The 72,089-nt window shown below is 39.9% G+C and overlaps 1 protein-coding gene across 1 annotated transcript; it reads right to left on the bottom strand.

The window, feature by feature from the left end:
* Window positions 1-5,381: 5,381 nt before the first annotated feature.
* SSPN (sarcospan) lies at window positions 5,382-37,630 on the bottom strand. The gene is made up of 3 exons (XM_012641035.1): window positions 37,317-37,630; window positions 11,757-11,843; window positions 5,382-5,824 (listed from the first exon to the last, which is right to left on the bottom strand). The coding sequence occupies exons 1-3, from the start codon at window positions 37,518-37,520 to the stop codon at window positions 5,456-5,458; spliced, it is 660 nt and encodes a 219-aa protein (XP_012496489.1). The 5' UTR covers window positions 37,521-37,630; the 3' UTR covers window positions 5,382-5,455.
* Between the last annotated feature and the right edge of the window lie 34,459 nt (window positions 37,631-72,089).

A 72,089-nucleotide genomic window follows, 5' to 3' on the forward strand; every position in this document is an offset into this window, starting at 1 on the left:
ATGTCCACATTCCTTTGATTAAAGGATCTTTCTAATGGCCTTCCCAAACAAGAAAGACTTCCTCTAAGCACCTACCCATGCTCTGGAAGGGATCAATAAACATAAATAGACATTTGTTGGAAAGAAATGAAAGAATGAATTGTTGTCTCTGAACTGGCATCCCCATATATTAGTTTTATTTGCATTTACTTATAATCTGAATTATAAAAAATATAATATCTAATATTGTCCTATACTTTATAAACACTAACTTATAAAAGATATGAATAATAATTTATCATGACCTGTTAAGATAGACAGGCTCTATCAAGGGAAAATAAAGATTACTGGCTGTATAATTTCAATAATTAAATTTGCCTCAAATTCAAAGATTCATGTTAGCGTTTTCATATCCAGCTTGGAGAATGACGCTACATGTGCTATTTTCTGACTACACTCAAAAGTAAACCTTTCTAATTCTTGAATGAGAATCAGTGACTCACAGAGTCAAGCATACCAAAGGTGCTTGCTTAATGGTTAGTTTTTAAATAAATGAGGGACTGTACATTATACCCTAATGTACAGTGGACTGATAATGGGCAAAAGCTCAATAAAGATTTGTTTTGAAAAGTTGAGGTTAAACATGCAGTTAGATGTAATACGAAACATTAAGTTAGAAGTAATACGAAAAACAGGAGACATGTCTCAAGTTCTACTTCTGCCTGGGAGAAGAACTGAGATAAGAAGGGCACATTCAAGAAACATCCACACGTGCAAACCAACAAATAGGGATCCGACCTGCGCATAATTCCATGTGCTATATGTCTATCAATAAAAGTTGGTGCTATCTTATTTTAAAAGCAAAATTTCTCTTTGAGGCCCATTTGATAATGTTTCTGGTTTATAAAAAGGGAATCACAGAAGGGAACAGCAAAGCAGAACTACTTTTCTAGTTTGATGTGGGGCAGGAGCTTGCATCAAGCAGAAGTGTCACAGGCTATGTACCACCTGGCTAAGGAAGGAAGAACCCAAATGCATACTAAGCACCCTCTATGAGCCAGTCACGTTGCTAAGTGCTGTTTCACTGAACCTTCCCTACAATGCTGTGAGGCAGTTATATTTTTCTCTACTTTGCATATAAGGGAACTAAAGACCGAATGGCTTTTCCAAAATCACAGAGCCAGTAAGTGCAGCCAGACTTCCAATTCTAGGACCTACCACCTTAACACCAAGGATAGGAAATCCAGCTCAGAGTGTGTGTCCTAAATTGTTATCCCTTTCTTTTCGCATTCTACAGATTTTCTAACTCCATGAAACAAAAAGAACCACTATATTTTTCGATATAATCAACTATTTAAATGCCCTGGAGTTGGTAAGAGGAGGTCCTTGAGTTCAGATCTGATATGGAAAAGGCTGTCAGTTTTTCCATATAATGAAATGTAGAATATGATTGCATATGTGGCACTCAACATGCATCTCATTCTTCAGGCCAAGCTTTATTTGACATTAGTAGATATAAAATTGAGAATCAGCATTTTAGGTACGTTTCACAAGATTTTTTCCAACTCAGACTCCTTTTGCCTTAGGAGCAATTGCAACCTTGAGTTCTACCATGGATGTAGAGTGCCAAAATAGAGACAGTCACTGGAACAAAGGATTCCAAATGTATATTAGATTTGTCTATTCCAAAATCAGATTTTTGAAATAAGCACTAACCTGAGATATTTTATGTGTACCAATTCATATGTAATGTACAGTCATTTTAATGCACATGCAAACATGGTGTTTTCTGGGATTATGAAAATTTTATTAATAAAGAAATCTGCATTATACACATCCCCTTTAAAAACAACCACCTCAAACATGTAGAAACACTTCGTTTTCTATTTGCTATTTGATTAATGCCAGAAGAATGAAACCACAACACCAAAGTACAGACCAGTATTTTTGAAGGGGATAATAATCATTTGCGATAATAAAGTACTAGAAAAATCAGAAGAAACAAATCAAGGTATTCATTTCAAAGGCTAAACCACTAATTCTTCATCCAAATGAATGTTTCCACTGTGAGTCAATATATTTGGCCATCAGTTCTTTTTAACGCTATCCTGAATGTACAATGCACATCTAAAAGCATGATAGAACTCTTTGAGTATAGTAAGAACTGACAGCCAATGTGATTTACAGAAATGTATGGCCACATAGCAATAGTTCAGAGACAATCACTAGAAAATATAAAGGTGTGCTTCATGATAGGAAATGATTGGTTTTGCAGGGCAGCTTTTAAGTTTGTTTCTGATGATCTTTAAATAACCACTCCACCGTGGTCCTTTATCCCACCCTTCAGTAAAATGTTATAAACATATTCCACACATGCTGCATGCCAGAAGGGAAGTACAAGAATATTAAAAGATTCTGATGCCCTGGACATGAATAGAAAAATACGTATATAATGGGTTCTTGCTGTCAGAACAACGCGCTGATGTCTGCAGCTGGAAACCCCTCAGAAAAGATCATATACACTTTTAAGCCAAAGAGGAAAAAAAGTTAGGCCTGTTACTTGACTACACTTTCTAGGGCTCTGGTGTAGCTATATTTTTAGGCATGGCTCCAAGGAGCAGCCTACACGAATTTGGATGGAGTGAGGGAGGCACAGATGGTGGTCACGTGAAGGCACAGACTGATTGAGTGGGCTCACTTACGAAGTCTGTACATTTAGGCTGCTGTATTCCTCCTATTTCAAGTACTGCCAAGACCCGGCTGTTCTCCTTCTTTCCAAAGTCTTGATTCATTTAATTCTCCTGAAGGAGGTGGAAGAGGAGGAGGATTGCGCAAATCTTACTGTTTTATGGTTTAGAAGAGACAGTCACCATCTTGGCTCCTTGTCAGATTTTAAATGTAACATTTTGCTAAGTGTAAAGCTGTGTATCTGTTCCTTTTCTGTTGCCATTATTGTAACTTCAATATTTGCAAAACACAACATCAAAATACTTCAAATCCAGCCCAAAGCTGTTATTCATGCAACACAATTCTTACATATATCAATATACAGTGAGCTCAGAGCAAAGGAATCTTTTTTTGTTTCTTTCTTTCTTGTTTTGTTCCTTCTATTTACTTATGGCTTTTTTTCTCTCTTTGGGGATTTAAGAATGATTTTATCACACAATACTAAAATCCCCATTATATATATATATATATATATATATATACACACACATATATATATATATATACCATGACTATTATGCTATTATAAAGCTTGTATTATAAAGCTTGTTACCATGTCAGCTCTTACTGGTTGCATCATCTTTTAAAAAAAGGAAGCACATAAGGCTAGTCTACCATTTGAAATATCCTATGAATCACTTATAAAGTATAGAGCACCTGAATGATGTGGAGAACCTTATTTTTTTAATATAAAAACCTGTAGTGTAGACTATAAAAAATTGTTAAAGATATTCAGGATATGCTTCTACTGGTGCCTGATTCACGGTAACTAGCATTAAAGTGCTACTTAAAGGACAGGCTACAAATTCCAGATTCTTAGTAATTTTCTTCTTTATGTAGGAAACCCTATCAAAAATCAAAATGGATTCAGTTATTAGGATATTTTTAATAGGGCACAAACTATTTTTCAGGTCGTCATCAGGATGCTTGGTATTCTGTTGACATAATTTTTGTGTGTGATCAATTCTGTTCCAGAGACTTGTCCACTGGGCTCTCCCATGTGCCTTGTTGGCCCGAGCTAATGTGTAGGAAGGCCATTTTTAAAGTGGGTCAAAACATAAAAAGGTGTTTTATCTGGAGGACGTAAAGACATTTACAATCTTCGAGCTTACTAACTTAACATTTTCCTTTTTACTTGGATATTTATATTGTGTAGAAATTGACATCATTATCATAGTCAATGGAATTATTCATCTTTCTTCTACAGCAAACAAGAAAATGTTTTTCTTTTAGGGTAGAATTTCACGATTAGTGAGGTATATCAATAGGCAACGTAGAGAGGCAAATTGAGCTCAATTTTTATCTTGAATTCGTGCTTTCAACAGAGAGCATGCTACTAGAGAAAGTTCTTGATAACATTAATGTTGCATGAATTTCCATTTTGAGCCCCTTCCTTAATACACTGAGATAGTTCAGAATGTAATAATAACAGAGAGAAGTTTCCCCTCACAGGGGACTTGTGCTTTAAGTTACAGTCACTTAAAAACAAAACAAAACTAAAACGACGGTCCAAGTCAATGGACATACTGCTCGAATAAGAACTCCAGAACATTATGTGCAGGTTCTGTGCATACAAACCAATAATAGGATTATCAAAAGTAATAATACAGTTTCGTGAATGGAGCACATCAGTGTTATCCAATCTTCCTCAAACATACTTGGTTATGATACTTCTCAGCATATCACAAATGTGCTATTTGTATCAACATTTCCTGTTACAAATGCTCTTGTTTTTGTTTATGTGAGTGTTTTTAACCTGAGCTGTTAATTTAAAAAAAAATTTTTTTTCCTTGTGGTGCTTGGCTGTCAGAAGGAAAAAAAACCTTTATGCCTCTTCTCCTGTGAGAGTAATTTCTCTTAACACCGACAGGGCTGCATAAGTGGAGTCAGAGCTCATTAAATAGACTTCTGAGCATAATTATAATTAACAATTAGCTAAAAATTAGCTTTAATGATTTGTTTTAGATGATAGAATAGAAGCATAATGTAATTATTTTTAAACCTTCTACATCATTACGAACACAACTACTACCACCTTTCAATTATTGAGAAGCAGACAGTCATCCAAAGCAGTTAGCAAGTGATCTACTCACACAGCCCAACTAAGGGAGCCGAAGAAAAGAAAAGGCCACCGCCCCAACCCAGGTGTTTATAATTACTCAGCCTTTTGCAAAGCCTCTTCCTTTTCTACCCTGCTCCTTTAAGCTACTTCATGCCTTGAAGGCATCTCTGCTAGGGAAAATAAAGAGATCCAACCTAGATAGTCAGCTCTTCCCCCACCTCCTGCCTTTCTCCAAGACACAGTGAGGACCATGGCAGGAGGCGGCATCAGAGGCAGACCCCACAAAATTTAAAAAGTGTGCCTGAAATTCACAATTGACATCATCAAACTAGACTAGCAGGAAAGAAGATGATGTAAAGTAATGGATAAAATGAGTAATAGGAATAAACTCCAGACTGTAAAGATAGATCTGTGCCATTCTTTCCCTGTTCAGTGTTCTTTTAACTTTTAGTATCCCAAAATCAATTTGGGTCTTGTTTTTTTTTTTTTTTCATAAGAATGTTCAAAAATACAATAGAGACCTAAAGAAATGCTCTTTTGTTTCCTGGAAAATATAAAAATATTCATTTTGAACAGTGAATATTATTTATTGTCAAAGGTTTTTATTCCTTTCTTTGTTTAACAAAATTTTTTTTTAACCTCAGTTAGTGAGTATGCTGCTTTCTCTCCCAACTTCGAGCAAGAATCTTAGGCCTTTTGCTGCTGACTTTCGGAAGTTGCTAGGGAGCGCATCCTGACACCCACATAAAAGACCTGGTACCTATGTTTCCACATCACAAAGCAGGCCAACAAGCACACAAGGCCACAGACCAAGTTAAGAATCATCTGGACGAGTAAGAACAGTTTGAAAGTGCCAGTGACGCTGGTACAGTCAGTCACATCCCGGTACACAAAGGTCCTGCTGAGCGGCTCGGAGGAGGACGCCAGTTTGCACTGGCAGGAGTCGAGTGCGGTCTCACAGGTAAACTGTGCGAGCTGCGAATAGTGGTGGGCAGCAAAGGCCACGGCCAGCACACAGGCCATCAGGCCCAGGGCACTCAGCAGGAAGTACAACAGCTGCAAGAAAGCACAAGAAAACCTTTCTGGTTACAAAAAACACTGGCTGACTATTTGCAAAGCTAATGAATCAAAACTGTTCTTTTTCTTCTCTCCCAGAAATTCCCTGGTAGAGGGGCTGTCTCTCCTCAGAAACATAGTGCCCAAGACATGGAAATAGCTCCCTGTTTATTTATCAGTGAGCAATCCTTAAACCCTGATCACATTTTCAGTTGCCATCCAGATGTTGAGCCCTTTTCGTGAATTGTGACAACCATATTAGCTTGATCGTGGGATGTTTATGTCTAGACGTGGCAATCCCAAGCAAGCTAGCCATTCCTGGATGGCACACTGTGCTTATTTTGACCTTAAGAACTGCTGGTATTAAGACTAAAACAAGACTAGGAAATAAAGAACAGATTTCTGTAATGTCAACATTGTATTGGCCAAAATTAGCAATGACTGGCAAACTAACAACACAGGTTAATAATAATTTTTTAAAAGACTATGTTCAACGTAGTATTTGCCAAACTGTGTGCATGAATGTCAGAGTCCCTACAAAGAGGTGGCTGAGAGAAAAAAAAATTATGGCTCCAGAAGGCAAGAGACATGATGTCAGCTTCATCACCTATGAATCTTATCCCAAGTCCAACTATAACTACGTAGTTCCTGAGCGTCAAAATAAGCTCTAAATGGTTCCTCAGCCACCAAAGTTTTGAATCCTGTTGGCCTCCATGTTAGCCTTGGGACTGGAAAAGTCTGGTTAAAGCTCTCACTCTGCTGCTAAAGAACTGTGGAATCTCTGAACAATTCAGTCATTTCGCTTACATCTGAAATATTTTGATCAAAAGTTGTGGTTATTCAGTGACATGGCCACAATAAAATTTGTTTTACAGAGCAATTTGTTTTACAGAATTTTTTTCTGTAAAAAATTTGTGATTGGAAACATTTCTCCTAATGACCTACCTGTTGACATTCTAGGTAAGGATCAGAGTCCCCAGCTTTTCGGACTAGTGTATGTCGTTCTCAGTATAAGATTTATAGCACCACAGTCAAAAGTTGCTCTTCACAGGGAACAATTCTGGTGAATGGGAACTTCCCAAAGTAAGATTCCAGTCATTTCCAGGTTGAAATTAGAGTGTCTCTGAAAGATTATGTTGTCCTCCCACCTCCGATTATATATAATTCAAAATAAAAACATAGGCGAAACTATAAAATATATGTAGAAAAGTCCTCCAAATGAGTGATCTTCCACACAATGATTTTCCACATAGTGACAATTTCAAGTGTTTTCAAGTTAAATATGGAATATCGTACTTAAAATTTAATTGTTTCTCTTTCTTGAATGGAGCATGTGTGTGTGTGTATGTGCACACCTGTGTGCATACTAGTTGCTGGTTCCCCAAGCACATATCTGGTTTGCCTGTAAGGGAATCCATCAGAGATCTCATAATGCTTGACCGTGTATCTGAGGTCACTGGAAGAGAATGGAACCGGTCAAAGCCATTTTTTGTCTTAATACTTCTTAATATGTCTTAACCATGGAGTGCATGGATTCTTTAGATCTTCTCACCAAAGATATCTTAAACACATACACTATTTTTCATTTTCAAATCATTTGAAGGGTTGTCAGATATAACGCAAGTATCTTCATCCGTGAAACAGTTCATAGAAACATCTCATATCTCAGGGACATAACAAAGGGTATACTCAACATATTTAGTGTTCCTTGGAGGAAGGGAACCAGATAAATACAAGGTGGCACCATTATAAAATTTTAAAAGGAATTATTTAATTTTAATATAGAAAGTACCGCCTTTATCCTGTCCCCAATATTTTCAGTGACTATGCTTTATGCAAAAATTGGAGTGCTTAGGCTAAAAAATATGGTTTTATTTTGGGGGCTAATGGGGCAAAATATTTGAACTATTCTGGGTTGCTCTGAAATATTCAGGCTTGATGACTGACTTCAATTCTTGGTGCCAAGAGATGTGCTGTGTGTATACGCCCCTTGTATCTGCATTTGCAGTGCAGCCAGCAGAAAACTGGAAACTATTTGCTCTGGGAATACCGGTGTATCTTCTAGCCAGCAGGAAAGACCCAAGTTAAAATGATCATTTCCTACCTGGTAGTCATCTACTTAGTAGAATGGCCCCAACTGGAGTTTTCTCTACATTTTATTGTCATCAATGGATGGAAGTGGGCATGGGAGGGTGGGGTCTTGTATTAACCCTTGTAACTCCAATACACATGCATCCTTAGATAGCAGATCTCTGTAACATTCACTGGGGCAATATCTTGAAGCAATGACAATATCCCTCATTCTCAATCTGCAAATAATCCAAATAGTTGCAAAATATTTTATTCTCTCGTGATAGTCACAAAAATCCATTGGCTGAAAATGGGAATTTTGTCTATTTTTAAAAGATGACTTTTTGGCTCAGAAATAAAAGATTTGCCCAAGACCATTTAACAAGGGCACAGCAGTACTGGGTGGTGATTAAGAGCATAAAATAGGGAGCCAGATTGCCTGGGCTGGAATCTTGGTTCTGTCCTCACTAGCTGTGGTTCTTGGGCAAATTAATCAATGCCTGTGCACCTGTATTTCTCCATCTGTAAACTTGGCATGGTGATCACAACAGCACCTACTTCATAGGATTATTATACGGATCAAAAGGCTCGGTAGCTGTAAAGAGCTTAGAACAGTGGTTGGTACACATAGTAGCGCTATTGAAGTATTTGTGAAATAAATAAATGAGTAGAGATGGGAAGAGCTGCCAGGTCTGGGGACTCAGGATATCAACTCTGCTAGCTTTGTCTTGTTTTCTGTCACGTGGGAGTAACAATGCATAGCTGGCTTGTAGGGAGGATGTAAACATTTACACAAACACAGTGGTTGCTCAATTTTAATTGAGCGCTTAAATATGCTAGAAACCAGCAAGAGCACAAAGAGAAACTATGCCCCTTGGCTCCTTTAAATATGAATACATTTACATCAGTGCATATCGCACACAGAATGACTGGGCTTCTCCCATTCGGAGAAAACATCAGGCCAAGGAAACCAGAGGGAGCCACAGAATCAAGTTTCTTGTCCATTTTAAGACATAATATATCCTTAATCCCCCAGAGCCTGTGGGCTACCTCTGCAGCGCTGTACCATTTTTCTTCCACGGCTTTTAACTCATCTGACAGCAACAAGCTTCTGGGTTAGAATCTGTAATTTAAAATCAAGTGGCTTGCTTTACCTACACAGCACGAATAAACTATCAGTGAGAGTGTTTACGATGACCTTGGGAATCTGAACAAATATATCTCCGTAAACGCAGGGCGCGGGAGGCATCTGTCGCGCGGGTGCCAGCCCGTTAGTCTGGCGCTCGGCCGCGGGCGGGGGCGCGGTGGCCCCGGGCGCTTATGTAACCGCAGCGCCCAGGCGCGTCCCCGCCGGCTCGCTCGCTGCCTCTAATTGGTGCCCGGCTGCAGCTTTCACGTTCGGTGGCTTCGGGAGGAGGGTGGCTGTGCTTCGATTTAATTACCTTCCCCGGTGGCCTGGATGGTCAGGGCCCCTGTGCAGCAAGCCGCTCGGGAGGAGGGAGGAGGCTTGCCGCAGCGGCCCCCGGGGGCCTCCTGCATGTGGGCGGGAGGGAATGTGCCCGGAATGTTCCCTCAAGCACATGACCCCGACACGTTTCTGAGCCTCCAGGTGAGCACAGAGAAAGCCCGGCCACGAGGAAAGGCAGGAGGCGCGCCCTGAGCCCGGGGAGACAGAAGGCGCTCCCGTGGCCTCGGGGGCCTGCCAAGGGGCCGCTGTGCAGGATTGTTCCAGCTTGCGACGAAAACAGAGCCTGTGGCTGTCGTCTCTAAAAGGGAGTGTGTGCGCGTGCAGATCACAGTGAGACTGTCATTAAGGCCTGATTGCTTGCCCTGGCTATCTGGTCATTCAACAGGAGGAAGTAAATGCTCCATACAAAGCTTAGGCCAGGGTGCCAATATGGGGCATTAAAATGCAGCTATGCGGATGAGAAACCTCTTATGAAGGTGCATTTCATGTCCCCTCCTCCCCTCCCCCAAATGGTGTGAGAAGCATGAGGGAAGTCAGCTGTACCCTGTTGTGTGACTGGAAAACCTGGAGATTGGCTTTAAGCTCACTTTCGACCTGGTGACAATCTAGAGTGCAACCTTAGAGAGCTGGCAGCAAGCATCACTAAAGGTCACATTCGAGAGAAGAGAAAAGTGCCTCAGTATTTGTCAATGTCTGTCACAGGTGGGGGAAAAAAAAGGGCAGCTAATGAGATCTTCCTAGTGGGGAATTCTCAACCTGGCTGACATTGGCAGCGACTTGTTTTTTCGTTCTTCTTTCTTTCTTTTTTCTTTTTCTTTTTTTTCGCTCCCTATTTTAACTAAGGTGCAGATTTTGAGGGGTGGCTTTGGGGGCCTCTCTGAAACTGATGCTTTTGCTTGTGCTGTTTTCTGGGATCATGGCGGGGGGCGATGAGGGCATTTGACATAAATTGATGAAAACCTAGTTTGGGTTCTTTTTCACCGACCGAATGAAGTTCCTATAATTTAACAGGCCATTTCTTACTAGGGTTTCTGGCTCCCCACCCCCCACGAATCCCTCCAATCACCAGGCCTTGCTGTTTAGTCAGACCTCTACCAAAAAAGTAAACATGAACTGATGTCTACCCTATCTGACCTTATAAGGAAAGTCCTCAGGTAGAAAAAGTAAAATTCCACATGGAAGCATATCCACCAAAATTCTAACTTTATCAGTTTTTAAAAATAGCATCTATTAATTTTTAATTAAAGTTACGTCTAACTATTGGAGAACATTTCAAATTAGAGAAAAACCGCAATATGCAGAGAGAATCCCACCATTCACAGATAACTTTTCTATACACATTAAAATTTTTTTTCTTCTGTAGGATCATATCATGCATTTTGGGTAACCAGCTTTTTTTCATTAATTAATATAATGTAAATTTTTTATTCCACTAATTACTTTAAAGCATGATTTTTAAAATATCAGCACATTGCTTTTTTATGTTGACAGCTTCAATTATACTAGAAATTCCAACACATCTTATTTTTTTCATCTTAGTAATTTCCAAATAATATCATTAACTTACTCTTATGCTTTATATTTTCTTGTTATAGTGAGCAAAAGAATATCCAGTTTTTATATGTTTTCTTGTAGAAGAAAAGTAAAAAATGTGGACTAACCAAAAAAAAAAAAAAAAACAGGAAGCTTTTTATTCTTTGCTATAGTAGTTGAGAGAAAATGCAGGAATTTGATTTCTACTAACTCTGATTGCTGAGTTCAGTGTTTATGTCCTTAAGCTCTGAAAGGTGGGTCTATGTTTCCCTTTGGAGTAGATTCTATTGTGCAGTGAAAATACTGTGTGCTTGAATTGGCTCCAACCAAATGCACTGTCCCTAATAGAGAAAAAGATACATGCAAATAAAAGACACACACACTTGCCAAACCATGCATATCCCACCCTCCTCTTTGCCCTGAGACTCTTGGCACAGATCATTTGGATGCACCCAATGTACTTTTTCTGTCTCAGTGATCCCGCCTACAAGAGGAAATACACTTAGATTGCTTCATTATTAAAATATTCCAAATACCCCCCAAGATATACAAGTGGGTGCTGAAAGAGACACCTTTTCCCTGGCCAAGTGTTTTCCTGAACTGATGAATTTTCAATATTCCTTTTAAGGACATTGAAGGACATATCCTCCATGCCAACCTAGTTCATGGAAATTAAGACTTTAAAAAAATCAGCATTACCTTTGGGGTCTGGATCAATGCCCTCTTAAAACATTTTTTGGCCTGCCTAAAAATGCAATTTCTAGACTGATCAGATATGCAACCCCTTAAAAAGGCACTCCTTTATTTCGTACTTGGATTTCTTTCTATGCAATATAAAAGAGAAAGAAAATCTTAACTTACTTTCATACAAAACTGGATACATGTCCGCTCGTCAACTTGATATGAGACACAAAGCATAAACAAACCAAGATAGGCCACTAAACAGACCTGCAATGGAGAAGAGAGAAGAAAGGATGTTATCTCAGCAAGTCGTGCATGCGAATCACATGAATGTTAGTGTCTTTCACCAGTGACATCCACGTGATCAAGCTGCCCATTTTATTTACTTACTTTTACGTGCGGTGGTTTTTTTTCTCAATTTGTGGAATACTGGTTTCACAATAGTTAAATCAGTTTATTTCAATTTAGCCACTTACTTATTAAGTCCTTTTGATGTACCAGGTACCGTAGAAGATCCTTAAGAGTATATGATGATAAATAAAGTTTACTCAAGCTTAATCAGTTTATAGTCCAGCACAGGCCAAAACAAATGCACACACTATTCTAAGGCAGGGTATTATGTGTCAAATGCTCTTCAGAAAAGAAGAAAAAGAGGAAGAAATTACACTGAGTTGGGCAAGAGAAAAGGCTTTACTCAAGAGATGGATTTGAAATGGTCCTCAAAAGGGATAATATTAATGATCATTAACATTGGCTAAATACTTGCATATGCTGGGACTCTTTTAAGGGCTTTATGTGTATTTTCTCCTGTAATAATCACAGAACTCTGTAAGGTAGGACCTATTATGATCCCCACATCGTAAATGAGAAAGTGGAGGCACAAAGCTAGTATTAATAAAATAATGGAACCAGGATTCAAACCAGGTAGCCCGGGTGAAAAGCGGCAGCATGAATAAAAGTACAGAGATAAGATTGCACAAAGAATTCTTGGAAATGATAGCAAATATGCACCCATAGTTGAAATAACAAAATACAGAGCAAAAAAGGAAGGATGGAAATCTGAGGATGTGGGATTGATTTGGTAAGTAGTGGCACTCCCTTGAAAATGTTTGAGCGGGGGAATGACCTGATTTGAGACAGGTTTCAGGAAAATGAGCAGTGGTGTTGGGTGGGTCGGCAGTGAGAATATCAGGATGTTATTTTACTAATCTGAGCAAGATTAATATATCAGGCGTGCCAGAGCCCAGTTGGTGGCAGGCAAATTCAGAGAAAGAGTGGGGAAGACAGGCATAGTCAGAGCAGAATCTATATGTACTGGCTATAGCATGACTGATTCTGCAGAGGGAGAAATAGAAAGCGACCTCCAAGTTTCTGGGAGTCAATGATGGAAAGAGGCTGGATGTGCCTGGCCAAAAGAAGGCTGCCTGGAGGAACGGCAACTTTGAGAGAAGATATACTTGACTTGTTAGTCAGACTGGATTTTCTTTTTCATAAAACAGAGTTTTTAAAACTATGATTTAGAGTTTCTAATCAAAGCATATCTATTCACATTCAATTTGGGAAGGCTTAAAATGCTGATAAAGTTCTACACTTTTCGTTAGAAAACATAAGCAACAGAATTTCATTTTCTGATAAGCACAATTTTCCTAGAGACAGATGTTGGAAAGCTTGATGAGAGTAACCCAGCAGGTCGTCAAACAGCTGGTTTGGTAATATTCATAATTCCTACCCCAGGGCCAGCTTCAAACCATAGGCAGTCCTGTTAGGGTGGTAGAGCTGTTTGCAAAGCCAACATACCACTTTAAGGTAATATTTCTATCCCATTCTTCCCTTGGTTACACAATCAATAGGCTGCCTGTGCCCTCACCGGTTCCCAGGTTAAGAGTTGTTCACATTTCTACTGGACCATGAAGCCAAAAGCCAAGCCTTCTCTTAGTACAGGCTGTTTCCAGGGTTTTCCATCATTAGGGTCGGCTGCATGGTTTGATAGCAGCAGATAACATTTGCAGTGGAGGGATACAGTATTAAAACATTGAGCACGGCATAGACTGGAGAGGTCTGGAGAGAAAACAAAGCAGACAGGACCCAGGTGGCAGCTTTTTAGCAGAGGGCTGGCAGATGACACACTAATGAGCCTAAAGTTATTCGTGTAGCCCCTAATGTGGGCGACAACCTCAAGTAAAGGATGAAGTCCTTTTTTAAAGCTCACTTTTAAAAAATACTAAATTGGGGTATAAGTTTGATGAGGCCTCTAGGGGTTTACTATGTATTTTCACATTCAGAGTTTACAGCACTTGAAACAATAGAAGAAAGATTTCCTTTTTGTTTATTGGCGACAAACCAAATTGAGGCTTCTAAACCTGCTTCTATGGGGATTATTATATCCCTAAGCACATGCCTGTGAGTTTCTGTCTGCAGGTGCACAGGGTCAGGCTGTCTCCCACAGAACTATCTTTGTCCCTAGAGACTGCTGTGCTGACGTTGGCAATTGCCAAGACTTTCCTTTTTGTCTTTACAAGAATACATTCCAATAATCAGACCTAACTGACCAGCATCTTAAAAATCTGATTCGGTCCCTCTCCTTGAGCAAAATTTCCCATGTCAGCAGTAGCTACTCATTTGTAGCCTTCATTTAGCCTGGTTTCCAGCAAGAAGTTGCATAGGAACACATGATCTCATTCTAGAACATTTCACTTATTCAGTGGACAGAAATTTATTAAGGATACACAACTGCCAGACCGTGTGCTATTGGGTGACCCTGGGAGATGAGAAATGAAAAAACATAGTCCCTTATTCCAAGAACTATCCAGCCTCCAAGGATCTCTCAGTCCTGTGGGGAAAAAAAGGAGAGTAAAGCTACAATATCATGTAAGGCGAGAACCACGTCTGCTGTAAGAATACACAGAAGGGGTAAATTACCTGCAGGAGACTTGGGGAAACTTCCTGGAGAAAGATAGGTTTTGAAGGAAAAACAAAAACAAGTTAGAAGGAGGGTGTGAGGAAAGGTATTCTGGGCAGAGAAAGTAATAGCAAGGGCTAAGCGACAAGAAATGCATAATAAACATCCAAGGATTCCTGTAGGGCCAGTGCAGAGAAAGACAGGAACGGCAAAAGACGTGTTTGCAGAGATGGACGAAAGACTTTTATTTCAACTAGGACATTTTAAGCAAGGGAAGGGTGTGATCAACTTTGCCTCTTAGAATGGTCCTTCCATCTGTGAAGAATGGATTGAGTGGGGGCGATATTTGGGGTGGGAACACCAGCTAGGAGACTGTTCTCCTGTGGAGAACGGATGAGTGCCTGCATTCAGGTAGAAGTGGGGAAGGAGAGTAGGTGTGTCTGAGTGACAGTAAGGAAGCCGAATAATCCAGAGGTTCTAAAGATGAGTTAGATGTAAGGGCTGAAGGAGAGGGAGGGGTCCAGGACGTGCTTAGCTGCCTACCTTGAGCTGCCAGGTGAGTGGTGTAGACATTTAAGGAGAAATAAGACACAAGAGGAGGGGCAGAATGGGAGTGGAGGATGATGATCCCACACGGACTCAGAGCTCAGCCATATGGGCCTAGAGTCAGGAACCAGGTCTAGGCTGGAGACAGGAATGTGTCAGTCATCGGCGTATGTGAAGCAGGTGAAACCACAGGAAACACTGGCCCACCCAGAGAGGGCCTAGCGAACGCAGAAAAAGGGCCATAGAAGTCACACAGTTATGAAGAACCTTTGAATCTTTGGAACAGAAAGCATCTCACGTATATTTCTCATAATTTTGGTTGTACATCAGGTCACATCTAAAAATCATGAAACTGATTTTCCTTTTGGATTTTTGAAAGCTTCATGTCTCGGTTCTTTTGTAGGGTATTTGCTATAAAGTTTCCATTAATTCAACATATTTTAATTTCTTGGCCTTCTGATAGGGCTCGATAGGTTCTGAGAGGAGGGGTGCTTTCATTTTCTTACCTGTAGCTTTGCACCGTATAGCAAGATTTCTTTATCAGAGAGTTATTGGTGTTGAGTGTAACCACGTTTTAGAAGGGTAGTAGTTATTGAATACTTAAAACTGAAGGCTTTATGGCCATGGCGAGAAAAACAGATTTCTCATGCCAGACCAAGGGTCTTGTTTCCTGAGCTGGCAGGACGTGGAAGGGCCAGGAAGACACGGTGTTCTGGCTTCCCAGGCGAGGAAGGGGGAGCTCATGTTAATGAGCAGTGAGACCGGCCAGGCCACCTGGAACGACATTCCTGGAGTCCAGGCCAGAGCTCCCACGAGATATGTATGGGAAGGTGAGGCCCACAGAACAGGAAAAATGCAGTTAAGGTTTTCAAGAAGGCTCTCCCTGGACCAGACCCCCAGTCCTGAGGCAGACAGGCCGCGTCAGAGCACACAGCCAATGGGAAGTGGATGGCACTGGGAAAACTAGTCCTGACAGGGCAACGGAGCAGCCAGCATCTTATAACAAGACTTAGTCCATGTACCGGTGGATAATTATGCTACTAAGAAGAGCTTAAAGTGACATTTTTCATGGAAAAACAGAAAAAGACAATAATCACCATTTTAACCTATCTTTCGATTGTGTTTCCACGATTTGGTTAGTGTAGAGAGAAAACCTAATTCCTAAATTTCACATTCTGTCTAAAGATATTTTTTTGTCTGTACAGAGTGAAGTCTGCATTCTCTCTTGTGAGTTAGAAAGTTGAGCAGGGTTGAAATGTTCTCTGAATGTTAAATCCTTTTCTGTGGCTGTATGAGTGCTGTGTCTTGTCACACGTTGCCTTTGTTTTTGTGATTTGGCCTATTGTACCTGCAGTGGTGCCTTTTGAGGGTTGGTAAGAATAAAGGCAGAAGATGGTCCAGTGTCTTGGAGATTTATCTACTTATTATTTTTTTTTTCCTTTTCATTATAGCTAGAAGGTATCATCCTAAAACATTTTGTGAGAATGAGAATTATTGGTATTTACTCTGTCCATGTCATACGTATTTATATTCTGGTCTTGTGACATTCACACAGCCTCCAATTTATTTGTTTTCTTCTTTTTCTTGTTGACAGAGCTGCTTGACAGGGTTGTCTGGGGACTACAACCTTCCTCTGTCAAATGCCTTTCAATGTTTCTCTTCTCGTTCCAGCCCCCCTTTCATTTGTGTCCCTGAAATTCAACTCTATTTCTCTAAGTTAATCAACTTTCACCTTTGTATTTAAAGTGCTTTAATTCAATCACTATAGTAGCAAGATGAACTCTCTTCTCGTGTTTGTATAATCAATTGATCAACAAGAGAAGTAGCAGAACTGTAAATGTTTCTCTGGATATTTCTTAAGAGAATTTCTATAGATTGTTACCTATTTAATATAATTTAAGGAAAAATATTAGAAGGCATTTTCAACAAGTGATAAATATATTGCAGTCTTTCAATTGAGTGTAGTCTCACTCAGGAGGATTGTTAACACATAATGTACCAGAAAATTAAATAATATGAAACAGAACATTTCTTGAGGATCTATTAAAGGTTGGTTATTGGATCAAGATTTCAGAAGGATTAGAGAGAATGTTTTATCATGACTTAAACATTTTTACTAGATTCTCATTGCCATTGCCTTATGGTAAGAAAAAGTCTGAGAGCGTGGTTCAGAATCTCTTGAAGGGCTTGGTAAAAACCGGTCCCATCCTCGGAATCTCTGATGTAATAGGTTGGGGTGGGAACTGAGAATCTGCATTTCTAACAAATTCCCATGTAATGCTATTGCTACTGGTCCTGGGGCCACACTTTTGAGAACCGCTAGTCTAAGCTATAAACATAGTCTTCCAAAGGTTGATGCCTGGTGTAGGGTTTACCAAAACGGGTCCAGCACAGTACACTAACTAGTGGAATTTCCTATAGAGAATTGTTTATTATAAGCAATAATGTAATAATAATAATATCTACTATTTATGGGCATTTACAAAGTTTTAAGCCCAGAGCTGAATATGCTACATACATTCTTGCATTTAATCATGTCAAAAATGCGTTTTACAAAGGAAACAAAACTGAGGCTTCCAAAATGTAAAAGGCCGGGTACACATTCATTGCACCTGATTTTTTTATTACTGTTGTATAATAAAGGTATTGGCTCCAATTATTTCCCCATGAAGAAATTTAGGCTTTGCTATTGTAGGAGTCCTTAAAATTGTGGGGGAAAACCCTGTGTCTTCTTTACCACTTAAATATGACATCATTGTAGAGCCTGTAGCCGCAATGCATATGGTCAGAGGTAGGGGAGCATCTCTAACTCATCAAGTATTGGGAGGTGACATTCTGCTGCTGTTGACAGGCATCAGCCACTGCAACCCAAAGCAAAGCAATCACTTCCAAAATTGTACCACCTCTACAGAGGTGTGATGTAAATGTTTAACAACCACTTGGGGAAGGGCTATTTGTAGCCTTTGCTAATTTCCATGGTGTAAATACTTCTAATGTGGCTGATTTCAAGGTACGAGTAGGAAGGAAGTCATCGAGCAGAATCTGGAAGAGATGCATGCATCAGCTTTCGCAAGCCCGGTGGAAATGCTCTGTACCTCCACCACATTTTCTGTCTCCTCTGTGTCCCTTCTTTGACAGAGGCATTTGGTTACCAAGTGGGATTGGTTCGTAGCTAAGTTTGGCACATTATTCTTTACTAATTGTTGGGAATCTCTATAATCAGCTTACAGAATCAGTATAAAGGTGCAGAAGAGAGAGCCAAGGAGAAATTGTAGTTCTTATTTCCTGAGTTGTGGGAATAGAGTAAGAATGGTCACAACGTGATCTTTGAGATCTTGCTATCAATGGCCGCCCCAATCTAGGTATCCCTCCCCAACTGATTTTAGCTCAACAACCTTTATTATGGTAGGGACTAGGAGTATGAAGAAGAAGCAGCAGATATGGTCTTTGCTCTTTAAAAGTTTACAGTTAATCCCCACTTTGCCGAAGAGTAACTAAAGCTGAGGAAAATCGACTGCCATGGGTGATGCCATTCGACTGGCTGAGGCCAGGTGTGCAAGTGAGCAGCCAATAGCAGCCCCCACAGCTCCTGCCTTACTGATCACGTACCAAAATCCGAATTCTTTTTACGATGTCAGAGACATTGAATCAGCTGGTTCTGTTTTTTACAATGTATTATTTTTAAAAGACAAATTTTGACATTAATCAAATAGGACTTAACTATGATAGAATTATGAAGGATATCCCCTTCCTGCATTTATCATTATTTTAAATTATATTTTAGATAAAAGAACTCAGAAATGTACTCTTTCTCCTAACTAAAGTGAGAAAGGTGAAAATAACTCTCAGAAGCATGAAACATTAAGTAACAGTTCATTCAACAAGTGATAACTGCCTATTTGGTTCCTTTAAAATCAAATATAGAACTGTAAGTATAATTAAGGAGACAGTGCTGCATAATGGAAAATTTGTTAGCTTTAAAGTTTGAATCTTAACTCTATTATTTTACTAGCTAAATGATCTTGGACAGAGTTATTTATTTTTAGCCTCGGTTTCCCTATCTACAAAATGGAGACAATAATGCCTCCTTTTGATAGTTAATCCAAGGATTAATGTAAGGAAGGTGTCTAATGCTACCATATAGCTACAGAATAACTAGTAGTGATTACTATCATCATTATCATTGCAACTAGATTCACTTTTTATTAGCATATTGAGTATTAATTAATTAGAATAGATCAAAATTAGAGTATACTTAAGGGCTGCTACATGTATTATCAACATAGCCATGTTTGGAATTGATGACGCATGTAGTGTCTTGGTTATGTATATCATGCAGTCTACTTTGTATTAGCACATACAAGGCAACCAATAAATATCTGTTGCATGAATAAGTAAATCCATTTATGTAGTGACTTGGGCTACTTTTGCTTTCATAGCAAAGACCCACTTTTCAAAAATCTTTCTGATAATGTTAACATAAATAGTTTGCAAATACCTAAGAGTTATTATAAATCTTCTTTTTCTGCTTCTTTTTATTTCTGCCACAACCTATTTATTATCTACTACCCAGGAAATGCCAATCTCAGTAATCATGCTGAGCTCTATATGCTTCTCTGATTACACTATTGTGGTTTTACAGACAACCATTTAATTTCTGAAAAAAAAATGCTGTTCAGTTAAAAATAGTTTCTGGCCATAACAGATCCACAGTTAATATTACTTAAAAAAAAAAAACAACACACAAATGTTTTAGCCAAACTTAGTGCACAGATATTCATAGCAAATTTCAGAAGTGACAGGGGTGTACATATTAAGATTGAAAATCAACCATAGGGTTTATGGCAGAACTGACCACTAAGATGAGGGGAACACTGAATATTAGTGTACCAGCATAAATACTCAGAGTATTAATCATTATCTTGGAAAAATGTTTTTTCTTGATTTTATCAAACCAAGCTCAAAATAGTAGCTTCTTTTCCACTATGAGCAAAACTATAGCTAGGGACAACTTTTTACATCTAGGAAGTTTTGCAAAGGACCGTTTTATTTGGCCTATGATCTATCCAGAAGGTATTCAATGCCTTTTCATTTGTCTTAGGAATCTACAATCCCAGAGTGTCACTGACTTTACTCTTTTTTTTTTCATTAAAGTTGTCGATGGAAAGCTCTAGTGCAGAAATACTCTGTTTATGGAAGAACTAAGTTCTGCCTGCCCACGAGGGGTTTGGATTTCGACACACACAGAGCCTCATCTGTGCATTTCCACATCTTTCCGGGGAGTTGGAGAAAACAATTTGTAATATTGATTTTGCAAAGATGACCTGCAAGATTATTTTTTTAAAAGAAGCTGGTAGAGAGCTTAGTCAAAATTTCTCAGTGAAAAGTCAATTGTAGGTGATAAATTCTATCACAGAAAAGTATTTCCTTTCACGATCTAAAGAGAAAAGACACTCGTTCAACTACATCTAAATTTAGCCCATTTTTTACATCCACTCAATCTTTTTCTCCCCCTTTATAATTGTCCTTTTGCCTGAGGAGTTCTTATCTGGAAGGTCTATGTCTGAATTACTGTAAACCTAAGAATTTTTCACATATGAGTATTTAAAGGAAACCAAAGTAAATGATTTATGTGCTAATTAATTAACTTATATTAATAATACAAAAGTAGGCCTGTCCTCACCAACAACTTTGTTAAATCTAAATCTCTTTGGAAAAGACGTTGTAAAAATAAAATTTTTAAGAATCTATGCAGTAATTCTTAAGGAAATTGTTGCTTATGCAATTGCTAGAAATGAGAGTGGCTTCACCTGCTCTGTTGTGATGAGAACTCTGATTGGTTGGCAAAGAAGTATGGAGCATTAAGGAACACTCACATGCCAGGCTGAGGTCCTTACTATGGCTAGACACATCCTTTCTAATTCAAAGTGGTAGGTTTTATCATTATTTGAAACTATCTGATAACCAGAAGTTTATATATTTTTTTCTTGAATTTTTTTCCACCAATGTTGCATTGTAACTAGCATTGCTATGTAGTTTAGCCAGATCTGTTGTACAAGCACAGAAAGAGTAGGAAGAAAAATGTGCTTGGTTAAGTGACTGCCCTGTTTCTCAACACACATTGTGCTTTGCAGATGTTCACTTGTATCTCGTATGTTGCTTTGTAAGATATTAGAAAACTACCCTGATGGAACTGATAAAAATGAGTTAGAATTTGTGACCAGCAGCTGGATGAGGGGACCGTGAATTCCCCAAATCCTATGGATATAGTGTGCTTTCCTTGATGTTCCTGCCAAAGTGTGGTTGGAAAGCTAGGAAGATCTGCAAGAGGTGGGCCAGCACAAAGTTGCTACAATTCATAATTTCCAAAAAACCTTGCTCGAAAACGGTTGCAAACAACTCACCATTTTAAAACCAACGAATCCCACAGCTAAGTGTTTCATCAACTCACAGAAAACTGTGAAGGGAAATTCAACAACTGCCCCAATATATGACCTATCATGGAGACCTTCAAGTAGAATACCTTTGGTTTGGGTTTCATTTTTGTATTACAACATAGATTTGTGTACCTAGGTGAAGATTCATATTTTATAGGAACTGCTGGGTATTTTTGCAATTGCATCCTCAAAAGGCCGAATAAGCACAAACAACAGAATTGTGAAGCAATAAAGTTGGTTATAGATGAAAACAGTCCTAAGACACAAATCGTACCCTTGACCTAAAATGCCCTTTTCGTTCCTTACCTACCCAGTAGAGTCTCCTCCTTCAACTATCATATTCTTTCTTCAAACCCTGCTCAGGAATCTCCTCTACTGAGAACGGGTATCTTTTATATATGACTTACTTTGTATACATTAGCTCATTTATTCCCCCAAACAATGCAATAAGTAAATAATATTACCCTATTTTATAGAAAACTGTGGCTCAGAGAGGTTAAGAAACTTTGAAGTTGATCCAAGAAGAGTTTTAGAAAGCATCAAGAGATTTTATTTCTGCGTAATATTAAGAACTAAATTATATGAAAGTTCTCTGACTATAAAACACTTTAAAAGGCTGGATAAAATGTCGCAAATGTCCTTTATACTAGCATCAGAGTTAGCAAGAAAAATATTATAAAAGAAATTGACGAGGGTGAAAATCAAAGCAAGGAGGGAGAAGAGTGCAGGAAGAAAGCTGCCCCATCTTGGCATCAGATAGTTCTTGGCCACATAGGCCAACAGCACCGTAAAGAGATGGAACTAAGACTATGGCATGTAGGCAGGCCCCTTAAATGGCTACAGCTTTATAGGATTAGAAAATAATTTTCCTACTAGCACTGGAAGTCATCAAGAAAATTTTTCTGTCTCAGCTGATGGGGTAGGGGGTTTTGAGTTTTTTCTGCTACATGCATGATCCTGGAACCTATTAAGATGAGACAGTACCATGAAAGTGATCCTGGGGAAAAAAAAGCTTGTTTATTTCAACAAACAAATTGTAAGGAGGATAGGGAGACAGTGAGAGAGAACAGAAAGGAGAAAGGGCAAATCTTTGAGTAAAGGAGACACAAGAAATATATGAACCAGTTGCAGTGTATATATCTTATCAGGATCCTGATTTTGACCAACCATGAAGATTCATGAGTTAATCATGAATATTTGAACACTGGCTTGATTCTAGTAAGAAATTCACTTGTTAAGTGTGATATTGGTATTTCAATTATTTTTAGTCTTCATCTTTTGACTTACATAGCAAAATATTTATGCATGAAATGATACAAAATCTGGGATTTACTTCAAAACAATCTAGTATGTGGTGTGTGGATATGGAGGAAGTATAGGAGCATACAAATGAAACAAGATTCAGCAGAAGTTGATAATTATTGAAGCTAGGTGAAGAGAAGGTAGAGGTGCTTTATACAACATGGGTATGCTTGAAATTTTTCATAATAAGTAGGTTAAGGAAAAAAAGTGGTTCTAGGCCTGTGATACCATTGGGACATATGGCAAGACAAAACCATCTGGAAAGGTTACACCCTCAAATAGGCCACATGAAATTATCACGCAGAGAGGGAAGATGAACTCAACAAAACGAAATTGTCAAAAGCATGGAGAATTAATTTATTAGTGAAGGCCATCACTTGCATGCATGTATGTGTAAATACACACACACACACACACACACACACACACACACACACACACTCTTGAGAATTAGAGCCAGAGAATTACAAATAATGAAGCTAACAGGCAGAGCCCATAAAAAAGTACATTCAAGATAATTAAAGACATGCAGGAAGGAATTAAAAACATGAATAAAGAACAGGGCACTTTTAAAAACACCAGGAATATATGAAAAAAATCAATCACATCGAGACATTCTAGAAATAAAAAAATAGAATTGCTGGAATTAAAAACTCAGCTGACAGGTAAAGGGCAGACCAAACTCAACTGAAGAGGGAAATAAGTGAAGTAAAAGATCTGAGAAAACAACCCAAAATACAGCACAGACAGAAAAAGAGAGATGAAACATAATAGGGAGTCTAATAAATAAGGAAGATAGAATAAGAGGGTTCTAAATGTACATGATAGCAGTTCAGACAAAAGGACTAAAGAGAAGGGAGAAAATATTTTACAAAAAAAAAAACACCTGCAATCTTTTCGTAATTGATGAAAAGCACACAAATCTTATTAATAGATTCAGAAAACATAACCAGTCCCTGTAGGATAAACAAAATAAGACTCCACATTTGGACACATTGTAGCAAAACTGTAGAACACCAAAAATAAAGAGAAAATCTGAAAGCAATCAAGAGAAGAGGCATGTCACCTATAAAGGAACAACAATTAGACATTTAGCAGACTTTTTAGCAAAAACTGAAGTCCAAAAATAATGGAATAACACTTTCAAAAAACTGAGAAAAAACAGCTATCAACCCAGGACTAGAGGAATGTTTTATAATCATTAACTTGTATGTAGCTATTAGGAAGACTAAAAATATTAAATGAAAATGGGCAGAATCATAAGGAAAAATAAACAAATCCACATAACTTTGGGAAATTTAGTACCCATCTCTCAGTAACCTTTAGATTAAGCAGAAAAAAAGTCAGTAATGATGTGGAAGATTAAATGACATGATTAACAAGCTGAATTTTAAAATATAGAACCCTAAAGCCCAAAATGAGAGAATTCACATTTCTCCCAGCATACATGGAATGGTTATAAAAATTAGCCACAAAGAATTGATATTATGATAAACACATGAACTGGGCACAAAGCAATTAAGTTGAAATCAATAATCAAAAGATTTCCCCCCCAAAAAAAAGACACAAATAAATAGAGAGATCTTCTTTGCTCATGGTTGAAAATACAAAAAGTATTTTGCTTAGAACTTGAAAAGCCAATTCTAAAGTATATATGGAAGAGAAAATGGCTAGGACGCACCAAGACAATTTTGAAGAAGAATATGATGGAGGAGGAGTAGGTTGGGGATGGGTTGCTGTCCTATCTTCTTTATACCGAGATGCATTATAGTGTTATTTTAATTTGGACAATGTGGCATTGGCACAGTGATAGCCAAATAAAACAATGGAACTGAAGAAAGTCACAAATCAAATGTAAGATAGAAACTTGATAGATGATAAGTAGGTATAAGGGATTAGTGTGGACAGGATTAATCATTTATTAAATGGTGCTAAAACAATTAGCAATCTATATGAGAAAAAAATAAATTATAGACCCTACTTCACATCACATGCAAAAAGTTAGACCACTTAAAGATATAAATACAAAAGGTACACTTTTAACCTTTTTAGAAAACAGTGTAGAAAAATATCTTTATGACCTTGGAGTAGGGAGACATTTCTTTAAACTATATCAAAGCACATACCATAAAAAGGATTGATAAATATAAATACATTAAAATTGAATATTTTTCATTATAAAAGCACCATAAACAAAACACATGATACCAACTAAAAAAAGACATTTGCAGTACCTAAACCCACAAAGATTAGGTAGCAAAAGTAACAAATTCTATTAATATAAATAAATAAGCAAACAATCCAAACAAAATATTAATATTTTTGAATAAATAAATGATAGAAAACATAATGGCCAACCAACATAAAATATGTTAAACACCAGTAGTAATCAAAAAATGCAAATTAAAATAAGATACCATTGCATACAAATAAGATGGGTAAAAACAAAACCCTGATTTACCATAGGTGGAAATGTAAATTAGTCCAATTTGACTTGGCAATACCTAATAAGTTGAAGATGCCTGTATCTTATGACCTAACAATTCAACTCTAGGAATGAGCCTTAATGAAACTTTGACTATGTACACAGGCAGCCATGGAGTCAAGAATGACCATTGCAATATTGTAATTGCAAAAAAAAAAGAAAATAATAATTTGAAAACAACCTAAATTTTCATCAACAGGAGAATGCATGAACTGTTGTATATTCCTACAATGAAATACAGTATAGCAAACATGAATGGATTCACGTACTATTATGAATAAATCTCAAAAACAATTATTGAGCAAAAATGATATTATGACCCCCTTTATATAAAATATAAAATAATTATTAGTTATGGATATATACATATTTTGTAAGTATGAAAATAGACACAGGCATAATAAATACCAAACTCAGGATAGTTGACACCTCTAGGGAGGAAGGGAGGGGTGGAAGAATGTGATTAAAAAATAAAACACGGGGGACTTCAATGCACTGTAATGTTTTCTTTTAGAAAAAAAAAGCAATTCTAACATAATATTAAAATTTGAAAAAGCTAGGGATGAATAAGTGGTTGTTTTATTACTTTCTATACGTTTTTAGAGAATTGAAAATTTTTATAATTTGAAAAAAATCATAGAATTGCACAGAATTGCCCATGCTTGTTCAAACTCACACAAAAAATGAGAATTCATAATCATTACCAAACATTTTTTTGCAAATGGTTATAAGTTAGCAGAGCCGGGATTCTACCCACACTTACAGCAAAGCTAGGACCCCTCCTACAATTTCAGGCCTCCTTTCCTTTCCTTTCCTTCCTCCTTTCCTTTCTTTCTTTCTTTCTTTCTTTCTTTCTTTCTTTCTTTCTTTCTTTCTTTCTTTCTTTCTTTCTTTCTTTCTTTCTTTCTTTCTTTCTTCCTTCCTTTCTTTCTTTCTTTCTTCCTTCCTTCCTTCCTTCCTTCCTTCCTTCCTTCCTTCCTTCCTTCCTTCTTTCTTTCCTTTCCTTTCCTTTCCTTTCCTTTCCTTATCCTCCCCTGCAGGGTTAATCATGCCTTCCTCTGTGCTACCACTCTTAGCACTTGATTATTTGAACTGTATTGTAGTTGGTTGTTCATCTGTCTCCTCTCCCAGACTAAGCTCCTGGGGGGAACCATCCCTGGCATATGGAAATACAGAACAAGAGTGGCTAAGATATGAGACACTCCTGTTTCCCTAGAAAGTTCTCTCTCTCTTTTGCAGGCTTCCATGCTGTGGCTTATCGGCCACCCAACTCACTCTTGTGATGACTTTCCAGAGACTAATCACCAACAAGTTCTGTAAACACTTATTTTTGTAGAATAATCCATTTCCAAAGAATGTACAAGAACCAAAGATTGTATTCCAACATTTCTTATGAATTAACAGGAGGGGTAGAATTGTTACACATGGTATTTGTAGGAAAAACTAAACAACCTATAGTTTATTTACTTCATTTTGGGATTTTTCAAGCCCTCAGAAGAGGGAAAGGAAAGTCGTTCTGTGGATCTCGCCTGCTCCCGTGGTGCAGTCATAGGCTCGATGTCATTACCCAGGCATAATTAAGTAGGTTCTCAAATTAGGTCCCACTCTAGAAGTGACTGCAGAGATAATTCTACATCAAAACCCTGGGTTCCTTATGGGAAACAGTACAACAAATAGAAATATATTAAATAGTATGGTATATAGAAATTGTACAGTAAATCAATATAAATTCAATTTATAACATTGCAACGGGAGTATAAGTGAGAGAACCATTTTGTTTAACCTTTAAGAAAATATTATCAAGTGGTTTTTCTAATTGAGAGCACTTTCAAAAATAAACAGGGTATAAGGGAACGTAAAGTGATATATAGTAATATTACTTCTCATTTGAAAAGTGTTTTGTCCTTTTCAGTGTGAGGAGGTCAGTGTCCCCAAGCAGCCTGCAGCCTCTCCCGCCTTTCTCCCCTTGCCTCCCATGGCAACACGGGTTAGCTAGACACTGAGCTTTTTGTGATGTGTGTGAGGACAGGGAGAAGGGGAGCGAGGCTTCAGGGAGGTCTCGAGGTGGAAAAATTTGTGACGCACTAGATTTGGTGACTGAATGAGAATTATTTATCAAGGGTTCTGTAACACAATAGTTACGGTCACCCTACATTCACTTTTAAAATTCTAGTTGGTCTCCAAGCCCTTAATGCACACCGAAATCCTTTCACAGGAACCTCAAACTACTTGTTCATGAAAAGATTATGAGACTGAGCCAACCTGTGTGGGTTTGGTCCTTCTGTTTCAGAATCTGATTAGCAGAAAGCTTGAGAGAAGCACAGAGACTTACTGGGCATGTAACTCGTAAACTAAAATATCCCAATTCTGTACTTCATCTGTATGCAGTCATGAAGAAATTCCTTTTCATTTATTATAATTTGTTCACCTTAGGGAGTCTGAGTTTGCCCACTACCTTGGGTGCTCTACTCTCTCCCTGAGGTAGGCACAGTCCTCCTCCAAATTCCTTTCTGAGAGAAGAGCACCTCTGCCCTCCAACAGAAATGATGAGGACTGAAATGCTATTGCCGTTATCCCGGAAAATGCCTCCTTCCTGGTTTTCCTGGCACAGCTCAACACAAAGATGAGGCTGAGCCTGTACCCAATGGCCTGATATGCACGCCACACTTGATACCTCAGAAGGAAACCTGGTAAGTGTTATTTTTCCCCCTAGTAATGAAGCTAAAACTCTCTCCCTAGTCAGAGTGTAGTTAACACATTAGCAGACCCCTCTTCTGGTCTCCTGTCATTATCTTCCATAGAAGACAGAGGCCTTGATAATAACTTATCTTAAAGGGGTTTTTAATGGCTCGTTACAAAGAATGCCGAATCAAACACTTTAAAAATGACCGCTGAGCAGGACGCCACTTAAAACAGCATCCTCAGACTCTCTCGCCGCCTCTCCCAGCGCCAGGGCACTCCAGCCAGGGGAGAGTTGCTCATTTCTGCACCGACAGAAGCAGGCCCAGCAGAACTTCTTCGGCTGAGTCGGAGAATGCTCATTTGTGAACAAACTGTTTGCTTTCCCATGTCCAGTCATTTACTGGCCTTTTGCCAGCCCCGCGCTGACACACTCACATTCATGACATTCATGGCTAGGAAGGGGCTGTGGCTCTAGCAGTGTTGGGTCAGAGAGCATCAACTTGAAATGTGCTCAAAAATCAAAAGAGATATTACAGGATCCCTCTGGAATGTTAACAGTGGCCATGCCTTCTGTGGGTTACTCATTTGGGACTGAGATGCGACCAACTATTACAAAAGGTGGCGTGTTTGACAGTTTTCATCTGTCTTCTCTTCTCTTTCCCTCTCTGGTGACTTGGGTCTGTGCACTACTGTACTTGGTAAAGGAAAAGCAGAGCCCAGCTTGGGATTTCTAAGCTGGACAAACAGAATCCTATGAGAAGTTCTTGAACACATGGGGTCCAAGTGGGGATCTAGCAAAGAGGCACAGGCTCCTCCTAAGGGCTTTTAGATAATATTAATAAAGCCCATGGTGGGGTTGCCCCCAGGGTTTTATTCTGATACCTTCCACAGAACAAGGATTGTTCATCTAATTTTCAGAATCATCATCAAAAAGGAAAACAATGGCTGTACATTCTAAAAAGAGCCAAGAGGTGGCTTCCCTTGAGGTCTAGAAAGACTAAGTGTGAGACCACTGCCCTCCACAGGACAGCAGGTTCAGCCAATGGCTGAAAATATGAGCATCCCCCAACGGTACCACTAAGCCAACCACCTTTGCCGCAGAACTCAACGTGTCATTTAGCTACATCTTGACATCAGGTTACTCCCTGGAGCATTAAGGAAGGCAGGAATTTACTACATGGCGATTCCTAAGGCTTAAAGAGCTAATGTCGCAAATGAAATGCCTAAGTTACCCTTAGAATCGTATTCACTAGTTGGAGCCACTTGATTTTATTTTTATAGAAATTGGACAAAAGAAACAATCTGCACACACAATGAAAGCAACATCTTCCATATGTTTCACTACTGGCAGGAACACAGAGCCACGCCACGCGGTTGTACTGCCAGGTGTCAGTTTGCTGGCTCAGAAATTTCATCGGAAACATTCAGACTTCTAGCTGTTCCAAGAAAGCCATAGGGCTTTCACGAATAAGCTGCAAAATGAGCTTAAGAATCACTGAGGTGGTTGTATAAACGTATAAGCTTCACTAAAAGTACGATGGACTGAATTGTGTCCTCCAAAATTCATATGCTGAAGTGCTAACGCCCTAAGTGACTATATTTGGACATAGAACTTTTAGGAGGTAATTAAGATTAAATGAGGTCTTAAGGGTGGGGTCCTAATCTGGTAGGATTGGTGGCTTTGTAAGAAGAGGAGCGAGAGAGGGAGATCTTTTCCTCTCTTCACATGCATGAACCAAGAAAAGACCATGTGAGCACACAGCAAGCAGCCAGCCTTCTGCAAGCCTGGAAGAGAACCCCCACCGACTCAGATCATATTGACACCCTGATCTTGGACTTCCAGCCTCCAGAGCTGTGAGAAAATGAGTGTCTGTTGTTTAAGCGATCCAGTCTATTGTATTGTATTTTTGTTACGGCAGCCTGAGCCTACTAAGACAGAAAGAAAAATGTATTTTAGTTAATGCCATATGTGTAGGTGAACACACATGAATTTTAAAATTAACCAGGGTGATAGAGTGAGCTGCCTCACTCAGGCATCTGACAGTTACTCCTGCCAAGTTTTATCTCAATACACAGATATCTGAGGCTGCATCCAAACCATCTGAAAGAGGGTGTGCCTCTGAAATAGGTTTTTATATAGTTCATGCTATAAAGCTTGTTTCTAGCATTTTTTTAAAGAAGTTCACTGTCAGCTTATGAACTTCATTATAATAAACCTAGACTTGAACATTCACAGCAAGTAATAACTAGAAGGCTAAAATATGACATCATGAGGTCCCATCCAGCTCTAGATTTTGATGGTTTCTTTTTTTTTTTTGACTAGTACTTCTCTGGTTTGCCAGGATCTAGGCCCTAAAAATGAATTGCATTTTGCAATGAAATGATACCTACTTAAGGTTTAATGACCAGATTCCATTCCTGTCCTACAGTAACATAGAAACATGCATACTGAACTCTTCGACATACCCTCGTATGTATCCTTTTAATGTTGATGCTAAACCTTCAGGACACAAAACAAGCAAGTGGATCCAGCTAAAAAACACCCTTAATAGAAATGTCACAGACAAGGCTAAAGGCAAGAAAAGGCCTAGAAAACATTCATTTCCTCAGACCAAATTGAAAGTAGACATCATATTGGCTTCCTATTCAATTGTTAGATCCAATATTAAGGAATCCTATGTCACTAATTTCTTCATAGAAGGTAGGATTGGTATTAATAATATCGACATCCAGCATTCAGCCACATCAATCTTAAAATGTCCTAATTTTTTCTAATTTGTAGAATGCAAAGTAAGTCAAATGACCTCTTCTTTCTTTTTTTAGTCCTACCATTTTATAACATAAAATAAAATATCTACATAATGCTAAGTTAAGTGTTCTGAATACTTCTGGAACCCAGAAGCCAACATGGAGTAATAATACATCCTTTATTATTACTTCACAGTTCTCTTAAATGTTATAAACTTAAACTTGTCTGTATTTGAATAGACAACTACAGTCAGTCCTCTGTATTTTTGGGTTCCGTGTCCATGGATTCAATCAACCAGGGATTGAAAATATTTGGAGAAAAAAAGAATAGTTGTGTCTGTACTAAACATGTGCAGACTTTTTGTCTTGTCATCATTCCCTAAACAATATAGTCTAACAACTATTTACATAGCATTTACATTGTGTTAGGTATTATAAGTAATCTAGAGGTGATTTAAAATATATGGGAGGACTATATGCAAATATTATGCCATTTTATATCAGGGACTTGAGCATCTGTGAATTTTGGTATCTGTAGGGGGTCCTGGAACCAATCTCCCACAAATGCCAAGGGACTACTGTATATAGTTGAAAAATAGGCCCTTGCAAATTCAAACAGAAGCTCTGATAATGGCAAGTATGGAATAAGCAGACTTCAATTCAACACTTACAAGTATCCATTATGTGTCATAGTAGTCCCACAAATGTATAGTATACTTAAAGTAAGAGAATAAATTATTTTATTTTTCATTTGATTATCCCAAAATTCTATGCACTAGTATTTTTATCATAAAAAATTAAAACCAACATGATGATTGACATTTCAAGCGTTTCCAGAGATTAACCTTCTGAGTTGAATATATCCACAATACAGGATTGACCTGCCACTTATTTTTAAAAAAAGAAAGAAGATTTAGGGACAACTTCCTCATTATAAAAGTACTCCCCTGACCTTGGCATATCTGGCTTCGAATGCAGCTGTAAGTAGAGGTGAAAACATATTTCTCCTGATGATTCTAAGCATCTAATGATTTAGTTCAATCTTAACCTCCCTTATTCATTATTCTCTTCCTGAAATTCTTTAGGAAACATTTCACCAAATTCTGGAATATTCCATTTTATTTTCCTATACTTATTAAAATTAATTTATTTTGCCACACTAATTCAATTACATTCCATTTTTGTACTTACTATGAGAACTTCACGTGCCTATGAGATAATTTTCCTGTCATTATTTATTGTACATACTCAATGGAGAGTGAGTTGGGCCATGTAATTATCCCTCCTCAGTTCCTAACAATGCTGTGACATTTGCTATAATAAAAATTATTTCCCAGTGGTACCAGAGATGCTACATTAGGTTTTGGAAGCATATTAAAGTCCCAGTATGAAGAATAATGTATTACTATGCAGTGCATTCCTAAAAATATAATTCTAGATTAGAATTTTCAAATGTCAATACTCCTTTATAGAAAACTGACACCACTTTTAGCTTCTTGACTTGATGAAGGGTCTATCCAAAACCCCAATGCCAAACTTTTCTCTCTTTCGTTTTTTTCTTTTCATAACAATGATCAAACCATTTAGCTAAATCATTATGTCTTGCTTTCTCTACTTATAAATTATGGATAATAACTGTATCTGTTCCTTACTTGCTATCTGTCATATGTCTACTTGTGAATTTCACGGTAGATTCTGTTTTAAAATAAATAATCACCCAATTTTCCCTTCCATTAAGTCAAGACTTAAAATAGATTTTAAAAATCTGAATACACTTGCAATTTGAATTCCTTAGAGAAAGTTAACATATGAAAACTGTTATCAAAATTCTTGACAGGACTTTTAATCATTACAGATTTATATGATGAGTTTTATGAATGACATAGAATAACAGAAATGTTCTTCCCTTTCTTTTAAGCCCTTGCCTTAAACTTTCTCACATGATTAATGCAGTATGTAACTCGGGGTATTTTTTTTCCCAGGGGGGTGGGGTATGGAAGCAATGGAGGGAGAGTGGGGAAAGCTAAAAAGCACAATAAGGCAAAGAAATTCTCACTTTCCATGGAAATACTCCCTACAAGGGCCAAGAGACTAACAAATACTAAACATCCCCACTGGAGAGGAGAAGCAAGAGTGTGCTCTTAAATTGACTTCGGAGTAGAGATGCCAAAGCAAATAAATCACTGCAAATGAAATACTCTGCAAGGTAAATGGGCTTTAAAAATATTTGTGTAGATTAAATTTTCTGATCAGAAGTATTCATTACTGTCGGATATGATAAGGGCACTTGTCCATCAGGATCTGGAGATCTCCTCCAGGTATATTAGTCAGTGTTTTTAGACCAATGCCTGGCGTGGCAGACACCCTCCAAAAATGTTACTGAGTGAAGAAGAATAAGCTAAAGTTCAAACATGTAATGCTTGACCTAAGCCAAAACTGTATTCATTTGAGTAAGAAGTCCCCAAAGTTCTTACATTCTTTCAATCCATACACATTTTTCATCAACATGAATTCCACAATGATGAGCAAATGTGAATACCTATCTGACTTAGCTACTCAAGCCATTAATAGAATAAAATGCAAAACAAACTTCTCTTTCCTAGGATCCTGTGCCCTTAGCCAAGTGCATCCTCCATGATGCTATGTCACTTTGTTTTGTCATTGCGGTGTGACTTACAACCCTCAAACCATCTATAAAGAATTTTAAGAGATGAACAGCACTTTTACAGGTTTCACAGTCTCCATAGGTGCTCCATTCTATTTTTTTTTTTTTTCCTTTACAGGAATCTTTTGTAGCTATAGTAAAAGGACTTCAGTCATCTCTCTGATTGGGGGTGACTGGAGTCACATTTACAGATAGATGTAACCTATTTGTGGCCTGGCACAACGTAATCCCAGCATTTTGAGAGACTGAGGCAGGAAGATTGCTTGAGGCCAGGAGTTTAAGATCAGCCTGGGCAACATATCCAGATCCTGTATCTACAGAAGAAAAAAATTAGCTGGGTGTGGTTGTGTGCGCCTTTACTCCTAGCAACTTAGAGCCTGAGGCAGGAAGATCGCTAGAGTCCAGGAGTTTGAGGCTGCAGTGAGCTATGATTGTGTCATTGCACTCCAGTCTGGGTGACAGAGTGAGACCGTGTCTCTAAAGAAAAAGAAAAGAAAAGAAAAGAAAAGAAAAAAGGAAAGGAAAGGAAAGGAAAGAAAAAAAGGAAATAACCTATTTGTCTTCCTAAACTCCCACTGGACATAGACCTCTGATCATAGGTCACCAAAGGCCTCTTCATTCTATAATCAGAAGTTCACTGAATACTCATCAAGTCACTCAGGCACTGGCCAAGAAGTCACCTAAGTGGATTTATCCATATACCCAGGTTCTATTATGAGAATGGCAATCCCCAAATCCCAGGTTAAGGGGATAGTAGCCCTTGTAAAATGAAGCGACTCCCATATGGTAAGAGGCAACCAGAATAAAGGGAAATAGAAGAGCGAAGCATGTAAAGTTGTAGGTGGGCCGGGTGCATCGATCATCTGGGATTCAGCCTACATCCTGGAAGCTGGTGTGGCTCTGCCTGGCCCCATAGATTGGCCTGGACTGCTTTGGTCTGGTGGGTTTCCAGAAGGGGGCAAACTTTTCAGTATTCCCTGCAGGATACACCAAAACAGAATCACTCTGTATCCCAAAGAGAAAATAGCCCTAAGGAAACCACTCTCCTCCAAGTTCATTTTTATAAACTTCCAGACAGATTCAGAAAGTACCGGACTAATCTAGTATCACTGAAATTGCTAAATAGTCATTTGGCTGAGAACAGAGACAGGTGAAATGGCCAAATTGATATCTCCTTCAGGGCTCAAACTGCTCTGGGAAAGGTATCGAGTCAAAAATGACTGTTCTGCAAGAACAGAGATGAAATGGAAGCACTTATCCTCTGAGGAGTGCCACTACCAGTGACTGCGCCCCTAGCAGCTAACACACAGAGCTAACTCATTGAATCTTACCCACTCACCGGCAGCGTTCTAAGTGCTTCACATGCATTCATTTATTTAATCCTCAAGGCAACCCTAACAGGTAGGAATTATTATTACCGTTCTGATTTCACCAGTAAAGAAGTGGAAACCTAGAGAGGTAAGTAACGTGTCCAGAGTTATTCAGCAACTAATGGCAAGCTGGGGCTCAGCACCAGGTGCGGTGTTTACACATCTGCGCCTCGCCATCTGCCTCGCTATCTTTTCCCTTCCCTGAAAGCTTGGAAGAGTGCCCTGTGACCAACCATAGACAGCTTGGTGAGGACAAGCACAGTGTCTGTGTGACACAGTGACACGTTGCCCACAGCTCTGGCCCTATAGGGGTGAGGGTTGCTCCAGACCCAGCTTCTCAGAGACCCTCCTCACTAGTCTCAGAACATTCCTACCAGCGCTCTGCTCTGCATAGATTCTCCGTTGAGCGAAAATTTAAGATTGCAGATGTCAAATGAATCCTAGATTATAAAAAAGAAAACCAGAAAGAACAGAGACCTGGCTGTATAGAAGGCTCTTCGTGCCACACCCAGGAAGCTTCCAGGGCAATTAGCAACATCATATCCCAAAGGAGCTTTAGTTCATGAAATTTCAGAGTTGTATGTTCATGCCTTAAACATTACAACAATCTTTTTTCCCCATCTAGTTTGTTTCTTTGGTGCTGGGCTTTTTGAAGTTGCAATAAAGAAAGGACAGGAAACACATTTGCAAATGATATTCAAAAATGCTGAAGTATTATCATTATTATTATTATTATTATTTTTGAGACAGAGTCTGGCTCTGTTGCTCAGGCTAGAGTGCCATGGCGTCAACCTAGCTCACAACCACCTCAAACTTCTGTGCTCAAGCAATCCTCCTGCCTCAGCCTCCTGAATAGCTGGGACTACAGCCATGCACCACCATGCCCAGCTAATTTTTTCTATATATTGTTAGTTGTCCAGCCAATTTCTTTCTATTTTTAGTAGAGATGGGGTCTTGCTCTTGCTCAGGCTGGTCTTGAACTCCTGAGCTCAAACGATCCACCTGCCTCGGCCTCCCAGAGTGCTACGATTACAGGAGTGAACCACCGCGCCCAGCCAAAAATGGTGAATTAAAGAGCTTCATTCCTTTTTTCTTTTAATTCACCTAGACTTAAAGGACAGACATTTTTCCCCCTGAGTATGTTGACAATCATTGAGGTGACTAAAATACCTAGTATATCTTAGCGAAAAGCTATTTTTAAAATCACTTGATTTCGAAAACTCCAATCACGATAATTTCGTGGGAATTCTTAGTACAAAAATTAAAAGTTTTAAATTACTCTGCAAACATTTATGAATTCAAATACTCTTAATTAGAAAATACCTGCATCGATGCATATGTATCAGGTGTCTTGAATGTCCCTGATGCAAAATTATTTTGAGGGTTGTTTTATGAGTTACAGTTCCTGTGGCCAATAATAGCAGAAATGATGAAATATGAGACTAGGAATCAAAAGTGTCATTTCTAGTCTCTCCCAACTCTGCCACATTTAATCTCTGGGCTTGAGAATGTCATTTAACTTCTCTTAGCCTGTTTCCTCATGTCCAAAGAGGAATAACAATTCCCACCTGAAAGCATTGTTTCATAGGTCAAATGAAATAATGTGTGAGAGAGTTTAATAAGCATCAAGGCACTGTAATATAGCATAATATTAAAATTACAAACCAAATGTGGTGGCAGTGTGGCTCGATGAGGAAAATGCAGATAGAGTCCGGTGTAGAAAGGAATCAACCTTGCTGAATGCTTTGCCAACCCATAACCCTGGGTGTGTCTGTCTGGCCTGAGTTCTCTCATTTGAGACATGAGAATGATAATAACTATCCCATAAGGATGATGTGGGGATTAGAAACAATCAGCCTTTAGCAGGGCAGGCACACAGTAGGTGTTCAATAAATGGCATCCATTTTACATTAAAGAATTCATTTAATCAAGCCAAGTATGCTACATGTTTCAACACCCACCAACAGCTGAGCAGTGCTCTGCTTAGAACAGTACATCCAAATAGCGGGACTCCCAAATATACTTCTGCCACGGCCAGCGCCCTGGGTTTATCCCACTTTAGGCTCTAGTGGCTTAAGGCTGTGCTTGCTGTATTTGCATTTCCTGGCTTAGCCCATTGCGTAGTAAAACCTACTAATGGAACTTCAATTTAGAGAATAAAATTAATACTACCCAATGTGGCAACTCCAAGTACAGGCTTTTTCCTCACCTGCTTTTACTAGAAACGAACCTCCTTCACTTTTTGCTACTTATTGAGGGCCAGGGGTGGGGTCCGGGGAACAAGATAAGGAAAAGCCCAAGGGAATCTTCTGTTACCGAGTCTGTTCAATCTGACCCAAATAAGCAGCCTTTGAGATCGCCTCCCCGGCTGCAGCGCGTTAGAGTCAGGCCCGTGGGGGCGTTCGGAGCAGCAAGCAGGAGCGGGCGCGAGTCCCACCGCGTCCAGCCAAAGCCAAGTGCGCCGGGCATCGGTCACCGAGCGGAGCGCGAGTTAGAGGAGTGGACCTGGGGAAGGGCACATGCAGTTGGGTTAGTCTTAACTCGACCATGCGGCTCTGCATTCCTGTTTGGCAAACGCGCTTAGGCAAAACAGACTTGATGCTTACAAGGATCCCAGCCCAAAATGGAGTGTCTCTGACTAGCAGGGAGGAGCTGGTGCTCGCCATGAGGAAGCCCACCACGGTCACGGCGATGCCCAGGGCCAGCTGCAGCAGCGCGAGCAGCAGCGGGAACCGGCAGCCGCAGCACGTCCGGGCCTCCTCCTCCCCGCACTCCTTGGGGGCCCCTGTGCCCTTCTTCTTCGGCCCCATGTCGTCGGGCCCGGCGGCGTCCGCGGCCGGCGGCCCCCCCTGCCTCTGCTGGCCGCGGGGCTGCTTGTCCTTGCCCGTGGCGGCTGCGGGGGCGGGCGGGCGGCTGCGGGAGCGGCGGGCCGAGCCTGCCCTGGTATTCGAATTACGGAGGCTGAACAAATATGGAAAACATTTGGAGCCGACTCGCGACTCGCCAAGCCTCCAAAGGCCACGGGGCGCCTGCAGCAGAGGGAGATTCGAGGGGGGTCGCCAACTGCCAACGCGCCTGGACGAAGCGCCTCTGCCGGCCCGGGCAGGCTCTGCCCATCGCGGGTGCCTTGGGGTGTGGTGTGTGTGTGTGTGTGTGTGTGTGTGCGTGTGCGTGTGCGTGTGCGTGTGTGTGCGCGCGCGCGCGCTTTCTTCTTACAACTTCAAGACTCTTTTGGTCGTTTGTGTTTCCTGTGAGGTACAATGCAAGGTGATGAATGTTTAAATCATTTGAGTTTAATTAATAGACAATTTAATCCAAAATAGGCATTCCTGGGCTCCAAGCTGTGAAGTCATTTCCAGAAGTTTAAGTTGTTCTTGTTTTCCAACAGAGGCATAGGCTCTTCTCTTTCTAAATTCTGTAGTCCAGCTGATAAAGGCGCTTTTCCCATTGAGTTGTTTGCTTTTGAAATAACTGTTTATAGAGATGTTGGAGAAAATTGTGAACTCTCTCACATGAATTTGTTTTTAAAAGCTCTTTTAATATAATGGTTTATATGGAGTCCTCAGCTAGTCTTCACTCATCTCCACAACACTGCTTTAGGGACTGTGCACCTTTGAGATGGATAATTTTGCTCACTCAGTCAACATTTAAGAGTTATTTTTAAAGTGCCTACAATGTGCTAAGATATAAGGATATTCAAGGTAGACCTGGTCCTGGCCCAGAGTCACAGAAGAAATCAATAAAACTGATTATTCTTAGTCACACATTACTCAGTAGTACTTAGAGCAAATTTCACTGAAACCACTAAGAAATGATCCCATCACTTTGGGGGTATTTATATCTCCTTTGGTATGATCATTGTAACATTCAGAAAGCTGTATTCAACAATAAATGATAGCCTAGTGTGGTGGTAGCTCATGTCTGTAATCCCTGCACTTTGGGAGGCTGAGGTGGGAGGATCGCTTGAGACCAGGAGTTTGAGACCAGTTGGGCAACATAGTGAGACCCTGTCTCTCCAAAAATAAAAAAATTAGTGAGGTGTGGTGGAGCGTGCCTGTTGTCCCAGCTACTCTGGAGGCTGAGGCAGGGGGATTGCTTAAGCACAAGAGTTCAAGGTTGCAGTGAACTGAGATTGTGCCACTGCACTCCAGCCTGGGCAATAGAGAGAGACCCTGTCTTTTAAAAAATAATACATAAATAAGTACATGATGTCGCCATGATGTTAGGATAAAGTCTACTGCTAGGTTCTTTGCTATCAGCTAATTTAAAGAACGTCTAACTCCCTGCTCTGTTTGCTTAGAATTATAAATTGATCATCATCAGCTCTCCTTGTAAACTGCCAAGTCCCCACAAAGGTACCTTTGAAGGTATAAGAGATAGTCACACTTACTTATTTTGTGAACTTCAGTGTTTTCTTGAATCTTCCTTCTGGACCAGTGAGAAAAATATGGTCCATGGAACAAATGCAATAGCTTCAAAAGTAGAATTTAAACCATACATCCCAGTTCCACACAGAGGCAGTAGAAACAGTGCTCACTCTCACAGAGAAACTGAGTGACTGAGGCAAGGTCATTGTCAGCTTTGGGGCCATCACACCATTAGGATTTCTATTGTGAACAGACAAAAGCTGGCATTACACCAAGATATCCTCCTGACTTCGGCCTGGCTGAAGACAAATGACAAAACAAAAAAATGCTTGGTTTTCCTATTTAAATATAGTAATCGTTTATAAAAAGCCTACTGACCCCCATAATATGCTGGAAAAAAAAAAGCCTACTGACTACCTGGAAATCAATTATTTGTTATTAATAATATGCCTACCAATTATTGAGTATTCTGTAACAAGTACATGCTAGATGCTTTACAGACTTTACCGTTACTCTTTACAACCACCTTATAATTGTAGTTTCCAATTTTAAAGATGAAAAAGGTTGAGTATCAGAATCATTAAGTTACCAGATTATTAAACCATTAACCTAGTTAGGAATGAGGGTAAGAGGAACCAGATGTGAACTTCGAAGTCATCGGTCTTGTGGATTACCTGTTTTATTAATTACTTCTTTTATATATATTGCCTATAGGCAAACAACTGAGTAGACTATTTAAATAGTTTGTGATTTTAAACTATTTAATTTTCACGGATAGTATTGTATCTGTCATAGCGTAGTTATTGCCTTGAAACTAAGACTATCTCAGTGCTTTACAAAAATGTCTTGATTCACCACCATAATATTTCTAATGGTTGCTGGAGACGGTTATTCCGATTATTACTAATTTATAACTAGATATAGGCTCTATTTGCTGATCATACTGCTGGGCTGTCATTTAGTTAGGAACAAAATATTCCTAGCCTCTTCCTCAAAACCTTAAATTAGATGCAAGTTAGAATAGTCAAACAAGATAATAGGATATTGCTGTAGGTTTGTCTTCTAAGTTTTGGAACTAGTGGCTTGCAGTTGTAAAACAGTTGTACATATTTTCTTATAATAAAGGCTTACTTTTAATTGCCTAGCTGAGACAAGTTACAAATGAAACCAGTGTTGATGAACAACATCCCAGATAAATTGTAATCTTTTAGTCTGATTACAACTGCCAACTTCAATTTTCAGCTTCCAGTGAAGAAGGCAGTGGTCTAGGGAAACTCACACCTGCTCAGATTTCCAAGCATGGTTGAGTCTGGGTTTGAGGTAGCCTGGTCTTTGGCAATACCATGAGATAATAGTGATGAGGATGGTATTTCCACTTAATTGAAACAGGAAAGTAGAAACAGAGAAGAGGGTGAGTTCTTATCAAATGGTTAGTGATAGAAAAAGTAATCAAGGCTAAAATGAGATCAGACCGTCGTTAAGGACACAACAAGGAAACTTTTCCTTTAACATATCCTTTCCACTGAGAAAAAGCGTCTAATTCGTCACATAGTTTAATAGAAATGAACGGGGTCTTTTTAGTACTCATAAATTATTATGTCATTGTTTATAGCGTAAGCAATAACCTCTTCAGATATTTATATTACCAAGAAAAAAGGCACAGGAGAAACAGTGTTTTCAGATACTCTTGACTGCTCCTATAACTCAAAACTGACAGAGATTGTACATTAGAAATTGCAGGAGAGTACGTAATATATGGTTTGAGATTATTTTGATCCTCTGGGGGAAAAAAAAAATCAAGCTTAGTATTTTTATCTTTGCAGTCTATCTCAAACTTAACATTATTTTGGAGTATTTATGCTTCAGAAGTTCAGAATAGGGAAGATGATAACTCCTTAAAACTAGTGTCATTAACAAAATGTCCTTAGGAAATCCAACTAGAAATAATCTCTAAACCAACACATTTTTGAGCACATGATCTTAGATTATACAAGAATAGAAAAGGATTACAGTTCCAAGGTCTGTATAAAGTCTTTTAAATATGTAATTAAGTATATATAAAATGTTCAATTAGATTTGATTTAAAGAAGTATCAAATACTCTGCATAAAACAATTGGGAATTAATTTGTGATATGTGGTATTATTGGTACCATACATCTCACTGGCCTCCATACCTAAAGTGACTCTAGGGATATTGCTGGTGTGTGTGTGTATGTGTGTGTGTGTGTAGATACTTATATTACCAAGAAAAGAAACCTTTTTTTCTATTTTCTTTATTTCTATGTCATTAATTCTAGTGTGTCTTTGGCTCATTTTTTTTTCTCAGAAGACTTGGCCCATTTATACTTTTTGCATGGCTGTTTGTATTTTCAAGTTAAATATCATATAGGCATATAGTTAAAAGAAGGCTTGTAACTTTCTCATTCTGTAGAGATTCTATAGAGATAATAACTATTAATCATTTCATCATGTATTTCACCTATTTATAAGATGCTATTTATAATATCAAATTTTTCTACATGTAATTTTGATGTTTCCACTGCACATGATGAAGTATAACAGCTAAATTTATTTTAATTGAGAAATACAGGGAGAAGAATGGATAAACAAATGGTGGTATATATCCATACGGTGGAATACTACTTGCCAGTAAGAAAAGGAATGAACTCTCACTAACAATGTGCTGAGTGAAAGAAACCAGTAATACATACTGCATAATTCCATTTATATTAAAATCCAAAAAAAGGCCAAACTAATCCATGGTAATAGAATTTGAAAAGTGATTGTGGAATCGGAATGAGAGAATTGACTAGAAAGGAGCAGAAGGTGACTTTCTCAGCAATGGAAGCAAGTCTTCTATATCTTGGGTGGTTGTCATATGTGTGTAAACAGTTGTCAAAACTCATTGAACAACTGTGTAATTGTATATAATGACACCTCAATTTTTAAAAATGTAGTAAAAAGAGAAATACAGGGAGTCACTGGATATCCATCAGTAATTAACAATAGAACAAGTAGGGATTTTTTGTAAATTTAAGTTATCTTACCAAATTCTCCTAATTTCTCTCCTGCCTTTCTGGATCCTCTGTATTAATTATCTATTGTTGCATAATAAATCACCCCAAAACTTAGTGGTTTGAAACAATAATAATTATTTATTATTTCATGGTTTCTGTGGGTCAAATATTCAAACAGCACACAGCAGGGATGGTTTATTTCTTCCTGTTATCTGGGTTCTCAGCTGAAAGATTTAGACTGGAGGCCTGGAATGATTTGAAGTCTTAACTGAGGCAGGAGGATCTGCTTCAAGGTGGCTAACTCATCTTGCGGGCATGTTGTTTCCTTTCTGTGTGACCTCTCCACCCGACCGCTTGAATATCCTCACAACATGGTGGCTTGTTTCAACCAGAAAGAGAGATCCAGAGACTGAGAAGGCAAGGTGAAAGCTGTTCTTTCCATTACGCAGCCTCAGAAGTCACTTAGCAACATCTGAGCCACACTCGGTTCTTTAAAATCAAGTCACAAAGTCCAGCCCACATTCCAGGTGAGAAGAATTAAGATCCATCTATTGAAAGGAAGCATATCAAAGAATCAAAGGCATGTTTAAACTCACTACACCCTCCTTCTCAAGTCTCTACATGGATTGTTCTTCCTTTGCTGTCCTCCTAAATGTTGGTATTCCTCAGGGTTCCCTTCTGTGTCCTCTTCCTTCTTACACTACATGTTTCATGGCTTCACTGGACACTCCCAGATCTATTTAGGAGTCCAGACTTCTCTCCTTACTTAGCTCTAGATCTGCAAATGCAAATACCTACTCACATCTCCATTGAAAAGTTCCGAATAGCCAGGCCCGGTGGCTTATGCCTGTAATCCCATCACTCTGGGAGGCCAAGGAGGGAGGATCACTTGAGCTGAAGAGTTCAAGACCAGCCTGAGCAAGAGCGACACGCCGTCTCTTATTTTTAGAAAAAAAGAAAAGTTCTGAATGTACCTCAAACTCACTCTGCCCTTGAACTCCACTGAGAAATCAGTTAAAATCAATGTAAGATGTCTATAGACTTTAGTGACAAGGTGGTCATTGGTTACCGTTACCAAAACAATCCCACATAGTAGTTTCAAGATTTTGGTAAGTTTAAGAATGAGTAGGAGGTGAAAAAAGGGGATACGCTCAGCTGTGAGGGGAAGGAAGGAGATAAAGCCACAGCTAAAGGGATAATACAAAGTCAAGGAAAACTTTGCCTCCTTTTTTTTTTTTTAATAGAAAACACTTGAGTGTGCTTGTGTGCCGAGGTAGAAGATGATATAGATACCTGGTGGAGAGGACGATTGATCAGACAAGTTCCCTGAGGTGGGAGAATTAGTCTTAGAGGAAAGTCCCTCCTGAGGTGGGAGGAAGCAACCTGGGACTGCAGCGAGTGCGGTTAAGTTCGCAGCAGCGGGAGGGAGGCAGCCGAGAGAGTTCTGGGATATGTATGCAATGAACGTAGGGTCAATACTTTTCTTCTAAAGACTGCGGATTTTAGATATAGAGCCATTCTACTTCCGCATCCTGTCCCACAGCACTTCTTATTGCTACATCTTGTAAGCATAGATAAGTTTTAATAAAATATCATTTTCTGGAAATTTTCTCTAAAATAGGCAAAAACATAATTTTGTGTAAATGACAATAACAACTCTGGATGTTTATGTATTTTTATAGGCTACAAAGTACTCTTGTATATTATCTCTTTAAATCTGATCAAAACCTTGTGAAGTCGGAATTTCTTCCGAGTGGTTAAATGACTTGTTCCAGGTTTCATTTTTTTTAAACCTAGATCTCCTTGCACTAAATTCAGTGTTCTTTCCACTTATATTTTAACTGAATGATTTGGATTTTTCATTGTACAGAAAAATTGCATTAGTGTGATACCTTGCACATACAGGCAATCACACTTGTTCAGGGAACACAGTGCTGTGTGCACAGATACCCCTGCCATGTGCCAGGGCAGTGGGAACAGAGATTGTAGTCCTGATCATAGGTCCATGAGGGCAGGAACTAGGTTTTCTTAATCACCATTGGTCCCACAGTACCCAGCACAATGCAAAGGACGTTGTGTGGTTTTAATAAATATTTATAAATCCTAAATAATCATGGAGTCATCTGGATTCAGATATTTCTGATACAAACACCATTTCTTTAAGATCCTTGAGCTGCATATTTTGTCCATTTTTATTTTTGTTTAAAGAGTCATTTTTAGGAATAACCAGGATACTTGGGATGAATTATAATCAGGTTTTCTAAATAATAACAGTAAAACTCTCACAAAGTCATTTTAAATATCCTGTGTGTTATACGCACAAACTGTAAGATTTTCATTTTGACCACTAATCTCCCTCCTTAGTTGGAATAGCTGAGTCTTTGACTCTAAGCCAGATTGACATCTTTGATCGGTTTTATAATATGCATGTTTCCATGGACTTACTCCTTGTATTTAATTTCATATCTAATCATCAACACCTTTAAAGACACCATGACCCTAAGTCCATGTAGGCTGTGTTCTTTTACCCCTACGATTCTTCTCTGCATTCTCTCACTTTTATGAAGTTATGAGTACAAACTCTGGACTCAGAGACTGCCTGATTCTAATCTTGGCTCTAATTCTTAAAGGCTGCGTGATTGTGGACAAGTTCCTTAACCTCTCTGAGCCTCGGCTTCCTCCCAGTAAAATGTGAATATTGAAAGTACTCACCTCAGACAGTTGCTATGAAGTCTAAATACAATAATTGATGAAAACATGGAGCACATTTCCCGGTATGGGTAAGTAATCAGTAATGGCTGGCCAACATCCTGGCCTGCCTTCTTTTCTTATTCGCTTTTCCCTTCCTATGCATTATCTTTCTCTGCAGCTTGTCTTTGGCAATCTTGTCCTCATTATTTCTCCTCCTACACTCTCCATGAAAAGGATCATCCTCCCTGTTCCTCTCTTATACTCACTGCCTGAGATCGCTGGTTTCAATTACTGAATTAGTGCTTTGCTTCACAATACCATTTTATTTCTCACCACCACCCTCTGCACTCTCACCCAACTCTGTGATTGAGACTTTTCTAGAATGACCCCTAGAGGAAGATGACTCACCCCCCTTTCTTCTATCTCTTTAGAGCCCACGACCCCCTCTCTGAATCTACCCACAGGTGCAGGGAAATGACCTTTCTCAGAGGTTGTCTGTCATCCACCCTAGCCAGTCATGAAAGGCCTGCCATTTTATTTCTAATCTTCTGCTGTGCACCTTGTAAAGGTTCCATCAAAATAAGTAGGAAATCCCCAACTGATTTCAAATTATCTCCTAGAAAGTACTGAATTGCTAGCATTTTAAGGACAATGTTTCGGTAATCTAATATTAAACTAGATTTAGCCAAATCTTGGCAAGAAAAAGTTCACATTTCTCAACTGTTTTACTCCTTAAAACATCACACATCATTTTTGAAGTGACGACATCATTTTTGAGGTGAGGCCTAAAATCCCCTTTATATTCAGGAAGGATCCCTCGCCCACCCCAACATGGCTGGTGGGATTGCTGCTCACTCATGGCCACAGGAGTGGGCCCCTGGCCCTGGCCAGGCCAGCATGGCATCCCTGCCCCGCCATGAGTCTAAGGGTTGGGTGCCTTGAGGGCAAAGCCAGAGCAGGATGAATCAGAACCCTTCCATTAGGCATGAGATAAGGATGCTGGGGTGGAGAGTGTGGTCCCTTTTTCCTTTTGAAAGGGGGGCTGCCAGTGGAAGGCTTTCTCTCCCACAACTTGAAGAGAGCCTTTCTATGGCAGGAGAGAATAAAGGCAACGTGCAAAGAGAAACAGAAGCTAAAAGAACCAAAAAGATTGGGTGGGAGGGGAGAGGGAGAAAGAGAGAATGAGAGAGAGAGAGAAAGAGAAAGAGAAACAGAGAGAGGGAGAAAGAGAGAGAGAGGAAGAGACAGAGGTGGGTTTGATGACATTATTCGAGTTCCAGAAAACAATCATGGCTGAAGCAAGCTCATCCGGGAGCATCCCGAGGCAGGAGGCTGTCCTGCTCACCACGGCATCACCATAGTTGATGTACACTTGCTCGATCCACGCTTGTCGAATGGTTAAATAAATAAAGAAGCCAATAAATATTCCTTTTATTTAAGAAAGTCATTTCTATTTCTTTTTTTTTATTTCTGTTTCTTGAAGGTGCCCTGACTAAGGCACCCACTGCGCTGGCTCTCAGCACAGCCTGTGAGCATCCTCATCTCTGCAGTCACGGACCCGCAGGAGCAATAAAGAAAATGTGTTGAATGACAAGTGAGCAGTGAGTTCATCCCCCAAAAGACAGGAATGTTTTTGTCAAATTGTGCAGGAAGATACGAAGCCATTCTGGGTAGGTAGACATTGTATAAGGTGTCTATTTACAACGCTTTTGCAATTTGGCATGTGAGTACTATTTAATAATCTGTGCCACTTTTAGCTTAGATGTATTTGTACCCATAAAGCATCATGCTCAATTAGTTAATTTTACTTGGAACTTTTATTTCTCTTTTATTAGCCTAAATCATAAAATTAAGTGATTTGTTAACAGATACTTGTATGCACTGGTTTTTAGCCAGGGATACAGGTCAGAAGCATCTGTAGAGCATTTAAAACGTGTTTTTTTCACGTGCCTGATTCAGTTACGCTGCGGGTGTGGTCCAGGCGTAGGTATGATGTACTCACCTGATTAAGTCCTACTCTAAAAACCTGCCCAGGACACACCCCAGGCTAAGCTCAACACTCTTTCCATCCCTTAAGGCAAAAGGAAATGTTTGTTTTGTACGGACCAACTGTTACCTTGTCATTTTATTTCTTCTCAGTAGTGGGCTGCCTGGGCACCGTTCTTTCTTCAGTTCACTCAATGAACACTTAATGGGTGGCTAACACTGCCAAGCCAGCCGGTAGGCGCTAGTGATAAAAAGGCAGGTTCTTGACCCCAAGGAGTTCACATTTCACTGAACAGAGATAGACACGTAACCAGAGAAGTGTCCTAAAGCATTACACGCGCTAGAACAGAATGGTGTGTAAGGTGCAGAAGGGCACACAGGGCAAAGTCACTCCGCTACCACGTGTCAGTCTCAGGCACGCACTCTGCCATTGAGAAATGTGCAGGGACCCGATCGCTCACAGACTTGGCAAAGCTGGGTGGTCACTCACGCCTTGCGGTTATTTATCTCTGGGAGATGACTCTGGAAGTGTCAGGGCAGACCGAGTGCAGTCAGGACATTACCTCAGACTGACCTCATGTTTTCACCCAGCCATGGCTTCTTCCCTACTCCTAGTCTGTGGAGAAAATTCTTCTCAGTTTCACTTCTTTCCTCCTCTGCCCAGGGCAGGGGGGGTGTAATCAGGTCAGGACAAGGTGCTGTGTGGATGGAGGAGGGGCTGATTGACTCCAAATACCCAACTATTGGATCAGCCCCTGGGGTGACAGGGCTCTAGGCAGCCCTGAACACTGAAGAAGCAAGGTCTGGCCAGACGTCAGGAACCTCCCGACTGTTGATCATTTACAGTCTTCCTCAACATCTATTTTTCACTTAATGTGTTTTGTCCCCAGCAATCCACAATAAACATTTAATATATCACATAAATTGTAGAAAGGAGTATTTTTTTCAGTATCATACATTATTTTAAGTTCTCTTCCTAAAAGCCTAAACAATCCATATTTTTAAATCAAAATAACTTAATCTTCTCGTACATTCTGTTTAGAGAAAGCAGGGGAAGCAACATAAAAGAAGAAAAGGCAGGATATGTCAATGTTTCGTGAAGCAAGTTGCTTGAGGTTTAATAAAAATGAAACTAGCACCCAGGAAAAAGCTCACTGAGATGTTAAAAATGGCTGCTTGGGGGCAGTGGGACATGGGTGATATTTTCCTTTTCTTCCTCTTTTTCTGTTGTCCTCTAATAAGCACATTACATTAGATGTGGAAGGAAAAAAAAAGGAAAACCCTTTGTTTTCGAAAGAAATTCCCTGCAGTCGTTGTACAGGTTGCATTTTTACTCCGTTCTTCTCTGTGAGAGAAAATGTTTCCATTTTAGTTATTATTTTCTATAATAGTCTTTCCTCCACAATGCTCATTTAGAAGAACACTTAATTATGCCACTAAATGGTCTATATTGACCAAGAATGGTCTTTGGACAGATTTCCAGTTTCTGCTGACTTTCAAAGTGTTAGCTGATTTGTCACTCTCCTTCCAACATCCAAAAAAAAAGTCCACAGCCCTGGTCACAGGTCAGACATCCTCTGTGTAAATACAAAGTTTAGCCTGTGTAAGGGCTTATCCTAAGCCTACCTTCTCCATCAAGATTTTCCCAACTACCTAGGCCATTGAACTATTTCTTGAACTTCTATAGCATTATATGTGTGACACTAGCCATTATTTATATAGCATTGTATTCTATAATTGTTTCAGATAATAGTCTTCATTCTTTTATGGTTACCTACTGTGTGCTAGGAATTGTGTTAGCAGTAAGGAAAATAAGCAGTATGGGTTGCAGGCAACACTTAGAATATAATGTAGTAAATAACTTCAACTGATAAATATACCTAGTGTTTTGCAAATCCAGAAAGGCAGTACCTTACTCTTTGCCCATTCAGAACGTCATCTGCGGGTTTTGGCGACATAATCTTCCCATGCTCCACCCCACACCTTCGCTGCCACCCCTCGGAAGCTACTGTGGGCTTGCTGGACTCTGAGCACAGTGGGCGGAAGCTAGGCAAGCTTGCCTGCTGCTTCTCTCCCCAACTTTCCGCCCAGAAGCAAAGGTACCAGGCTGAGTAGGGGCTACTTCCTTAGAAGGCTTATGGCCCCCTGATGCTCTTATTGGCTGACAGGTTCTTTCTTCCCAGTTTCTTCCTTTCATGTTGCCACCTAAGGCGCAGCATGATGTGGGGAGATGACCAGGAGTTGTGATAGGGCTCGGCATGGGTGCCTAGCCCAGCCTTGCTAGCATAGCCTTTGTGACCCAGCTCAGAACCACACCGCAATCTGCAGTGGTGTCTGGGCGCAAAGTCCAGCTAGCAACTCGCAGCACTCCCCGCCCATTTGTATCCTAGGAAATCCACGAGGAAGGGTGGCTATGGCTGGCGGCAGACCTGAGTATTCTGTATGCCCCTTTCGTAATTCTGTCAGTATCTTCCCTAACTTCTAACACTGGCCATTTTCAGTAAAGGTTGAATCTTAAATTTCTTTTATAGTCACCTAAACAACAAACACAGAATGAGGCACATAATGGATGATCAATTCAAAAGATATTGCAACTTGATAGATGGAGAAATTCTCTCTGGATCAGATAGTGTTTTAATTGAAGATGTGCAAATGTGATATTTTTTAAAAGAAAGTTTTGTCAGGAGAGATAGGTATAATATACTAATATAAAGGTACAAATTTCTAAAAGTACAGGGGTTATAACTTAATATAATCCAGTGGTTCTTATCCCTGTGTGTCCAAATCAGCCATGATGCTCTTTTTAAATGCCTGTGACCTAGACCTTCCTCTAGAGATTCGAATTCAGGAAGGGGGGTGGCATACAGCATCTGTGCTTTTCAAAGTACAGATTTTTCAGTACTTTTCAAAGTCTCCATAGATGATTTTGATGCATGGCCAGGATCGCAAGCCATTGTCCCAAATTTAAAAGAAAAAGAAAGAAAGAGTGAGAGGGAGAGACAGAGAGAGAAAGAAAAAGAGAGAGAGAGAGGAAGGAAGAAAGAAAGAGGAAGGAAGGAAGATAGATCCAGGTACTAAACTAATGCACCTGAAATGAGCTTGGTCCTCACCTTTGTCAATTAAAAACAGTTAAACATTTACTTAGTAAAAGTTTGCTCAAAATATTCAGAATTTTTGGGGGGAACTTTCATCAAAGATGATTTAAGAGCCATCCAAGATAATCATCCTTATTATGTAATGCTAGTGTAAACCGATGCCATTATTTTTGTTTATTCTTTTAAAGGTGGACCACCAACCTAGGACAGAAATTTTGAGTCAGAGGTAATCACTTCATCCCTCATCTTCTGTTATCCCCGCCCCACAGTGAACGCTCAGTAAACTTATACATGGCTGACTGACTGAATGAGTGAATGATTCTGCTTGGGATGAGGCCCACACTGCTTGTTGGGCTCACCCATGTTCTCACCACTAGCAGATGGCAGCGCGGGACTCAAACCCAGGCGAACCCATTCGCGATGCTCAAGTCCTCTCACCCTGCCACATGCTTCGCTCACCTCCAAACAACCGTCCATTGTTCCAAAGGCTAAACCCATCCTTCAAGAATACTACTGGCTCCCATAGAGTATTAAAATAATGTGTCACACAGAATTCAGAAGCAATCCTCAAAAAACAATTAATGAAAATACTGCATGAGTGGAAAGCCCTCCAAAGCAACGACTTTGAACAAGATAATGTTTATTTCCGCATATAAGCTCTGGTTTCTTAAAAGCTAGTCTTTGATTTTCGATCTCTAAGTTGCACAATGTTATCCTCCACTTAGAGATGTCCCAGTGAAGGGCATCCCTGTGCCAGGATCAGTTCCCTGGTTTCTGTCGGGCAATTATCTTACTGGACAACTTTGGCTCAGATCATCCTACGAAGCAAAAAAAAAAAAGTTCCCTGGTTTCTGTCGGGCAATTATCTTGTTGGACAACTTTGGCTCAGATCATCCTACGAAGCAAAAAAAAAAAAAAAGTAAACTTTGATCCATAATTGGTGTCTCTGTTTTCACAATCATGCGTTTTTAGATAAGATAACATTGCCTACCTAATTGCCTTTTGTAAACTGACCTGTAGCGCCAAGAGGAATGGTGGTTTTAGAACACATTCTCACCATACACCTCTTTTTAAGCTACCATTGAGAAAACAACTATAATATATCATGTTCTCAAAAACAAGGGCAGTGGAAGAGGGCTACCATTGTTGACCAATCTCACTTCAACAATCAGAAAGTTCACCAACTTTAGTCTTAAATAATCATTTTGTTTTACAACGGAATTTTCACTGTTCAAATGGCAAGTAATACAGAATTCTGGTAAACAAAGAAGTAGATCAAATAAAAGTTTTTCCAACGATATTGAGTAACTTTATTCAGAATAGCAGCTTTAGATAAAAGGAAAAAATGAGTACTAAACTTCAAAAAGGGAAAAAGATTTTCACAGAGATCATGGTTTCTGTACCGATATGACCCAAGTGGGAAAGAAAATAGATCCCCTTTAAACAGCACAAAAGCAAAACTGGTTTGAGAGTCCGCACAGTTGAATCATCCCGTGTTCCCTCAAGCCTTCTTGTCCCCTCGCATTGACTTCCCTGGAGCGCAGAGGAGCTGTGCAGAATTATGGTAGATAAGCCAGTGCCTCCTTCTGAACCGACCGGCAGGCAGACAGGGTTGTTTCCCCATTGGAAATTTTTATTTCTTCCCTTTCAGAGCTATAAACTCTGCTGAAACCCCCCCCACCCCGCTTTTTCTTACCCTCAGAATGCTGTATTCATGCAAACGACATTTGACAGATGTTTCAGACAGGAGCACTTCAACCCTCGTTTAGTCCCTGACTATGTCGCAGATGCTGTATGACTCCGGAGAAGACGGAAAGACAAATGTCTGATTTCCTCCTTGTTCCTCTCACAAGATCTCAAGTACCTTTCAAGTTTTTGTGTACCTTAATATTTCTTATACCCCAGAATGTATCTCTTGACTAAAAGTGCTTAGTTACTAAATAGCGAACTTTAAAGCTAAATTTTAGATGGAGGGAAAAATATGCTCTGTACTCACAAAGCATAGGGGACAGTTAAGGGGAAGATATCAAATAGCTTAAATGTAGTGGTTGGTTTATAATTTGTAGCATGAGATTGTGTCTGTCATTTTGCACCATGGCAGGGCTTTTAGGGGCTGGCGTGGGAGGTGCAATAAAAGTCTCTTCCCTTGTTGCCTCTCACCAGGTTCTGCAAGCACCCTAATGTCTAAAGGTGTCAGCACACTCTGTTCATTGCGTCAAGAAAGAAATCTCGCCGCTCCATGCACGATCGTGTGAATGAATATTCAGCACCTCCGACTCAGATTCATGGCTAAGATCCAGACGCTGGATTTTCAAGGGCCAAGTGCGCAGCCTCCTTCTCTCACACTGCCTTCCTCCTTAGCAGTTTCAGGATTTGTTCGCACCTCCAGGAGAAGATGTGAAGAAGGAAGATGAAACATAAATTCATCAACTTTTCTCAAATCCATCCTTAGTGCTGCCGGTTCTCCGGTTCCGAGACGGGTTGTGGGAAAACAGGGCAGGCCCGGGGGAACAGGTTTCCGCAGTGCCATCAGCAAACACAACGCAGGCCACGTCCTCGGCTCAGGACAAGCTGTATCCTGTTCACACAAAAAGACGGCAGCCCAAGTAAATAATTTACTATGGCACTGCGAAAAAAGAAAAATGCCTGGCTAAAATAAGAATCCCATCGTCTGAGGGTCTCAATTACCTAAGGGATGAACATCCTCGGAGATCCTGCGACCCCGTCTGTATGGGCATGAGGGTGGTAGAGAACCCGCTGAATCGGGTCTGTTGCCTCCTTCAACAGGTAGTCTGAAACCAAGACGCATGAAATCCTGTTTGTTTTTAATGACTTTCGTATAGTCCACTGGCATCATTTTGTAGGCCTCTTAAGAGGCATTTACTGCATTAGGAGAAAAACAGTAAAAAGAGTATTTCTGATGCTGTATGGGGGGCAGTCGTGAGAAACTGCAAACACACCCACACAGAGCTTTTGCTCACTGGTGATCGTTCAAGGAATACAGAGCCCCTAAGCAAAACTGCGAAGTATTAATAGATGAGGTTGCTCTTGACACAGACCCACCTTGCTCTTGAATCTTCCTCTGCCCCGATGGTACCATGGCCCCTCCACCCCTTTGGAGCACCTGCCAGGCTCCTGTCCCCAGCAGAACAGGAGAGGGCAGCCCATCAGCGTGAGTGAGCTCCAGTCCACAGGTGACGAGCTCAATCTCGTCTGCCGCTTCCCACCACCCTGAGTGGAAAAGTGCCAGCCTCTCCGCGTGGCCCCCAGCTGGCCCCTCGACCCTCACCTTCCCCTCTCCAGCCATACTCAGGTCCTTTCATTCATCAGGCACTGCTCTCTTTCTTGCTGCTGGGCCTTTGAACACCTGGTTCTCCACATCCGGGACACTCTTCTCCCCTCTCCCCTTAGCAAGCTCAACCTTGGTGGTTTCCCCCGGAAGCCTGCCTTGACCCACAGGTCGGCTCTGCTCTCCGGCCCTCTCCCCAGCGCTTCTCCTTTGCAAGTCTTCCTGTCACTGTCAGTCCTTCCTGGGACCTATAGGCTGTCAGCTGTGAGTTCTAACTCCAACGACAGACGTCTTAATACTGCATCCCTGGCACAGAGCCTGGCCCGCAGTGAATGCCAAATGAATTTAATGAGTGAATGATTTAATGAATTGATCTGGCCCAGATATCTACACTGGTATCATTATCTTCGGAGAAAATAATATCTTTAAATGTCTCAGGAGGCTTTCAGGTTTTTACCCCAGATCAGCTGCTCTTACAGCAAGAACAGACCAGGGATGGGGGATGCTGAAGACCCATGTGGAAGATGCGGTGGCCACAAGGGCATATCCAGGCTTCTTGTGCCTGTGCTCCTGAGGCATGAGCCTGCACCTGAGCTCTCCTCTGTCCCTAAGCCCTTCCATATTTCTGTCCCCCAAATTTCAACTGAGGAATTCTGAATCCATTCTTAGTGTGCTCATTAATTTGCTTTTGTCCCCCACCCATCTCTACCTAACTGGGTTTCACCCTATATCGGGGTAGTTATCATACAACCAGTCATCCATAGCCCTTCGTAATTTACCCAATTCTGTGTTTCATATTTCCATCCTTATAATGATTGCTAGCACTTATATAACTTATAACAAGCATGCAGGTGCTTACATACACACGTACACACACATTTAGTCCTTTCAACAATACTATGGGACAGGTACTATCATTATTTGCATTTGACAGGTGAGGAAATTGAAGCACACAAAGAAGTTAAGTAACTTGCCCAACGTTACCCGATAGAGTCAAGATTTAAACCCAAGTGGGCTGGCTCCAGAGTCTATGCTCTTAAGCAGTACACCCTATTGCTTCTCTCGTATTAGGGATGCCACTTATTGTTGCCCTAATCACATTGCTTTCTGGAAGAATCCTTGCTCTTAGTACCTACTAAGTGAGCATCAAAGCATGTGACCTTGTATTTTCTGGCCTCAAGTAACTAGACAACTAACTGATGAGTACCTCACTCAAGAGCCCTGATCCATAGGCCAGTCAGTGAGCTAAAACTTGGGGTCTTGCTCAAAGGACAATTCGGACCAATCATATTGGAAAATCTGGAATTGGGAAACGAGCAACTAGACCTGCCATTAGTGCACGTTGGAGATGACCAGTCATGATATGCATGAGAGAGAGAACTGGCGAGAGCCGTGGTGGGACCACGTAGCAACTATGATCTGAAGAGTCGAGCTCCAGTGGCTGTTTTTCTAGTTCCCCGTTTCCAGGATTTCTGTCCCTTGCAACCCAAGAATTCAAGACTAGATTCCACTGCCTCAAGTCTTCTGGTTTTCAAGGCCCCTGCTCAGCCCTTCCAGATGAGTCCAAGAAGAAGAAGAGAAAACAGGGAGCTCATTGAAGGGAGAAGAAGCCACAGGGGGTGCTGAGTGGGTCTGCATCCCATGTGAGGCCTGAGGAGCTTCCATCACCTTCCTTGTTCCTCCCTAGGGTGACTCTGGCCACCAGGCAGCATGACTGTTCAAAGTTTCACCTCTAAGTGTTGGGGATGCAGACAAAGGTGCCTAGTGCTCCCGCATTTATCTAATTGGTTGTCTAATCAACCAACCCACATCCTAGGGTTTCATGAGCATAGGCTGGAATAACAAGCCACTTAGAAGTGAAATTCTGGCATTCAGTAATTCTCAGAGATTCACTGAGAGACAGGTGGAAATAATAATAGTATGATAATAGCATTAAAATCATGTTTCATGTCTCACAAAGCCCGTTTACTTAAATTGTCTTATTGGATCCTCTCTTATAACCCTATGAGCTTTGCTAATTTTACATTCTGAACTTTTTTGGGTTCTATTTCCCTTTCTTCCTGTATTCTTCTTACCTTAAAAATAAAGCCCCATGAGGAGAGACTTGCAAAGTCACACTAAAAAAAATTAGGACTTTATTCTTAAGGTAATAAAAACCCATTGCAAATATTTGTGCAGGAAAGCAATGTGTTTGGACATATTTTGAAAATGTCACCTGGCTAAAGTGTGAATAATGGACTGATGGAGGAAAAGATTAGAGGCAGAGACATTGTTAGGGAGGCTGCTGTGATAGCCCAGCAGAGGCATGATGGTGGCTCAGACAGCGCAGGAGCACTGGGAATGAGAGCAGAAATTAAATAGTGCCCAAGTATCTGACTTCAGCAGCTGGGGGAATTGCGTTTTCAAGATAGAAGATAAAGTAGCTACTTCCAAAGATTATCTAGACCATGCAACCTCAACTATTTTTGGAAGAATAACTACTTTTAATTGGCACAAGCCTTTGAGAATACAAGAATAAGAGAAATAGGGGAGAAGATTTTTGATAATGAAGTCACTGAGTTGCGCAGTGATGCTTAGCTTCCCATTGCGTGCAAAAAGGGGCATAACCAAGCCTAGGGTGCTGGCTTTAACATATACTGCTTGAACATCTTTATCTAGATTTGGTCTGAATTCCAGAATTAAATTTAGCAGAACTTCGATACCACTGTAAGAATTTAGAGAGCCTTGTAAAAGGGTTAGGGCCATCTCTCATAGTCTTCTCTTTCATTTATTACCAAATGTGAATCACATAATCAAATATTCTATGGCAATCTAATGATTATGAATCTTCTATCCACAAAAGGTTGAAAGATAGACTGAATAAATTATTTCATTAGAATAATTCAGGTTAAAATATCTAAGTGAAAAGAGAGAAGAAGAGAGAGAGACAGAGAGAACTAAAAGAATTACATTTGAAATATTTTTTTCAATTTAAGAAACTCAAAATAAATTTTTATACTCAGAATATAATTCACTTTTTAAAACCCATTAACATTATAGTTTTTGTAATTTTTTAATTTTAAGAAGCAAATTCTGTGAATTACATAGAATCGTATTTCCCATTATAGAGTCATATCTAACAGTTCATGTAAACTGCCTTTTAAAATTAAAATGTAGTGTTATTAAGCTAAAAGTTTGGCATCACCTCAGCTTTTCTATATAGCTCTCTAAGACAACTGAATTCCTGGATGTGCTACTTGTAAATAAATATGATTATCATCATTGTTGAAAAAAATTCCTATAAAAACCACACACAAAAAAATTAGCTAGATGATAAGAGAATGAAAGACAAGCCACAGACTGGGAGAAAATATTTGCAAATCACATATTGATAAAGGACATGTACCCAGAATATATAAAGAACTCTCAAACTCAATAATAATAAAATAAATAACCCAATTTAAAAAATGGGAAAAAGATCTCGACACTTCACAAAAGAAGATACATGGCAAGTAAGCACTGGAGAAGATGTGAAATATCATTAGTCATTAGAAAAATGCAAATTAAAGCCACAGTGAGTTATCACTACACATGTGTTAGCATAGCTAAAATTAAAAAAACTGAGATTCCAAGTGTTGGTGAGGATGTGGAGGAACTGGAGTTCTCACACACTGCTGGTGGGCATGCAAAATGACAACCACCTTGGAAAAGAGTTTGGTAGTTTCTTAAAAAGTTAACCAGATACCTATCACATGACCCAGTTCAAGAGAAATGAAAGCCAACGTCTGCACACAAGGACTTGTAGGCAAAAGTTCGTAGCAACTTTGTTTGTAATAGCCCTAATGTGGAAACAAACACATGGCTGAATTGCAAAGTAATTATTCTGAGGGAAAAAAGCTAGACCAAAAAAAGTACATCCAATGATTCCATTTCTATAAAATCCTAGAAAATGCAAATAATCTATAAAGGCAGAAAGTGGATCAATGGTTTGCCAGAGATGGTAGGGGAGGCAAGGAGAGGTGGAGGGAAGGATTACCAAGGGACACAAGAAAATTCTGGAGCGTGATGGGTATCAAAATTTATCAAACGGTACACTTTAAATATGTGCAGTTTATTATATCTCAATCATACCTCAATAAAGCTGTTAATGGAAAAAACAGGTAGATGTGGTCAGTATTTGCAGTTGAAGTGGAGCCTGAAGCACAATCAATATCTAACCAAGGTGGTATTCAGACATCAGGTGTGTACAATAAGTTAGTGATGATGCCCTGAAAATGTGAGTTCAACCTTCAAATAACACCCAACATTTTTCACGGCTACCGCAAAGAAATTTCTTGATTTATTTTTATTTCATCTTTACTAGGTCGTAAAGAAGGCGTATTTATTTTCTTGGCGACCAATGAAACGCTGGCCATTTCCTCCCTAGGATGCTTTTCGCCATGGGAGCTCTGCTTTTATGTCCTAGGATGTTCCGCTAAAAAAAAAATTTGTAAACGTAATACAGGAATCTCATGTAATGCTTATTTCATGTGAGATTTTGAGACAGCTGCCAAAACATTTTTCCTTGTATACCAGCTTTATGACATCATTTAAATAAATCTTCATTTCTTCATCCATCCTTGAAGACATCATTTAAGTTTAATCACCCACGATAAATGAGCCACAGTCAACATAATGAAACAAAAAGAAATAGAAAAATGATAAGGGTAATATATTTTAATGTACTGGGATTTTATTTCCAAATTTTTTGAAATATAAAATTTGAAGATACAATGGCTGGTCCATTAATACTTAAAACAGCTTTTTAAGAGAAATACCACAGGCTTCTGATATAAGATAATGATCGAGCACATGTATTTGCCTACCTTCCTTCCTAAGACCCTGAGGAAATGGCCATAAAAAAGTAAATAAGGAAGAAAAAACACCTGTGAGAGTAAAGATAAACGGAAGACGTCATCAGCATATGAAAGAGATCAACAAATATTTGGACAGTAGAAAAAGAAAGGGAGCAAGTCCACAGGAGAAGTAGCACTGGATATCCCCAAAAAGAAGGTTCCAGAGTAGGTATGAGTCAGGATTTCAAGGAAAGCCTGACTCTGCACTTAGAGAGGGCAAAGTTCAGAGGTGGACCTGGAACCTGAGCACTTCACTATAGACCTGTTCAGAGGACAGGTGCACGCATCGCCCCTACCTCCACTCTTAAATGGGGACCACCGCCCTCACACGCCACTCCGATAGTCATCCCCACGCTCTTTTCTAAAGAAAGGAAACAAACTGAAACCCCTAGAATGGCAGTTCGGACTCCAGAGTAAACTTTCCCCAATTCTGGAAGCTGGAGATCACCCAGAAGCCTGCCAGTCATTGATTCCTGTCCCTTTGTCTAAGTACAAGCAGGCAACGAGGGATCACGGAAGGTGTAAGTAAAATCAACAGCACAAAACAGAAGGATCAAAATGAATAACCCTCGAGGGGAATAGGAAGAATTCAGGAAACAGAAGAGAACTAGTTAAAATTTTTAATTACTATCCTTAGGGCTATCAGTGAAAATATTGTATCCATAAAATAAAAATTGGAAGCTGTTAAAATAGAAGACTGGAACAAGAGGTCAGATGATTCAGGGAAGGAGGGAGGGAGAGGGGGAGGAAGAGAGAAAGAGAAAGAGAAATCTGTAAAGAAAGTGGATTCCATGTAACAGAATGATTAAAACGCAGGAGTTTTTGAGGATATGCTGAAAACACAGGTTTGCCTTTTATGCTGGAAACCTTCTTCTTCAAGTGGCACAAAGATCACACCTGACTTTGAGCCTATAGAGAAAAACATAACCATGAACAGAATTTACAAAGTCCTAGCAATGCAAATGCCACTTATGGATAGTTCAATCACTGTATTGATAGAATATAAGAAAAATACTTGGAAACACGATAAAAAAAATAAATGCTATCGGCCTTGACAATGTGAAGTACCCTGTGAGAGAGAGGGAAGCCGAAGAGGAGGAGTGAAGGTGGGAGGAAGGCTAAGGAGGTTGTATCCACTGCTCTTGCAGGGCAGTCAGGAGATGGTCTAAAAAGTGGGATAAAAATTGGGGGGGGGAGAAAAGATGGTGGGGCAGCAAGTAGAGACCTAATTATTTTATTTTTATATTAAAATGATACCTCAGCATCTAATAGGGGATAATATAAATGAGCTGTATCCTCATCCTTCACAGCAGGGACCTGTTAGACACTGTCTAAAAATGCTCTTAAAGGAATAGGGCAGTGAGCCTATTATTTTGAGTTGTGGTAGTAACCACCCCAGGAGCTGAGAGCAGCAGCAGGCAAGAGAATATCTACCTCTCGGGAGTGGAAATGACAGACTCAAGGCCAGGAGACTTTTTTCCCCACAAAAAACGTCCTTCTGGAATCTTTGAAATTTTACCACGTACTTGAATTATTTTCCTATACATTTAAAAAATTCTAAGATGCATGTATGCAGTTCACACTGAAATCAGTGTGACCTATTACCCATCAAATATTATGAGAAACTCTCACGAATGGGGCAATGTCTCACATGTTGTTGCATTTGGTCTACAGCTAGGAGGTGAGTAGGTGCTGCTATATCCCCTTGTATCAGTGAGACAACCAAGGCTTGGTGTGTTTAGATGGCTTCCCCCATGTCACATAGGTGATGCATGGTGGAGGTGAAACCTCAGCTGGAGTCTTCTGACACCAATGCCAGAATTCTTTCTTCTATGCCAGTGGTCCTCCAAAGTTTGGTTTCAGGCCTTCTTTAAACTCTTAAAAATTATCAAGGAGCCCAAAGACTTTTATGTGGTTTATGTCTATTGGTACATATTATATTAAAAGTTAAAACTGAGATCTTTTAAAATATTTATTTATTAATTCACTTAAAAACAAAATTATAAATGCATATGGTAATGTAAATATTTTCTTTTCTTTCTTTCTTTCTTTTTTTTTTTTTTTTAGAGATGGGGTCTTCCTATGTTGCCCAGGCTGGTCTTGAACTCCTGGGCTCAAGTGATCCTCCCACCCCAGCTTCCCAAGTAGCTGGGATTATAGGTGCACGCCACCATGTCTAACTGGTAGCATAAATATTTTAATGAAAAATAACTATAGTTACAAACAAAAAAAATTGAGAAAACAGGGGCATTGTTTCAAATATTTGTAAATCTCTGGATTGATAGAAGATAGATTCTCATAACTGTTTCAGCATTCATTGTGTTTGATAGAACATATCAAATAGCCTCTGGAAAAACTTCCACTGCACAATCCTTAAAAAGTGCAAATAATATCTTAGTATTATTAAGAATACAATTTTGACTTTGTAAATCTCCTAAAGGGGTCTCAGGGACCTCCAGGGATCTCTAGAACATACTTTGAGAACAGACGTTCTACAGCACAACAGCCTAATGAAGTTTGATGTAACTAACAATTTAATAAACTGAAACTATTAGAAAAATATCAGGAGCTTTACAGCTATTCCAATAGCAAATTCAAAAATGTATTTATACATACACATATATATTTACATATATATTCATTCATCTATTGAGTGACCCACCTCTGCATCTGATTTGACCATACTTCCTAAGCCTAAACTTAGACAAAAAGTGACCTCTGTACTCTAGAGGAAATGAGGGGGAGCCCACAACATAAAAGGGAAATAGCAAAGGAAGGTAGAGATCCATCTTAAAGGGAAGAAACACCCTTCCAAGGCATTTGCCCTAAGAAACATCAGACAAACCCGATGATCCATGTTTTAACCATCAACCATATAGATTTCAGGCACAACCCACTACCCATTGTCACGGCAGCTTCCCTAGTTAGGGCCTTCATCACTCTCAGCAGAGCTACAGCAAACCATCCCCAGTGGGCTCCCCAGTCCATCCTTCCTATCATGGCAGCACTAGAAGTAAAACAGACTGGCTTCAGTTGCTCACCTCCTCAGACCTCCACAGACTTCCCTTCGCCTAGAGAATAATGTCTACAATTTACAGTAAAAAGGCCCTTGATGATGTGCCCATAAATGACTTGTCCTACCTCCCTTCATACGCACTGGACTGACCACTTGCTGGACAATACCGTGGACTTCCATGCTTGCACATCTTTCTTTGCTTTCTCTGTGCCCCTCCTATGTTCCCTTCTCTGACTCTGGAAATTACTTTTATCATTCAAAGCCCAGCTTGGATTCTACTTCTTCAAGAATCTTTCCACAATCTCCCCAGAGAGAATCCAGTCATCTTCAATGTGAGTCCCACTGTTCATTCCTTGAACATCAAGTTAGTCTTAATTTTATTATTTGCATAATAGTTGTTGGCAAATCCATCTTCACTAATCTATAAACTTATCTGTGTTCTAGTCTCCACCTGTTGCCTAATACAGTGGCAGACATCTAGAAACACTCAGTGAATACGGAATAAAGAAATGAATGAAGCTCAGACACCTACTACAGCATCTAAGGAACAATGGTATGATCCACAGTGCTTTGACAGAGAAGCAGGGCAACCAAAGCTAGAATACAGTGACATCGTTAAGAGAAGAAGTTAGTAAGTTAAAATGAAAGGGTCACTTACGAGCTGTATGATTGTCAACCAAGTTACTTAATCTAAGTCTCAGTCTCCTCATCTGTAAAATAAGGATAAAAACACCTACTTGTACAGTTAGTGTGGTGGTGAAATGTGATAATTTATATAGAATAATTATAATTACATACATTTCCTGACAAATGATGAGTACTTACATTTATTATTACTTCCATTATCGAATGGGAAATGCTGCTCTCTCAGTCTCCCTCATTAGACTACTAAGCAGGGCTATGGACGGGGAAAAAAATATCTAAGTCGGAAGAGGTACTTGCTGAATAAATATATATTCAATGGAATACACAAAATATCAGATTCTGAATTGGAGCAAATTTCCTCTAGCTTACGTGGAATTAGCAAATCATGGGCCACAGGGAAAAATTAGAGTAACGACAATAGATGATTAAAGAACAAGAGGTAAAGCACACAATTCAAGGATGTTTGTAAAGATTTTTTTATAGTGCTTTGTTACTTTGAAAGAATTTCAATAGTGGTAATCAATCCACTTGTTCGGATCTCAGTAAATACATGAAGACTCCTTAAAATAGTACTATATTCTGAAGTTGGCTCTAATGTCATTGGAGGAAGATGCTCTATTAATGGCTTAGGGCAATTCTTATTTAGAGCAATTGTAATTAATGCCATACATTTGAAGACAAATTTCCCAGTTCAGCTTTACCCTAGATCTATAGTTACACTGAGAAACTGAGAATAATTTATTGTCGTCAATCCTCATTTAACTCCTAATTTTAACTTTATATAGTACTGGTGAATATTCACTGACATTGTGTACCCTTAAATGTACAAAAAAATGCAGCTTTATTATTTCACAATAGCCTTTCAGATTTCCTCAAGAGTCCTCACGTCGTTGAGGACTGGGAGAGTGCGGGGTGGCCAGCCGGTGCATATTTTGTGTCACCTGCAGAGGTTAGCCCTGCCCGATCATTTGTACTGTCTCTTCAGATGACTCAGCGTCGGCATGAATGGACAGGCATCCAGAAGTCACCTCTCTCTACAAGCTCTCTTTATACCCCTGGAAACCCTCAGTAGGGAATTGGGAGAGTTCTGGTCCTCTTTAAAGTCAAATGTGTGGTAGGAGGAACCAGTTACTCAAAGGCTGGGGTTTTTTCTAGGGGCCACAGCTCCTTCCACACTACCCTCAGACAATAAGGTGTGAGGCGAAAGTCCTTCAGTGCCCACATGACTATCTGAGTCTGTCTAAAACTTCACTTGCTGAGCATTCAACCTCACATGGGAAGGGTGGTGAGAACGTGTGTGTGTGTGTGTGTGTGTGTGTGTGTGTGTGTGTGTGTATAACTTCCTCAGACTCCTTGTCTTCCTTCCCTTGAGTCAGTAGGGGCTTCAGAATTTCTACTTCCTCTGTGTTGTATTCTGGTCTCTCCTTCATTAGCCACCCTCATGACCTGGCTGTCTTAAGAGGAAGGACTATCCTCTCTGCACTATGAAAGAAAATCTATGATTTGAATTCTCCTAGCTTAGTCTTGATAGGTTAATGGTAAAGAAATTTAGAAAACTCTTTCTTTCTAGACAAAATCTGGCTTACATGACTATTGCCTGTTTGAAAATCCTATTTGATATCAGAGGCTCAATACTAAGCCTTCCTAACCTTTGTATTCCTTCTATAATGTTTCTAAATCCTCCCAAGGCAAATGAGTGCTTCTAGAAAAATATAACAGAGAAAATCTCATTAATATATTTCAAAAATATCCCCCCATTATGAGTTTTGTCATTACTCCAAATTCAGCTAATTTTAATGGCAACATTAATTTGCATATTAACCGAAAGCCTTCCAACTGCTTTTGAAAGGGTGAATCAAAGGTAGGGCAAAAAAAAGTTAGTAGAAAGCAGAATCAATTCTTTGGGCATCGCAAAACTAAAGAAACGCTTGCTGAATATGGGAATGCCTTTTAAGCATTTCCCCAGAATTGCAGTCAGCTAACTAGATAATCGATGTTGGATGACTCAGCACTACATTAACTTATTTTTTTCAAAACTAGACCCATAATGTCTCCTTAAAAACAAAAACAAACAGCCCCTAGCTTTCTTCCTTTTAATCTTGTTAATTTCTCCCAGTATGACAATCATCTTCAACTCAATTTCATTCAAACCACTTTGGCTGTATGCACGGTAGGTACCGTGTTAGCCATTGTGGCATGTCCCGGGCACACATTCTGCCCTCAGGAACATTTCTGTATGATGCCCTCTACCTAACCAATCACTAAGTCACACCGATTTTGTCTAACGTTTTCCTCCTGCTCCTTTGTTCTACTGTCACCGTCTCCTCGTGTCTGAATCACAGCCACAGCAGCATAATGTCCCACCCCTCACCGCACGCAACCCTCTTACTGCCACCCAAAATACGACATCTTCTGTCATTTCTTGACCCCAATATTGTTGGTACTCAATAAATACTTATTAAAGTTCTCCAGTCCCCACACAGATGTCTCTGAACAGCCTAAGAACTGTATCCAGAAGTAAAGAGAGAGGACCATGCATGAAGTCAATGCTCTTTCACCCACGTGGAGCGAGTATCAGTGCTTGCCTGGTACCCCACTGGGTCCTCCCTGCCGTGACAGCCTCAGAACACTGGCCTGGGTGGATCGCCCCGTGGATCATTCTGGCATATTTTTAACTTCTTTTCTTCCTCTTTCTACGGGTGCTTTATGTGCATAATAATGTCTTAGTGCCCTTCCCTCTAGTGTCTGTCTCAGTCATACATGTAATTTTACAAATACATTGCCCTTTGTTATTAATTTCTTCCTCATATGTCTTGAAATATGCAAAAAGCAATGTTAATGAGTGGCCGTGCTTTTATGTTGAAGACTGCAATGCAACATAATAGGTGGCATTTTCCTGCCTAGGGAGTGGGGAGGAACAGGATATTCAGTACCTAGGCTCTAGAATCAACTCTACTTCAGAAAAACTCCCACTTCAACCTCACTCAGGTGTGAGTTCCTAAGTCACCATAAAGGACACAGAACACCATTTAAGTCTCTCCAGAGGGAGAGAGTTGCAGTTTGCTCAGATGTACAACTGTCGATAAATAAGCGTGTTTGTATTTAGTGAATGGAGGGAAAGTCTTTCACGCCTGCTGGCTCCCTGAGTTGGTGGGGAAGAAAGCAGGGAAGATTTTAAAGGGAAGCCTGCTCTTCTCTTTTATAAGGAGAAATGTGGTAAAGGAAGAGACAAAAACAGAAATCGCTGGAGCAGAACAAGCTGCCGTCCCCAGTGTCGCGAACCCTCGGCAAGTCCTGCCAGGCAGTTTCAGTCTTGCAGAGAGTGGCTTATTGTCCTTGTGTACACTCTGATGCTTTTTCCAGTCTTTTTTGATAAAGTCTTTAATATGTAAGTGACATAAACATCATAGAGAGGAAAACATTGAAATACAGATGAGAAAAAAATCAACAAAATCTATCACTTGTACCGAATCACTATAAACACTTTCTCGGGTTTTTTTTTTCCCTCTCTCATGGATATGGCATATGCCCCAATAATATTCTAGTTCCCAATGAATGGTTGTTGGACAACTGACTTAATTGACTAATTAAAGGCAATAATCATACAGTTGCACAAGTTTGTGCTCTGATTTTTTTCCATTTTGATAAGCATAGCCATTTTATTTTTCAATATGGGTAGTAGTCACTGCCTTTAGTATTCATGGTTTTGAAAAGTTCCATTGAGTGCCTGTTCCACAATTTATTTAACAATATCTATATACTTGGAAAATATTTAATTTTTTTCTAACTTTTCTGCTATAGATAACACTGTGATAATAAGCTTTCTTCAGGTAGCTTATTCCACAGTTCGGGGGCCCCTGTTTTTGGATAGATGATAATACACAGCTGAGGGGTCAGCAAACTTTTCCTTTAAAGGGCCCAGAAGGAAATATTTTTCGCTTTGCAGGCCATACGGTCCCTGTCTCAGTTACTCTGCCCTACTGATATATTATGAAAGCAGCCACAAATAATACATAAATGAATAGGCATGTCTATGTTCCAATAAAACTTGATGTATGTGCAATGAAATTTGAATTTATTTAGTTTCCTATGTGTCATGAAGCGTGACTCTTTTTTATTTTGTTTCAATCCCTTAAAAATGTAAAAAACACTCTGAGCTCACAGCTGTACAAAAATAGGCAGTAGGGCAGAGGCCTGTAGTTTGTGGACCCTGCTTTCTGGTCTAGGGATTACTGGGTCAAAGGTTATGAGCAGTCTGTGGCTTTTGATACACAGTCAGTCAGTTCCTTGCTGGTGATTTGGATGGTTATCTTCAACCATAGTTCTTGGTTGTTAAGTTTCAGAATTCAGGCATTTATATAGTGTTTTGATCACTAGAACACATAATTATTAAGGGAGTATACAAAAGAACTACCCTTGCAGTTCATTACCTCTGGCCAGTCACCATATTCTTACCCCTGACTTCGAGTGACGGTGCGGTACAAGAGGTCATCGGAAGCCAGAAAAGCCCTAGTTAAACGCTGTCCAGAAGGGGCTCTCCAGGATTTCATCATCTAACCTTCACCTTTCCCAGCCAAACACATTTCATTATAATTCTTCACGTAAGCCTGAGAACACCTGGCCAGCTGCCACCTTCAAACACAAAGACAATTATTAAGTTCATCCTGCCACATTTTTTCCTCTGTCCCAGGTTGATAATGATGAACAAGAACTACTCACTTTTGTGAATTGTGAAACTAAAGTATAAAAGTGCCTTTTCTCTGATTGGATGGTGACTCAGAAAAAAGGAAAACTAACTCCAAATTTCATGTTCCCTGCCTCTAGGGCTAACTGTCACCATCATAAATTAATATTTGTTAAGCATCTGCTGGTTGCATGCCATTGTGTGAGGCATGACAGCAATTAGTCCCACTCATTACTGTATATTTTTAATATTTTTTTCCAATTTATTAAATTGTATTCTGGATGATTAAATTGCTTCAGGCCATAAGTAAAAAATTGAAAATATTCAATTAGGACATATAGAACAAACCAGTGGCAGTTAAAACACAGTGCATTAATATATCAGCTTTACAGTTACTATTCTCAAAATCTGGAAAGAGCAGATTTACCAGAAGTTCTGAAGGCCAGAGGACTTGGTCAGACCAGGAAGAGCAGTGAACTCCTTACAAAGAGGAAAACCCTTTCCCCAGCTCCCTATAGATGGAACTTGAGACCCAAGGTTTGCAGATGGCTTATGTCACCTGCCAGAGTTTTTCTCAATTATTTCTTAATTTTAAGGTATGAAAAAGGTACACCTCCTGTTCTTATTCCAACTAGAAGTTCAGAATTTTTCAAATAAAAATATTATTTCAAAAGTTCTTCTTTCTATCCCTCCACAATGCTCTCAGCATTTTTAATGGGACATTTACATAAACCAGGCAATAAACTATGTACCAAGAAAACAGTTGTTTCTCTTGATGGCAATGTCCTAGAAGCTAAGGCCAATGTCATTCCTGGCTGAGAGTCATTAATGGTGGTATTCCACAGAGATCAGTCTGGGGAGGAGGGCTAGGAGATTTGCTTTTCTTTATCTTTACAAATAAAAGGAGAAGAAATCAAACGTGGGCTTAGTAATTGTGTGACTGCCTCTAATCATAGGAGGCTGTTAATACTGCAGAGAAAAGAGGTAAGTTCAAAATAGTTTTGACCATGTTTTTTAATGGTCTTATAAAAACAGGATGAAATTTAGTAGGTACAAATGTAAAATGATGTAACTAGAAGAAAAAAAAAAAAGTCAACCAAGAATTCAAATGCAATATAGGAAAGGACCAGCTGGGCCTCAATACAATGGAAAAGAATTTGAGCTCATATTTGACAATGAAGCAAATAAATCAATAATAGAGTGTCACTGGAATATAAGCCAATACAAATTTAGGGTATTTTGATGTTTGACATCATGTCATAGGTTTAGATCTGTAAACGTCATTCTGTGTTAGACCCAAATAGCATGGTACTGAAACAGTGCCTAAGAATCACCTGGTGAGATTCTTTAAATAAAAGAAGACTCTAGCACCCAACACTGCAAATATGATACGTAACTTCATGGGAAGGATCCCAGGCATCTGCATTTTAAACAAGCTTGCACCATGATTCATATGCAGGTTGGTCTCTGAACCACACTTTGAGAAACGTGGCTCTCAAGGGTGATCAATGCTTTTTAGTCACTCCGTCTGCAGTTGGTAACTACCATTGGGATGTGATGCTGCTGTGACTTCTATTAATAATTGAGTGACCTGCTAACTTGGCTTTGTAGAAACCTGCCAATTAAGATTAACTACACTAATGTGCAGGCCATTCACCTCCATTTTTTATTTCTTTAAAAATATAACGCTTTATTTAAAAAAACATTCAGATGATATACATTATGATTTAAACGTTTCTCTGTCTTTTAAGCTTCTCAAGACCAGGGACTGCTTATGTTCATCCCAGTAGTCTTAGCGCTCAGCACAGTGGAGTTCAATAATATTTTTTATTGTTGGATATTAGGCACAATGTTATTAATTTATTAGTGTAAAATATGTGAAATATAATATATCGATATTTAAAAACATACAAACCTCTGGATAACAGAGGTTCCTACATATATTCAAGCGTCATCACTATGAATGGTGCTATGGTTTGAATGTTATTGTCCCCTCCAAAATTCACGTGGAAATGTAATCCCCTCCAAAATTCAGATGTTGCCAATGTGATAGTGTTAAGAGATGGGGCATTTAAGAGGTAATTAGGCCATGAGGGCCGTTCCCTCATTAACGGTATTAAGACCCTTCTAAAAGAGGCTTCCGGAAACATTTGACTAGCTTGCTAGCATGCTCTTCCATTCTCACTGCCCTGCTGCCTTCTGCCAGGTAAGGATGCAGCAAGAAGGCCCTTTCCAGATGCTAGCAACTTGGTCTTGGACTTCCCAGCCTCCAGAACTGCGAGGAACAAATTTCTGTTCTTTATAAATTACCCAGTCTCGGGTATTCTTTTATAGCAGCACAAATGGACTAAGACAAATGGAAAACGTTTTCTCACTTATTCTTGTGCTAGACATTCACCCAATTCTACCTGTTCTGATTTTGAGGGCTTCAGAGATGTTTCAGATTACCTTAACAACTGGTTACAATTTATCATAGAGGAGGTATTAATTGTCTTCTTTGGAACAACCCTGTGTCTTACTCTCCACGCTACATTTAACTCTGAGTACATTCAGATCTAAACCTTCCTTCTCTCAAGAAAAGACTGATTTCAATTTCTTCATGCTGTGATGCTGTGGCCCCATTTGTATGTAAAGTGTGAGGTCCCAAGCCTCGCACTTTCTTGTTCTCCTCAGTCAATAATCCGAATTTTACTGTCAGTGAAATGGGAGCCATATGAGGCTTTAAGTAGAGGAGTGACAGGATATGACTTTGATTTTACGATGCTCACTCACACTGCTGTGTTAGGAATAGGCTGAGAAGAGGAAGAAGCCTTCATGAGTCTCTTGCAATAAGACGAGAGATGATAGTGGCTCTGACTACATGGTAGCAGGAGAGGTAATGAATAAAGGGGACTAGGGTGGTAGCAGGTCATGAATAAGGAAGAAAAATGGTTCAGGAACTACCATAGACAAGTTGTATCTACAAAGGAAAAAATCGCACATTCCCTTTTTCATCAAGAAAACAAAATAAACCACTGTATGTCGGTATCGTTCACATTGCATATTGCTGCTTGCATAATTTCTCAACGTGACTGGCAGCATTTGATGTAAAGATGAGTTTGCTCTGGCAGTTGTAAAATAGTGATTTCTCTTGCAACCTAATACACTGATGTTATTTGTGTGCGGTGATTACTTGGGCTTATAAAAAATGCAAATTGACTTTAATAATAAATTGGAAGCTAATTTAAAAGTAAAAGACCCTTTCGGGGGCAGAGGTAAATGAAGAATACAAAATAAATGTCCATTTGTATGCAAGGGTATTTTTCTGTTTTCTTCATCTTGATCAAATACTGAATATCATAGACTGTTTGGGACACGCCATGCCATTGGGTTCTCTCTTTCAGAATGAAATCCTACCTATCTGCTGTAGCCTGGACTAGTTCTCAGGGTGGAGCTAGTTCCAGCTTCCTACCCCTTCTGTACCTCCCAGGCCTCTGTGCTGAGATTTCTCAGTCTTGCCCTCGGTGGCTGATAACACTGTGGGTAAGAGATTCACCCAGATCTGCAGAATCATCTACCAATGCTCATTAGGGGACAGATGTTACAGCTGATCACCTTCGTGGCCCAGACCCTTCTAGAGGAGATCCCTTCTCTAACAAGGGATACTGAGCAAGGGCCAGCCATTCATTTACCCCGTCAGTGAACAGCTACTGTCTCCCACAAGGGAGCATTTGTTGCTGCTGAAGGGCTAGAAATGGGTTTTTTCATTCAGCCAACATCTGCTTCTTTGTAGGTCCTGGCTCCATTTGGGACTCTGTCCTCTGAAGAAGAATACTTAAGGACCGTGTCATTCCTGCATCCACATATCAGCCCTTTCTGCGTTTGAAAGATAACCATCCTCATGAATGGGTGCAGAATGGATCCTACTTCTTGAAGCGTGAGTCACCCTGGACCAGCTTCTGTAATCATCCAGAAAGACAGAGCCAGTGATGCTCAGTTGGCACTGGCCCCTGCTCTGCTCTACCTGCCCCATGGGATCCCGACCTTAGTGCACACAACCCATCTTTCCAGCCCCCTGGGACAGTAGAGGCTCCCCTGCTGGTCCTCTGGGGGCCAATCCAGCCTGCCCATGTTGCCTGGCTTCCGCCCTGCCTATCCCAGGCTACTTATTTTTACCATCCACTCTTTCTAGAGCATTAACAAAACTCCTGCCCTAAGGACTAAATGAATTCATCAGATGGAGAGTTTTAGCCTTGGGGCCTCTCTGCTGCCGAGAAGACCCCTTCCCCAGCCTAGGGCACTTCCCAGTGGGACTGACCTACAGAACCATCGCCCTCTATCGATCTGTCTGTCAGGGCCTGAGACTGGTTCAGCACTGCAGCCAGCTCCGCCTCCTTTCTCCATCTAGTCTGGCCAAGGCCCAGTGGAGCCAGGCTCTAGCCCCGGGGCCCAGGTGCCTTTCCTGACCCTGGAGCTGGTCACATGGCTTCTGGGCCCACGAGGAGTCTTAATTAAAGGCAATAGAGCAAAGAGAATGTGGCCCAACTTAACTCCCAACTGGCTGTCTTTGCTCCTTTCAGTTGAAATGGATAGTATTCCAACCCTAGAGATCTTCCCCTGTGTCCAGAGATTGACCACACGATGGACTATGTTGGCAAGACCAGGTGGTCAATGTCATGCCCATGGTATGAGGCCAACCTTGCAATAGCATTCAACTGAAACTCACAACACCTGGCTTTAAAGGAGCCACTGTGCACAGTGGGCAAACCAGAGAACCCTAGACATAAAAGCTGAAAGGGGTCCTGGGGTCCCTGTCCCTGTGAGAGCAGCCCTGTGTCTGGGGTGCCTCAGTGCTGTGTGGGCTGCAACCCTCCAGCCAGCCTGCCTCAGCCAGGACTCACCTGCCTCTTCTGGTTATGAAAAGAAACACTGCAGACTGGTCAGGCCAACCTGCTTCCTCAGAAGGACTTCCTGCAGACCCTGTGACACAGCCTGAAAGCCCCTGTCACTCAGAGCCTGAAGGCACCATGACCAAGCAGCTAAACCTTTCAGATCTTGATCAGGTGTCAGATGTGTCCATGAAGGGTAAAAATCTGTCTACAGAGCCTGGGCAGGGTAGACTCCTATCCAGGCACATCATGGTGGGGTGAAGGCCCATAGTGAGCAAGGATTTACAAACACAGAGGAAGTAAAAGAAAGGAGGGGAAGAAAAGGAGGAAGGGAGGAAGAAAGAAATGAAGAAAGGAGTGAAGGAAGAGAGAGAGAGGAGGGAAGGAAGGAAGGAAGGAAGGAGAGAGATGTGGGGAAGAGCTGAATGATGCATAAGGGTTAGCTTTAAGATTCTAGAGATCTTCTCTCACATCAAGCTATACTAATTAATATCCTACTTGTGTCTCTTGTAATATTAAAATGAATGTGTTTTCTGCCTTCTAAAATAAAACCTCTTCTCCATTTCTAGTTGCCTTGGATTTGGGATTGTTTGCAAAGAAGAAAGACAAAGTAACTGCTCCCTTAAGATGACTTTAGCACAGGTAAGAAGATAGATAATGAGTTTTGTGGGGTTTTTCTTATAAAAATACTTTGAATCCTGAATCAGATATGTTAAAAGGAGAATGAACATATCACCCATCTGGACTCAAGAAACAGCTGATTTCTTCATAAAGAGCACAGACAGTGGTCAAGGCATTGATTTTTGTCCCACAGTTTGGGGTTCCCATGCTGCCACTGAGCCACTT

The sequence above is a fragment of the Propithecus coquereli genome, unplaced genomic scaffold (genome assembly GCF_000956105.1).
Source record: "Propithecus coquereli isolate 6110/MARCELLA unplaced genomic scaffold, Pcoq_1.0 Scaffold16, whole genome shotgun sequence".
Classification (NCBI taxonomy): Eukaryota; Metazoa; Chordata; class Mammalia; order Primates; family Indriidae; genus Propithecus; species Propithecus coquereli.

Excerpts from the sequence above, each read along its gene's own strand:
- SSPN (XM_012641035.1), bottom strand. The coding sequence starts at position 37,520 with ATGGGGCCGAAGAAGAAGGGCACAGGGGCCCCCAAGGAGTGCGGGGAG. Across the intron at positions 11,844-37,316 it reads CATTTTGGGCTGGGATCCTT|GTCTGTTTAGTGGCCTATCT; the intron begins GTAAGCATCAAG and ends TCTCCATTGCAG. Across the intron at positions 5,825-11,756 it reads GTATCCAGTTTTGTATGAAA|CTGTTGTACTTCCTGCTGAG; the intron begins GTAAGTTAAGAT and ends GCTTTCTTGCAG.